The 72089-nt window shown below is 42.0% G+C and overlaps 1 protein-coding gene across 1 annotated transcript; it reads left to right on the forward strand.

Annotated features, from left to right (window-relative positions):
* The first annotated feature begins 20873 nt into the window (after positions 1–20873).
* Positions 20874–42267, forward strand: NAF1 (nuclear assembly factor 1 ribonucleoprotein). The gene is made up of 8 exons (XM_063135116.1): positions 20874–21499; positions 22434–22557; positions 27163–27259; positions 33615–33697; positions 35663–35823; positions 37587–37638; positions 39508–39610; positions 41317–42267. Exons 1-8 carry the CDS (start codon positions 20874–20876, stop codon positions 41739–41741), a joined length of 1671 nt encoding a protein of 556 aa, XP_062991186.1. The 3' UTR covers positions 41742–42267.
* Positions 42268–72089: the final 29822 nt, after the last annotated feature.

The following is a 72089-nucleotide window of genomic DNA, read 5'->3' on the forward strand; positions in this document are numbered from 1 at the left end:
ATTTTTGTTAAATGTCTTTGGCTGTGGGGTGAACAGGATTTGGGTTTCATGCTGTTCTCCTCTCTCTCTCAGTGTTCGCTGAGGTCTAATTTGACATTTTTAATTACTTCCCCCACCCCCATCCTTTCCAAAAACCTGAATGAAAGGGCTAGAAAGAGTTTATTACTAATCCAAGCTCCCTGGTTTATGGGAGACTATCAGGTGTTGTTAGAGCTGTACAAATCATTCCCTTCCATATGCAAGTGAAATTCTAAGAGGTGAAACAGCTTGGGGGCCCATGGGCAAAGGATTTAAGTCCCTCTATCAGCCCCTCATTAACTGTCTTGGAAGGGTTTTGCCCTTAAAAGCAGCTTATACATATTTTAAAATGACTCTCTCACTAAAAACCACAGGCTAGAGGCTGTTTCATTTATGTTGGAGTAATATGTAGTTCATCCTTGAACATTTCATCCCTCATGGAAGGAAAAGGGAGTCATTAAACCATATATTTGTAGTGACAGTCCATCATACTTGATCAGCAAATTCTGTATGCAAACAAACCATTTATTTGAAAAATTAAATTAGGAAAAACATTTGCAACAATTACTGATCTATTGGGCTAATATACAGCTGTTGCTTATTTATGCCTCATCTATTTTATGGGCTCATTATTTATTTATTTATTTATTTATTTATTACATTTCTATACTGCCCAATAGCTGGAGCTCATCTAGACCAGGCAGGTATTCCACTATGAAAGTGGTATGAATCATAGAATCATAGACTAGCAGAGTTGGAAGGGGCCTACAAGGCCATCGAGTCCAACCCCCTGCTCAATGCAGGAATCCACCCTAAAGCATCCCCGACAGATGGTTGTCCAGCTGCCTCTTGAATGCCTCTAGTGTGTGAAAGCAGTATATAAAAGGCAGGAGCCACACTGCTACTTTATAGTGGTATTGAAGTGTGTCAATGGGCCCCAACAACTGTTGGGGCCCATTGACACATACCATATGCTGCTTTCATACCACTTCCATAGTGTTATATCCTGCTTGGTGTAGATGTGTCATGGGCCCCAACAGTTGTCAGTGCACTTCAATATCACTATAAAGCAGTAGTGTGGCTCCTGCCTTTTAGATACCGCATTCATACCGCTTTCATAGTGGAATATCCTGCTTGATGAAGTTGAGCCCTCAGTCTCTAATTTCCTCTGCCAGGATGAATAATATTATCATTTCCCCAAATTTGTTTGCTTAATTGATCTCTTATTTAAATGTTTACTGTATTTCATAATACATTTAAGGAGTTAATATATTATTTTTTAATCAGATGTGTCTACTACATTGTCACTGTTTTGCACATAGATGACTTCACTATTAGAGAAATGTATTTTAAAATATACACTTTGAATAATACAGGCTAAATTCACTTCAACATATGAAGCACTGAGAGTTTGCAATTCTTGTTAGTATGACCTCTGCTACTCTGTCAGCATTCCTGTAAATGGTACATTGAATTATAATATAATTTCCATAAAGATTGAATTCAAAATGTTAATTAATTATGTGACTCTTTTTATTAAGACATTATATTGTATTTCTTTAGAATGATTCTTGCTTATAATTCCAAAGTTTAGTAATGAAAAAGAAGCTAGCAACAAAAAAATTAACTGTCCTGTCATAAAAACCTTGATTTTAATAACTAGCTGATATGCCCGGCATTGCTCGGGTCCGTGAATAATGTTTGTAGTATTTATTTGATAAATAATAAATTTATCTGCAACTTATTCATCTTTAGGTTGATTGTTTTTTGTTTGGTTGAGTTAGTAAATTGTTTTGTTGGAATAAATGGAAAATTGTGTTAATAAGAACTGTATTTTAAATTAGGGCTTCGTGATAAACCACATTTTTGTTTTACCTGAAATGCCTGCACCTAGAGTGACCATATGAAAAGGAGGACAGGGCTCCTGTATCTTTAACAGTTGCATAGAAAAAGGAATTTCAGCAGATGGCTAAATGTTAGTCTAAATGTTAGTCTAAAAGGTGCCACAAGACTTTTGTTGTAACTACTTAGAAACCTTTTGATTAATTAAAAAAATACCCTAATTAATCGAGTAGCAAAGTTCTTCTTTTTTAAAGAATAATTTTAATATAAGTAATTTCAAAACTGTTGATGGGAGGTGTGGTAGGGTAACCATATGAAAAAGAGGACAGGGCTCCTGTATCTTTAACAGTTTTATTGAAAAGGAAATTTCAGCAGGTGTAATTTGCATACATGCAGCACCTGGTGAAATTCCCTCTTCAACACCACAGTTAAAGCTGCAGGAGCTATACTAGAGTGACCAGATTTAAAAGAGGGCAGGGCACCTGCAGCTTTAACTGGTGTGATGAAGAGGAAATTTCACCAGGTTCTCCAGATATACCTGCTGAAATTTCCTTTTCAATACAACTGTTAAAGATACAGGAGCCCTGTCCTCCTTTTCATATGGTCACCCTACTACACCTCCCATCACGCCTTGACTGGAGCAGCAGTCTAAACTTCAAAAACAATCAGGACACACAACACTCTTTCTACCATCTAAAAAAAGATGCAAGCCTAAGAATATGTTTTCAAAATATACCCAGCATTGGGTGACCATATGAAAAGGAGGACAGTGCTCCTGTATCTTTAACAGTTGCATAGAAAAGGGAATTTCAGCAGGTGTCATTTGTATATATGGAGAACCTGGTGAAATTTCCTCTTCATTACAACAGTTAAAGGTGCAGGAGCTATACTACAGTGACCAGATTTAAAAGAGGACAGGGCACCTGCAGCTTTAACTATTGTGATGAAGAGGGAATTTCACCAGATGCTGTATGCATACAAATGACACCTGCTGAAATCCCCATGCTGGCAGAAGAAGCTATGAAGGCGGAGGCTTCATGGAAAAGACAAGATTTTGGCCTTCCTACTTTATCCTGTTGTCTGACTTGCAACTGCCCTGCAACAGACAGATTCAGATGAAAGAGGCTTTAGTGTGTGTATTTTCAGTGTTGTTTGTGCATGCATGCGTGCATTCATTGATTAACTAATTAAGTTGAATTATTAGCCAGTTATTGATTAACTAATTAGATCCCCAGAGGGGTAACTGTGTTCTTCTGCTGCAGCAAAAACAATGAAGAGCTTTGTGGCACCGAATAGACAAACACATGTATTGTGGTGTAAGCTTTTGTGGACCCAGTCAATCTTGAGATGTGCACTCCATGTGTTTGATGAATGAACTGGGCCAACGAAAGCTTATGCCATAGTAAACGTTAGTCTAAAAGGTGCCACAAGACTTTTGTTGTAACTACTTAGAAACCTTTTGATTAATTAAAAAATATACCCTAATTAATCGAGTAGCAAAGTTCTTCTTTTTTAAAGAAATTTTTTAATGTAAGTAATTTCAAAACTGTTGATGGTCAGTGTCATATCTTTGAAGGAGCATTCCTTTTTGCATAACAAGATAGGGAAATACTCCCATGATGGAGTCTGCTTCAACATATGTGAGCATTTTCTAAAAATGGAAGGTATGGAGTTTTCTTCTTTAGAAATATGGGCCTGTTTAGACAACACACTAAGCCATGGTTAGGCCACAAACCCTTTTGCAGCAAATGGTTAGTGAGCATGTTTAAACCTTGGTTATGTTGCTACGATGGTTAGGAATGCTTCACATGACATACTAAGCCCTGGTTCACGCTACATGCTGACTGATAATGTTTAGCGCAAAATGCTTAACCAATGTGGCTTAGCATGTCTTCTGAACAGGGTCATTGTCTACTTGCATGCAAATTTGCTTTATCAATTAAAACATGGGGAGGGGCTGTAGCTCAGTGCTTTGCACATAGAGCATCCTAGGTTCAGTCTCCAGCATCTCTAGGTAGGACTGGAAAAACTCCTGCCTGAAGCCCTGGAGAACAGCTGCCAGTCAGCGTCGACAATGCGGGGCTAGACTGACCAATGGTCTGACTCATTACAAGGGAGCTTCCCATGTTCCTAACTCATACAATTAATGAGCAGAGTTTCCTTTAAATGAGTGACAGCCCAAATAATTTTAAGAAGTTCAACATTGCATGACGTGGAAAGAGATCCTGATTGAGCGATCTCTTGTGAGAACTCTTGACATGAGCAAAAGCGATCCCTCCTCTGTTGCTACTCCATTAATTTCAGTGGATGCAAGTCTATGCTAAGTCATCTGGTTTGAACTACTGAATTTATATTTTACAAAAATATTACAGTAGTAAAAGTATGTGTCTGTAACATGAACATTTATGCAGCTTTGATTGGCTGATATATTAATTAAAATGCATACACTTAAAGAACAATCCTGTGCCCCTAGAAAGCATTTGAGGGGCTATAGAATAGTTTGGATTCCTAGATCCGAGGTCAGAGACAACACTCCAACCTTGGAGCTGGGAATCGGAACTCTGGGCTCCTCCCCTTCCCGCACGCAGCCATTGCAGAAATAACCATGCCTGCTGCCACTCTGAGGTCAGGAACACAGCCTTGGAGAGGGAGAAAACAGGGCATTTCAGTGGGTGGTGCAGGGAGCTGAGGAGACTGGAGAGCCCCAAATGTGAGCTATCCAGCCTCCTTCCCTCCCGCTACGAGACACTTTCACTACATGGGTAAAAAGCCCATCTAGCGAAAATACAGGGCAGAAGGACAGGGAAGTGAAGATTGCCTCAGTCACTCCTCCCGCCCTGACTATAAACCTTTGTTTTTGGAGGCTTATGTTCATCACAATAGGATTTTGCTGTTGATTGGTTCACATTTCTTTAATTAGCCAAAAGTCATAATAATCAAAAGCAAAGCTAAAGTTGAAACAGAGCCCCTTTCCTATATACTATACATATTGGTTTGGATGGAGACTTAATCAGGCTTAGAGTAAACATATAGTAAACAAGGAGACTTGAGTTATTTTTTTTATGGTCTCTGGGACGGCATCCCAGAGGTCATAGTATACTAGGGTGACCAACTGCCAGGATTTCCCCGGATTTGTCCTGGTTTTTGTTCTTTCCATAGTGTCAGGGGGGATTTTCTATAATTTTCAATAATGTCCTGGAATGACACACCTTCCCCTTTAAGGCTGCCATTAGCATGGCAGGAGGGAATGACATGCTTTCTTGAGCAACATCATTCCCCCACCCCAAGCTCCAATTGAGGTCTTAAAGGGGAAAGTGGCTCATTCATGGACATTATAGAAAAGGCCCCAATTGGAGTGGATGGTGGTGGTGCAGAATGAAATCCTTTCCCCTCCTCCACTCCAATCGGGTTCTTTAAGGTGGCGGGGGAATAACGTACTTTCTGCAGGACTCAGAAAGCTGCTTCCCCACACACACACTAGGTGTCCTCTTTTTTGGTTTCCCAAATATGGTCACCCTATAGTATACATCAGACCTCACCATTTTAGGGCAGAGAGAGAGGTCCAATCTTGGATGCCCTATTCCAGCTCCTCAAAAAGTTACACATCACTTACTTCACTGGCATTGGAGATCTAACCTTGGGTAAAAAAAAAAAGGGTGGGGGCAGATCAGGGGCATGGCACGGACAGATTGGGGGATATGGAACTCCCTCCCAGTTCCCAACATGGGAGCAAAATTGCACCAACCCTAGAGCTGGTGAAAATATTTTCACTCCCATTGCTTGCAATTTGTGAGAAATAATTAAAAAAATAAGAGAAAGGAGAAGAAAGTCAAAAAGCAAATAAAAGCCATTCTTCCCTTATTTCAGCCCTGCTGGCATGAGGCTATGACATCCAATATCAATGTTAGGATTGCCCTGTGCAATTAGTAATTTATTATTATTTATTTAGAATATTTATATACCACTCCTCATTGAAAAATTTCAGAGCGGTGTACAAGATAAAATGAAAATAAAAACAGAATAAAACAGTTAAAACAAATTTTAAAAGAAGCAAATACAGAGATTCAAGGCTGCATATTAAGGAAAGGCTTCCTGGAATAAAAATGTTTTCAGGAGGCGCTGAAAGGAGTACAAGAAATTAAATTAAATTAATTAATTAAATTAAGTCTGATTTCAGTGGATCTACTCTAAGCATGACTAAGCCAGGATCACTACGGCTTTATAGCGGTATTGAAGCGGTACTGACACCTGTTGGGGCCCATGACACATCTACACCAAGTAGGATAAAATACTATGAAAGTGGTATGAAAGCGGTATATGGGATGTGTCATGGGTCCCAACAGCTGTCAGTACATTTCAGTACCGTTATAAAGCAGTAGTGTAGATCCTGCTGCCATATACTGCTTTCAGACCACTTCCATAGTACAGTATCCTGCTTGGTGTAGATCTGGCCTAAGTCTGGTTTACTTTTGTAAACCGCCCAGAGAGCTTCGGCTATGGGGCAGTATATAAATGTAATAAATAAATAAATAAATAAATAAATAAATAAATAAATAAATAAAATATAAACCCAAAAAACAGACACATACATAGAGCTGGGGTGCCTATATACCATATATACCCTGTCGTGGCTGCACAATGGTGCTGCATTGTTTATATGATGCAGACGCCAATTTGCAGCCACGACAGCCTTTTCCTTGCACTTTTTAAAAGTGTTGATTTACCGCGACTTTTCCCTTTGCTCCGAGGTCACCACGTTGCTGCTTTTGTGTGTCAGTGGCTTATGCAGGTGGCAGATCAGTAAGCATTTCCTCATCAGAGCAGGGCGGAGGGCTTAACAAGCCAAATGACTGTTGGTGCTGCGGCTTAGAGCCTGGGCTCTCTCCTGCTGTCTAATGCTATCATTTCCGCCTTGGAGATGCTGCAGGGTTTTGAGAAAATAAGACGCCAATGTGGCATCGTATCAACACCCACCCCCACACAGAGAGGTTTTAGAGAGGAACAAAATAAATCCCCTCAGCTTCTTCTTCCAAATTGCCCTTTTTTACCTCACCAGTAACCTAAATTGTGCCTTTATCCATTCCAGTATAATTTTATTCCCTGATATTTGTCGAAGACTATGAAAAGGTTAAATTACTAAATTACTTCCCACAGTTCCCAACAGAGAATTGAATGAGTAAATAATCACACCTGTCAAGATGGTTGACAGGAAAAGGCTGCAGTTAGATTACTTCTCATATTTGAAGACAGCATCTGCAGCAAATAAAACCAGTTCCTCCCTTATATAAACTTCGGGAGCATAGGAAGACCTCATGACTTCAGTATCTTCCCCACTGTCTGTGGAGAGTGACCGTGGATGTAAGAGTATAGTCACAGATGTTGGTCCTTCCTTTTCTGAATGTATTGAGGTACAGTGCGTGTGTTCTGATTCCTACAACTGTAGATACCTTTCAAGCTAGTAAACTGGATTGTGAAAAAGCCTGTTGTTTAAATAGGTATTGCTGTCTTTCAGAGTATATATTACATTCACAGCAATACAGTGCTTAGTTCACGACTTCCAGCATGGGAAAATTGATCCCCTATGCATGCTGTTATCTTTCCACTGATGTGGTTGCCAATGACACATTTAACATCACATAGAGCTTCTCCACATGAGCGATTTATTGCATTCTCGATTGGTCACTCATGGACATTTGCAGGTGCTTTTCATGATGTTGTCAAGCGGGAATCTGTCATTTTATAAAACCCTGAAAATGCAGTTATAAATGGAAAACACACTATAAGACAATGCCATCTGCTGGTGGTAGATTTGAAACATATGGGAAGGAACTGGCAAAAACAAGGGGTGGAGGGAATGTGTCTGTTGTGCTGATCATCATATCCACCAAGACTCCAGAAGACAAAGCCCTGGTAAGGCTGCAGAATTTTTGCTGAATATGGAGAAGCCCATCGTACTGCTCACATATTTTTAAGCTGCCATTGGAGAAGGTTCAATTTTGGGTGTAAGTATGAATTCCTTGTGTGATGTGAAATAAAATATGGAGCTGGAAGATAAATTAACAAAAGCCTGGGAGAGCAATGGATTGGATCTAAACTTACTCATACTTAGAGTAGAGTTTAGAGGTTATTCTTGAATCTTGACTTAGGCCGTTGCTAGGCGAGGGTTTAGCCTGGGCTCACCCCTGTGCGTCCAGATGACGCACAGGGGATCCTGGGGTCAGCCCGGGCTAAACCCTCCCTTGGCCTGTGATAACTGGCACCGGTTGTGGCCTGGTATTTCCGCAGCCCCAGGCTGAGTCCAGGCTGAGCCATAGGAGCGCTGTGCCCATTGGGCCGGGGGGAGGGAATCGTGGGGGGGGGGAGAGATGGGGGCATCGGACATGGCGGGCGGGGGGCGATCGGACGTGGCGGGTGGGCGGAGGATCGGACATGGCGAGCGGGCGGGGGGTGAGCGGACATGGCGGGGGAGCGGGGGAGCATCAGACATTGCGGGGGTAATCAGGGGCAGGGGGAGCGGGGAACCCTTTTTTAAAAAAAGACCTACCTTGTCGTTGGTGCGCTCCTGCGCAAATGGGCCATTTAAGTTTTTTTTAAAATGGCCGACGCGACAGGGCTTTCCCTTACCCCGTCACGTGTCACGTGTAGACTGGGGCGACGGCCCATGCTAGCTGCAGGGATGGCTCGTCCCTACTCCCCACCGGATTAACAGGTAGGTCTAGCAAAGCCCAATGTCTGAATCCTATGGGTCTGAAAACACTTACCTTGGAAGTTATAGCATTTGCAGAGTTGTCTTTAGATTTCTATCAAAAATCTCTTGCAATGCCTTGCTTAGAATTTCAATGCCATCACGTTATTTGCCATCAAGAAATGTATTTAAAGCATGGCAAAGCAATGACAGCACAGTTCTGGAGAACAGGCATTTCCATATGGAACACCATTCATTTTAAACACGGGCTGATTGTTGATAACCATTCCTACTTCTATAATGCCATTCCGTGTAAGAAACAGAATGCCCACAGTTAATGAGTTCCTTTGTTGTCTATTCACTCACATAGTATACAATGCAGGGAAGAATAGAAAATTATACTGCAATGAAAAAGAGACACTCAAATTGTCCCGAGTAAATTATGAATCATCAAGAAGTACTTTGAAGATCTTTTGTAAAACGAACAAAATGATTCCCTGTCACTGGAAAAAAAACATTTTATATATATATATATATATATATATATATATATATATATATATACACAGAGAAAGAGAGGCAAGTAGCTTGTACTACAAATCAAGGACATTATTCTTCAAAGTGTCAGAAAAATATATAATATAGTACTGTAATACACTCAGCTTTTTAACTACTGCTGTTTGAATTGGTTCTGGATTTCCTCATCCTGTCTCAGTGGCAAAGGGCCCTACCAGAAAATAATATTCCCCTGGGAACTCAAAAATTGCCAGGACTACTCAAAGTACAAAATTTAGAAATTGACACATTTCAAAGCAGCTATATAACAGTAATGTGTTTTTTTCTTGTTTGCATTGTTTTTAAAAGGAGCACATTAATTTTATATACTGGGTTAGATCCAAATTTAGTCATGCTTGAAGTAGACCCACTGAAATCAATGAGACTTAATTTAACCATGATTAACTTGATTTAAATGGATTTTCTCTAAGCATGATTAAGTCCATTGTGTTTAATCTGCATAATTTCTTGAAATTGTAATATTTGCATAGTCTTAAAAATAGTAAAGAAAACAGAAAGATAAGTGATATTGGTCAGTGGATGAATTACCTTTCTGTAGGTAACGTCTAGACTTGCTGGAGACAACAACACACCATGTCTGCAAATATACTGTAGATGTACTGGTGGAACATCTAAGAAAATATCTACACATTTATGAAAAGCCATGCTGGATCAGACCAAGGGTCCATCTAGTCCAGCACTCTGTTCACACAGTGGCCCACCAGCTGTTGGCCAGGGACCAGCAAAGCAGGTCATGGTGCAACAGCACCCTCACACCCATGTTCCCCAGCAACTGGTGCACACAGGCTTACTGCCTCGGACACTGGGGGTAGCACATAACATCAGGGTTAGTAGCATTAGTTATTGGGCAGATCAGAACTCTAATAATAATAAAATAAATAAAATTCTATTCTATTTGAGTTTGCTCAGAAGTAAGCCTTATTACTTTGGTGGGCCTTATTCCAAGGGAGGTGTGGTTAAGATTGCAGGATGCATTGTGCGTTTGAATCCACATTAGTAGTGTTTTGTTTTGTTTTGTTTTAAACTGAAGGTTTCTCAACTGCGCACAGGTGAAAGGGCAAGTTACAGCACTTGATAAAATCTATGTAATTTTCTTTCCCACTTTCTCTTTGTGACCTCTTACACCAGCCATAGAAAGAAGTATAAAAGCTGCTGGAAAGCAATTGTGGAAACCAATTTTAAAAGGCACACTTTGAATGTATAGTTACTCCATTCTTGCTTACCTTTTAAATTATTGCTGCAATCTTCTAGGCTTCAGCAGGCTGACAACAGCAGACTGCTATCAGACCTCTACTTGTCTGGTGTATATTCGCTAGGATAGGGCTGGGGAAGCTTTTTCTTTTGTTGAGGGCTGCTTTCCCTTGGACATAATCTGACAGGAAGCTGCATGCCGGAAGTAGGTGGGGGCACCTTTTTTCTACCACTGCTTTCTCTCTCTCTTCCTCCCAGTGAGTTGCCATGAGATGGACAGAAGCTCTTCCAAAGGACTTTTGAAAACAGGCTGAGGGGCGTTTCCAGGGGGATGTCTAAATGTCATCTTTGCCCCATGGTGGTTCTAAATTGGTGCCGTCTCCAATACTGAGTCACCGCGGGGCAAAGAGGCGAAGATGCACAGGAAAAAGTCAGGGACTTACCCTGATTTTTCCAGTGGGAGCAAGGTCAACATGGCTCTTCTGCTGTCTGTCCTCACTCTGGCACTGTACTGGGGGCGTTCCCGGATGGAAGGTGACCTTGGATTGGTTGCTGGAAGCAGGGAGAGGGATGGCCCCAGTGAGCCTAATGGCCTCGGGAAAGCCCACGCTGCCTCCCTCCATGAAGAGTGCAGGGTTTGGCAGCGGAGTGGCGCTAACTCAGCACCGTGAAGGCAGCCCCCAGTAAGAAATTATTATTATTATTATTATTATTATTATTATTATTATTATTATTATTATTACCCTGTCTCATTCACAAAATTGTACATCACCTCTTTGATGAAGGCTTTTGGTGGTTTTATTTATTACTGCATTTTTGGGTGATTTTTAAAATGGCAGAATAAACCTAAAAAACCACTGAGAGAGGTAGCGGAGGTTGATGACATCATGAAATTGACCCACGAACTTCCATGAGTGAACAATCACAAGCATCCGATAAATGCCTCGTGTAAAAATACCCCCAGCAATTTATTTAGTGACCATGGAGACCACAGTGTTGTATATAAAGAATTATGCCAAAATCCGTATAGTGCAATATTTTTTTTAGGGCAGCTCGAAGATCACCCAAAATGAGTGAGCTTTTGAGATTTCCAGACAGGCCTGGGTGGCAGTGGAGTGAGGGGGCGGGGGCAGGAAGGGATGGATGAAGGTGATGACGAAAGCCGGGGTGGGTGTAGGGGAGAAGGGAAGGAGGCCTTTGGCAGCACCAAATCAGAGGGCATTCAGAAGGCTGACACCGGCCCTATCCCCAGATCTCTTCATCAGGCAAGAAGTTTCAAAAATCAGGTTTGTGGTGGCAGGAGGGAATAGTTGGGGGGGGGGGGAAGGCTGACTGGATGTCTGCATGGTCAGAGGAGAGTTGGCAGACATTCAAATTGGGCTCTGCCAGGTGATCTGATGCTTTTAGGGCCTCAAGGACCCCGGCAAGTTAGAAGTTACAGATAAAGAATTAGAAATAGAAGTCTGTAGTTCCTTTTCACAAAGAAAAGATAAATCCTTGCAACATTTACGATTTCACCTGAGTTCCTCATTCTGCAACACTCTGGGCCCAATTATAATAAACCGAAGGAGAAGTTTATTGAAGACGGCACAGTTAAAAGAGAGAAGGGAAGAATGCGAAACAATTTATACAGCAAAACAAAATAAAAATACTGGGCTGGAATGATCCAGAGCAAGTTAGTGATGCTGTAATTGAGTAACGCTAGATCTATACTACTGCTTTATAGCTATATTGAAGTGCACTGATAACTGTTGGGTCACATTACACAAGCCCCATATAGCTTTCATAGGGCTCACTACACCAAGCAGGATATTCCACTATGAAAGCAGTATGAAAGCTGTATATGGTATGTGTCATGGGCCCCAACAGTTGTCAGTGCACTTCAATACCGCTATAAAGCAGCAGTGTGGCTGCTGCATCTTATATACCGCTTTCATACCAATTTCATAGTGGAATATCTGCTTGTTGTAGATGAGCCCATAGTGTTATTTCCTGCATTTTATTCCACATTATCCAAAATAACGTGACAAATGCCATTGTGTGTCCTATGAGGTATATCCCAAGAAGGGTATACCATTACCATGATGAGATCGAAATGATATGACAAAAGGTGTAGATCTGGCCTAACTCCTCCCATTCTGTTCAATAGGTCTTGCTTAGTCTGGATCCAACCCACTAGCATCTAGACTATACTACACTATCAGACTATCAACGTTGGCGCCACTCTACCGCCAAACACTGTGATGGGGGTGTGCAGCAAGTAATCCTCACTGGAGGAGGCATTCGCCCCCTGCCCCTCAACCATCTTCTGGTGACCATTCGCCTTTCAGGTGGCCATTCGCCCAGTGCTTCTCAACCATCTTCTGGTGACCATTCACCTTTCAGGTGACCAATTGAAGGTCACCTTCCACCAGGAAATGCTCCCAGCACGATACCAGAGCAAGGACATATGGTGGAAGAGCTGTAGTGACCTTGCTCCGGCAGGAAAAGTTGGGGTAAGTCCCCAACTTTTCCAGCATGCAGCTTCACGAGAAAGCCCCGCAGTAGTTGCTGTGTTGTATAACTGACACAGTGCCACCACACAGCCACTCCAGGGCTTTTAAACCGTATAGACTGCCCCCCGAGAGTTATCTTTAGATGTATTCATTCTGGGGGTAGGATCTTTCTTGATCTGCAGCATCTTATACTTGATCCAAGAGAAAATTGCTTTGCTAACTCTGGATCTATGGCCAATTACCATTTTGTTTGGGGTAGCGTCATACATTCACAGAGGGATTGACAACTATCTCTCTGCCGAACCCTACCTCATATGATCATTTTTAAAAGCCTCCTAAAATGATCATGGAACACATCATTTGCTTCATGCATCTTTGCCTTTGAGACAATAGCTTGAGGTTAAGGTGACTTTGCTTCAAAACGGAGCACACAGAGTCCTACCGCTATAATCCCCAAATCATGCATCTTCCCACTTGCAAGAAGAAGCAGTAAAATAATCACCGTGGCTCACCAGTAAACAAACTATGCTCTTGAAGGCCAGTGTACCCTTGTTGAAAAGAGAGAGCTCAAAGCCCTCACACTTTGGACAAACAGCTCACTTTTAAATGAGCCATTAAGCTGCTGCTGTTGAGGCTGCTACTCATGGCTTCATGACACAAAGAAGACAACAGAAAAGAGTGTTGTGTAGAGATTTTGCATCAGAGTTCTGTTCAGTGAGATATGGCAGGTAGCAGAACATGTGAGCTGTCACATATAATTTCTTACTAGCTCGTGGATGTTGCTTGTCATAAAATTGTACGTATAAGCAGTAGGAGGTGAAATGAATTAACTCTCTTTTATCAAACATCAAAGCACTCTTTTATTAATAAATATTTCATGCCATTCACCATAGGGGAAGAAAACATGTGGTGAGAAGTCTCACTTAGTGCTGCATTGCAAATCTATGGAAAATTCCCAGTCCCTGAAAACGGAACTCTGAATGCAGCTTTCATAAGTCACATTATATTTTCACAAAAATATTGAAGCCAGTATTATACATCGCACATTTTTATTTGCTCAATAGATTTATGACCAATGAGAATCATTCTTTTCAGGAGTTGGAAATCTATGGGCCCTGACATATATTTTTGTGAACCGCCCAGAGAGCTCCGGCTATTGGGCGGTATAGAAATGTGATAAATAAATAAATAAATATATGCTCTGCCAGTATTATACTAAGCTGATGAATGTTCCAGGCTAGCATTTTTATACGAAAGCACAGTATATGAGGCCATAAGAACAAAGACAGAACAAGTAGGAAGTCTGAGCAGAGATAAACGAGAGAGGGTGGTAAGAACTCAGAAAGGAATGTCAAAATTAAGCAGTTTGTCATATTTAAAAAAAGGAAAACAGCATATTTATATGTATAAAGGACAAATTTATAAAGGGCAATTACAGAATTCTCACCCAACACCCTCTAGGTGCTCTTGTCATGGTTAAAATATTAAGTAAAAAAGATCCATCTGTGCGCGTAAATCAGTTTAAGCATATAGGAGTGACAAAATAAATTAATTGGTTCCCTAGAGTCCCACACTCACCACATTGATCCTGCACAAGCCAGGAAGTGGGGTGGGGTCCTTCAGGCACTGTATTATCATAGAGCTGCTGCACTCATTTTCATAGGTTGGAAAGGAGAGGATAAAAATAATGAAGGCAACTATACAATTATGCCATTCCCATGTCAGCCCACACAATTTGAAAGATCTGTGATTCAGCAAGTGTGTTTAAAGTTACTTCTGTTTTATACCTGAAATAATGAATATGTAACTGAAAGTGGGAAGTATGGCTACACATGGCATTTCTAAAACCTGTAAGTACTAGTGGTCAGCTAATGTTTTGACCAGTAACTACCTTCATCCCATCAACGGACCACAAATCCCTCCGCCCAAACCCCAGTGACTCCAGTATGTTGTCACTTTTGCCTGTCTTTTCCTCTCTTCCCTCCTAGTTCTCAAATGTCTCTGCTGGCTTTGTCGGTAGATGGAGTAGTAGATGGATGTCCCTCCCCTCCACCATGCACTGAAGAAGTTTGCTAGAGACCCATTGCAGCACTCAACTATGTCATTTCTCCCCTTCCTTCAAGGGATAAAAATCGCATACGCAGGAATAGATGTGGCGGAGAACTAGTTCGCATGTTCATAAAGGGGAAAGGCAAAGGATGCAGGGTTTACGAATCTTATTTATTTATTTATTTATTTATTTATTTATTACACTTATATACCGCTCCCATAGCCAGGGCTCTCTGGGCGGTTTACAGAAATCTTATGCCTACATATGAATTGGACTTATTGTCTCCTGCCCAACACTTCTCTCCTCTCTCACCCAATTCTGCCTCTTTCTCCTTCCTCTTCTTTGATGTATTATTTGTGCTGAAGTTTCACTGCCACAAAGTGCAATACAATAGAAGATTAACATCACAAAGGAGGTTCAGGCACTGGAAAATTTTCAGTATGGTGCAGCCTGATGGACATAACCATATGGTTATCTGGACACACCCACAGTTATAGGTTCCTCAGCTATGTCAGCTCAACTGCATATGTTAGCCATGTGTATGTATCATTGCTAGGAACCAGTGTCTATAAACTTTGATGTGATAAGTCAGATATTGGTGGGCAACTTGTAGCCTTCCAGGTGCTTTGGCCTACAATTGCCATAATTCGTTATCATTGGTTATGCAGGCAACAGTTGTAGGCCAAAATATCTGGAGGGCCACAGGTTGCTTACACCTGCTCTTTAAGGACCTGTCCAATGTCTTCTTGACAGAATAGTTCCCAGATTCTGAATAGGCCCATAGTGATCAGCAAATATATTGTTGATCAAATTTGGTTTAGGAATTAAGGGAACTTAATTGCTTGTGAAAGAAGCATTGCATCAGTCATACTGCATTTTATATTCCATCTACTTTCCAAAATAACCCCGAATTGTTTTGCAGTCTCAGAGTATTGGGTTGGATCCAGGGTAAATAGTCAACCTTTACCTCATTGAAATCTAAAGGACATGATTACATGATCCCATTGATTTCAATGGGACAAAAGTGTGACCAACGTAGTCTGGCTCCAACCCAATACAATCAGGTAAAATGGTTTAGCTTTGAGTGTAATGATGCAAAGGGTGTCAGAGCTACGACCCATTTCAGGAACATCTGCAGCAATTGTCATAGTTGCCTTGGCACTTCTGGCCCATTTTAAAAATGGTTTCTTCCTAACCCATGAGCAGCAGAACAAATAAGGGTAAGATTTTAAAAATACACTTTGGGGAATTTGAGAATGAGAGAGATACAAGTTATGATTTTCCAGTATTAAATTAAACTGAGATTGTTTAACATTGCCCTTGAAATGTTGTGATAGCAGAAGTTTAATGAAGATGGCAGCTGAAGTACAGAAAGGGTGAGGGCTCCTGCTTGAAATGGTTCTATGCTTAACAATATTAGTATGTACATAATACAATCATGTAATATAATCAAAATATAAGCAGTGATACATGGGGTAATTCTATTAAGTCTACACTACCTATAAATTAACTAATTATATGGTTCACCGGGCAATACATCAAGTATCTTGTCTTATTCTTTAAGCTCATCTACACCAAGCAGGATATTCCACTATAAAAGCTGTATGAAAGCAGTATATAAAAGGCAGGAGCCACACTACTGCTTTATAGCGGTATTGAAGTGCACAGCAGGATCTACACTACTGCTTTGTAGTGCTACTGAAGTACACTGACAACTGTTGGGGTCCATGACACAACTACACCAAGCAGGATATAGCACTATGAAAGCGGTATGTGGTATGTGTCAATGGGCCCCAACAGTTGTCAGTGCACTTCAATACCACTATAAAACAGTATTGTGGCTCCTGCCTTTTATTTACTGCTTTCATAGTGGAATATCTGCTTGGTGTAGATGAACCCTTTGTTTTCTCTTTTACTTTACAGGTTATACTACAACATAGGAAATGGCCCATTGGTCTATCTAGCCCAGTATTGTCGACACTGATTGGCAGGTTTTCAGGCAGGAGATTTTCCAGCCCTACCTGGAGATGCTGGGAATTGAATCTGGGACATTTTGCGTGCAAACAGGTGCTCTGCCAGTGCAATCCTAAACATATTTACTCAGAAGTTAGCCCCAACGAGTTCAATGAGACTTACTCCCAGGTAAGTGGGTATAGGATTGAAGCCTTAATCCATTAATTATTCTATAACTGTTTCTGATTCTTCTTACCTGTTAAACATAACCCTGCCTTTTGTTTTAATCTATGTCGAAATTAAATTACCACAACTGTGTTGATATCAGCACTTTTATCTTATGTTAGCTTGTATTTTGAATACTGCTGCTACAGACCAGGGCTGTGATTCAGTGAATGAATACACAAGCACAGTGAGGGGTCTCCTATTGTCCAGTGTGAACTGAGTTGCACTCAGAACCCTTTACTTTGCATTGTTGCCTGTGTGATCTGTCTGGCTATGCATGGAGTTCTACAGAATACAATTCAGGAGCTGGAATTACAGATCTGAAAGCAAAGAACATAAAAAAGGCCCATTGTAAATATTATTTAGTCATGAGGACAGGTCGCGCTTTTCAAGCTTTGCTCGAATGAATTTGATTATTAATTTCCGTGTTTGGTTTCAAGACAAAATACCTCCAGGACACCTTAAAAATAAATCAGTGCAACCTCCAGAAGCAAGCATCCCCTCCATACCACCCTTCTTCACTGATTGGCAGGGCAGGGTAGGGAAATAAATGAAGGCATGAATTGCTGTTTGAATGACGCAGAATGCAGCAAGACCTTTGAAAGCGTTGGTCCGACTGGAAGGGGGGGGTCACATTTGGGCTTCACTTTAGATAACAAAATGTCTTGGGACAGCACCGATGACAGAGATGATCCCCTAGGGAGCTGCAGTGTACTTCTCTATGCAGAGCACACAGATGCTCTCTACTCTCTGGGGGGATTCTTGTAAACATACAAACCCTCTCCATCATAATGAATATTTTGACAGCTTATCAGAGACAGAGGTGAGCAACTAACCCAGGGCCTATAACCCTGGATGTGCTAGGTTAGTTATGTGTTGCTCTATAGCAGGGATGGGCAACTTGTGGCTTCCCAGGTTTTTGGCCTACAAACTCTCATGATCCCTCACCATTGGCTATGCTAGATAGGACTGTTGGGAGTTGTAGGGCAAAACAACTGGAGGGCTATAAGTTACCCATCCCTAATCTAAAACATCCACTCCCAGAGTTCTATCACATTCAAGTTTTGTACCAAAGGAGCTTCTAGACAAGGGTTTTATTCTGCTATCGGTCCACCCCATTTGCAGAATGTTATGGGGTCCAGACATCATTGTCCTGCATTTTAAATTCTCTGGTATTTACCCATCACTTCTTACGTATTTTTTTCTTATCACAAAAAAAAAAAAATCTATTAGGGAGGGAAAGATAGAATAGCTGCACAATGCTTTTGACTTGTAGCATTAGGAGCTGTCTTTTTGGAGCACCCCAAGATGTAGAACCTAGGGTACAGCTCTGTGAACAACTGGATGGACCTAATCCTTTGTGTTTATATGTGCTTAATTTGTTGTCTTTGACCCTACTTAACCACCGTCAAAGGGCCTTTTAACCTACAGATGGGGTGGGCCCCCTAACAAGTTAAAGGATCCTGAAGTGGGAAGACTGGGACTGAGGATATGTGCCCGGTGATATGCATTCATAGACATGCCACCCTTAAAAGCAGCCTAAAATTAATTTTAAATAAATAAATAAATAAATAAATAAATAAAATAAATGTGAGCCCCAATTTTCCTTCTCTCCATTAGGTCCTGGCTGAAGGGAAGGATGAAGAAGTACAGCTAATTTTAAACCCTTCTCTTTATAAACCAAACACTTTCCCTTTTTATTTGGGGTGTCCTTCAGGTATACAGAAATCATGCCCCCCCCCCCCATTATCTGGGCGTTTCCCGAGTATTTCCATTCTGCTGTGATACTGGTAGGCATGGGGCTACCCACTTTCTTATCATGATTTGGAAGTTTTGCAATATTCTATAAATTACTTTGTACAGGTATCACTATATACCACATATATAGCTCTGGTTATTGGGCAAATAAATAAATAAATATGGCCATGGGGAACAGCAATATATTTGTATGGCAACAGTGGCAAGTTGAGTTTCCCCCCCTCTTACCTAGGCTGGGCTCACTTTGGATTCGGCAGCTGTTCTGCCAGCATAGTGGTGACAGTATAATATAAGTATAGGATTGCTCTGTAAAAAACTTGTTATGACTCACTCATGTTTAGCAAGGCATAAACGTTAAAAAAAAAGTAGATTATATACATAAGCACCTTGCTGGTCTATTTTTATTATAAACATAATGGCACCATCCCCACTAAAGGTGCAGAAGAGGGTAATCAAGATGATCAAGGCCTGGAGCAAGTCTCCTATGAGGAAATGTTACAACATTTTGGTCTATTTAGCTTTAGAAACGACAAGACACAATAAAGGAGTATAAAATTATGCATGGTGTAGGGAAAGTCAGTAGGGGTCTTCCCTAATACTAGAGCCCTAGGTCATCTCATGAAGCTAAATTATGGGAGATTCAGGACATATAAAAGGAAGTACTTTTTCACACAGCACATAAACTTTGGAATTAGTGATCACAAAATGTAGTGATGGCCATAACTTGGATGGCTTTAAAGGTCGATTAAACAAATTAATGGAGGATAACATGAGCAGTATCTACTAGTTGTGATGGCTATATACTACCTCCAGGATCTAGGGTGACCATATGAAAATGAGGACAGGGCTCCTGTATCTTTTAAGATAGTGGTTCCCAAACTTTTTAAAGTAACCGCCCCCTTGGTTCCACAAACTCATGCCAGTGCCCCCTACCCTACACTATAAAAATCATTATTCAGAATAACAGTTTTCAATGACCCACTAAGGAAGATAGTAACAATAAAATTCAGAACAGTAACAATTAATTGAATATTTATTCAAAATCCAATTACATTTTTTTTATTTATTCAATTAAACATAATTGATGAACTTGATCCAGTGATATCTTTTCAAAGTCTGATAGTCATTTAGCAAGAATATTAGATATCACATTTAGTAACTAGGGTACTAAAGTCACTATTCTGTAAATTCTTTATGTGATGGATGGGCTTGATGAAGTGATACCAGTTTCCCAATGTCTGGTTTAAAGTCACTTCACATGAGTCTTAAATCACCACGTTTAGTAATCTGGAGTCGATTTCTTTGCTTGGAGAGAAGTAGGCAGACCACACTAAAACCACATTCCACCAAATATGATGTTGGAAATGCGACCAGGAGCTTCTGAACCACTCTCCATAGTGCAGGATAGCGATCAGAAATTGCCTTCTGTAACCAAAACTCCTGGTATGGAAAAGACCACCTCGAGCGCCCCCTTGCCGCCCCTTTGCCTCTTAGCGCCCCCCTGCTGACCCCTTGCCTCTTAACCCCCCCCCCCTATGCAATCCCACCGCCCACTTTGGTAACCACTGTTTTAAGAGTTGCATAGAAAAGGGGGTTTCAGCACATGCCATTTGTATGCATGCAGCACCTGGTGAAATTCCCTCTTCAACACAACATTTAAAAGCTACAGGAGCCCTGCCCTCTTTTGTATCTGGTCAAGAGGGCAGGGCTCCTGTAACTTTAACTGTTGTGGTGAAGAGGGAATTTCACCAGGTGCTGAGTGCACATAACTAGATAGCCCGCCTTCTCCATCCTGAGGCCCTTCAGAAGTGTTGGACTACAGCTCCCAGAACCCCCAGACACCTCTGTGTTGGACTACAGCTCCCAGAATCCCTCATGCTGGGGAACACTGAGACTGCCGATAGGGCCTGTGGGCGTGGCAACAGTGGGAAGCGGCGCTTGGGCAGATACGAAAATGAAGTCCTAGAGAGTGTCCCCGCGAGCCATTCCCCTTGAGAGGCAACGAGGCCGGAAGTGGTGTCGCGGGCGAGCGCGTGGGGCTGCGGTTGCTGCGCGTGGAGAGAAAAGCGGCGCTTGCGGCATGGACTACTCCGGCGTTGCGGGGTGGGAAATGACGGAGCGGCTGCAGACGCTGAGCGTCGTTGCTGAGGGCAGCCCCACCTCTGCCGCGCACTGCCCACCGGGGCCAGTCCTGAAGGAAGGTGAGGAAGGAGCCGCGCTTGGCGCTGAGGGCCGCTTGGCGGGGGACCCCGCGCCCTCACAGGGGCTTCCTGCGGAACCGGAGCCCACTGGAGCCGCGCCTGCCGGAGGCGATGTTGAAGAGCGACGCGCGCAACCCCCCGGCCTTTGTCTGGGCCCGGTGGAGCCCCCCGCCCTGGCCACCGCGGAGCCCGGCTCTTGGGACGCGGCGGTGGAAGGGGAGCCGCCTCCGCTCGGGCCTGGCTCTGGGGCGGGAGGGGAGCCTGGTGAGAAGCCCCGCCAGGACCCTGCGGAAGGCGGAGGCAAGTCCGGCCCAGTCGGGGAAGTGGAAGAAAAGTCGGCCCCCGGTTCCAGCAGCTCCTCCTCCGTTGCCTTTCTGAACTCGAGCAACGATCTTAAGGGTGAAGGGCTGGATGGCGGCTCGGGTCCGGCGGCCCTAGAGACTGGGAAGGCGCCGGCAGTGGAAGTCGGCAAAGCTCCCCCGGAATCGGATTCTGAGACGGAAAGGTGGGTAACTTCCTCCCCCAGTACCACCCTTGTATATTCATCGGGGCAGGGAGTATTTATTTCCCTCTTCTCCCCCCTCCCCTCCCGTTATTTTCAGATGTGTGTGTGTGTGTGTGTGTGTGTATATGTATGTGGCGGCGGGGATGTATGTGGGGTGTTTGCATTTAATGTGAAAGCCACTGTATTAACTAAAAGTACTATGCAAGCTCATGATGTATTTCATCGCTACACTTAAATCCCACAGTGCACTCAGTGAAAAAGGCAGAGTTTGTTTTTGCAGCATCACATTCTTGCAGCTGTTGGCAGAGTAAGGCCAGGTGGCATATGAGTATCAGAACAAGGGTGCAAGCATCACGATTCAGAAGTTATTGCAGGGAAGTCAGCCATCCAGGCACTTGGTGGTTCAGACTAATAGGGAATTAGTAAAGGAAAACATGCATTATGCGCTACAGTATGTGTTATTCAGCTATGCTTAACTTTTTAGACGTTGTAACACTGGAGACTTAATTTTATTTGTTAAAGCAACTCTAGAGAAGTTTTTTGAGTTTCCAGTTCTGCAATTGCACATTTATATAGAGAAAAATGATACAAGTTACTTGTTCTCTATCTTGTATAGTTTGCTGTCCACTCAATAAAACGGGCAGAGTTTTGTTCTGCTTCCCTTGTTACCAACTTTAAAAACAACAACAAAAACAAGGCTTTCCTAATTTCAAAGAACGAAAACCCTTGTTCTCACTTAGTTGCAGGCATAAACTTTAGTAAGCTACCAAAGGCAGCCAAAGTCTGTGGCCCTGTGATTATTGTTATAAAAGTCCTCTCGGCTACACATCTGTTTTTCTTTCCCATTATACAGTAATTTCTTCCCTGAGGCTTTTTTTTTGGGAAGAATTATGACAAGATATATGTTGAAAAATAAAATTTCACTCTTGCACAGTGATACAGACAGTTCATCTTCATCCTCCTCCTCTTCCTGTCTTCCAATGCTGTCTGAAGATGATGATCAGCAACATAAGAATGAAAATTACTGTTCTATTAGAAAAAAAGGTGGGATGTCTGAAGTAAGTATATCTGATACTCTTCTCTTATAGAATTATTGGGTAGCATTAGATGCTACTTCGGGAACTGCATGATCCAAACCTGCTTTTGTCAAGATAATAGGAATTTGTGGTCAGAGGGATATTTAAAAAAGGGGGAATGTTGAGAGTGAAGGGTGCGTAAATCCTCCTATGTTTGCTGATTCTTTTGTGCAAATGTCTGTACCAAGGCTCCATTCTCCTTATTCAGGCTTGGAAGGTGGTTGGGAAAATGGCAATTGCAAATAGCCTTGGGGGTAGACATTTGCAGGGGAGAATTGGTGAGTGGAAGACATCTAGTTCTGCCCTCACCTGAATTCCTACTTACATAAAGTGGGACAAACTGTCAGTCTCCAGCTTTCCTTAGCTTCTTATGACTATTTTACATTTTCTAATCCTACAAGAAGTTGCTGAAACAATTTTTCTTGCACCAGAAAGGGGTTGTGAGCTACAATTACATAAGGGCCATTTTCCTTTTGGGATCAGAAACTAGGCTGGAAGGACTCATTTCTTTGGATTTCATTACCTTCTCCCCCGCCCCTTTTCATTTGCTAATCTTCGCTCCCAACTTAATGGGGCTTTTCAGATGTAACACTAAGCTACTGTGGGTTAATTCCCCATGGAGCTTGGCTTAGAGCAGGCCAGCCGACACTTAGAATATGCATACAGTGGTGGTGGTGCACTCGTAGCTTGCCATGTTGTGTGAACCCAACATTGTGCATTATTTAACGGGGTAGACAATCCATAGCTTGTTTTAGGGTTAATTGAGGGTGGTCTACCCCCTAAACAACCCATGCTGTTGCGTTCGTATGACACTGCAAACCACCTCAAGCAAGACTGCAGGCACCATAGAAAAAGGGCACCTGGCACAACACAACAACCCCTGTGATTAAATTAAATCACACTAGGCCAGTGGTTCCCAAAGTGGGTGGTACTGCCCCTTGGGGACGGTGGGATTGCATAGGGAGGTGTTAAGAGGCAAAGGGGCAGCAGGGGGCGCTCAAGGTGGTCTTTTCTGAGAAGCGCCTTTCCAGAAGGTCTTAAAACCCAGGTACATTTTTATGGGAGAAAGTAGTTTGGTCCCAAGCCATATAGGGGAAGAATCCACACATGTATTAATACTGTTTAAGAAGAGTCCTTTTAACGGTGAATTTAAATGTTTCAAAAGCACCAAAACGCTAATGAAGAGGCATATCCTGCTTGGTGTGTCCCGCCACACCAGCTGCAAACAGAGGTGTTTGCTCTCTTTTCCCTCCCTCCCTCGACAAGCCTGGGCCAGGTGCTTCCCATTTAAAGGGGCCGTGCTCCTCTGGATCCTGATGGTCTGGGTGCCCGGGCTGAGCAGTGGTGGCGGCAGCCGGGCGGAGGAGCTGAGCAGCTGAGAATGAAAAAGGGGCCGTGCTGTGCCCCTTTGAAACATTTTAATTCACTCTTAAAAGGACTCTTCTTAAACGGTATTAATACAGGTGTGGATTGAGGAGGGTCTTGTTGGCAACATGGCTCTGGACAACTTGGGCTGATGGAGCGCCTCTCCTGGCATGACCCTACCCAAATATACTGCACTCATCATCTAAGGCCCTCCTCAGAGTGCCTCCTCCTAGCAGAGGTTTGCAAAAAATGGAGATTTTTTTAAAGTTAGTATACTGCTGTGATTGACCTGCTTTTTAAGCACATGCGTTCTCTTGCAGCAGCATTTTGGCCCCGCCGGGCGCTCCTTAGCACGGGGCTTGCCGCCACCGTTATCCCCTCCCTCCCTGACCCCATTGGACTCCGTGAGACTTACTTCTAAGTAGGCATGCATGAGATTGGGGAGGGAACCTGTTGATTATGATTTTTTTATACAATTAAATGTCTTAAAAGAATATTAAATCAGAACCGGGTACAATACAACCACCATCGACATCTCTTCTATTTATTTACATTTTGGTGATTTTAATTAAGCTTGCACACTTATTTTGACATTATTCCAATAATATTTAATGATTAAATTCTTTGTTTTAGATTAGAATAAAAATGACAGAAGCAGGAAAATCAAAAAAGAAATGTAGACATTATAGCTTGGGATATCTTAAGTATGGATTTATACCAGCACCAACAAACCAGCAGCTGCCAACGTGCCTGTTATGTGAAAAGGTATTTTCTAATGAAGTAATGAAGCCTTCCAGACTGAAAGAACATTTAAAGAAGGCGCATCCTGACAAGGCAGATAAGAACTTAACTTTTTTTCAATCACTTCGTGACAAATTTCAAAAGTGGCCAACACGGTTAAACATGATTCACAATGCTTCACAACAAACTGATGGTTTGCGTGCATCATACAACATCTCATTGTTGATTGCTAAATCAGGAAAGCCACATACAATTGGTGAAGAACTCATCCTACCAGCAGTTAGTGAGGTTCTGAGTACTGTTTTGCATAAGCCACCACATGATATAATTAAGACAATTCCTCTCAGCAACAATTGAGTGCAAAGACGCATAGATGAAATGGCTGAGAATGTGGAAGATATACTGTGCAGCACACTAAGGACAACAGAATTTGCATTACAACTTTACCAGGCAGTGAATCTTTGCTTCTCACTTATGTGCGTTTTATAAAAGACGAGAGTTTGGCTCAAGAGTTGTTATTTGCAAGGCAACTAAAAACCGATAGTAAAGGCGAGTCAATATTTTGTGTGGTTGAGGAGTACTTCAAAGAAAAGGAAATTCCACTTAATAACATACTTGCTTGTGCAACTGATGCAGCACCATCAATGACTGGTCGCTACCGTGGGTGTGTTGCTTACTTGAAAAAATCAATGCCAAATATCTTTACCATTCACTGTGTCATTCATCACCAACATCTGGTTGCAAAAAACCTCAGTGGTTGACTACACAATTCATTACACACTGTCATTACTGCAGTGAATAAAATTAAAGCCCAGGCTCTCAATGATCGACTGTTCCGGATGCTCTGTGCTGTGAATGATGAAGACTTTGAACATTTGGTGCTTCATACTGAAGTTCGTTGGCTATCAAAAGGAAACTGAGATGCTTTTACAACCTTTTTGACAATGTTGTGGAGTTTTTTGAAGGTACAAATGCTTTGCTCAGTAATGACCTCAAAGAAATCAGGCATGACATTGCTTATTTGTCTGAACTATTTGCAAAGTTCAATGCAATGAATTTGCAGTTGCAAGGAAATGACACCAATCTTATTAAGGCCAAATCTGTCGTTTCTACATTTATTGCAAAGTTAACTCTACTCAAGTGCAATATAGGCCGTCGCGAGCTATACCAATTTCCGAGCTTGTCTGAGCTAGAACAGAAAGGCGGTATACAAGATGACGATCTGCACGTTTATTGTGACCATTTGAATATGTTGCATATGTCTGAGCGATTCGAGGATCTTCTTATGATGGAAATTCCAGACTGGGTGATAAATCTATTTTCAGATATTGAGGAAGTTGGAGTGGTGGAAGAAGAACTAATTGAGGTACAAAATGACAATGAGCTGAAGCCAAAGTTTAAGAAATCGTACCAGGAGTTTTGGTTACAGAAGGAAATTTCTGATCGCTATCCTGCACTATGGAGAGTGGTTCAGAAGCTCCTGGTTGCATTTCCAACATCATAATTGGTAGAACGTGGTTTTAGTGTGGTCTGCCTACTTCTCTCCAAGCAAAGAAATAGACTCCAGATTACTAAACGTGGTGATTTAAGACTCATATTAAGTGACTTTAAACCAGACATTGGGAAACTGGTATCACTTCATCAAGCCCATCACATAAAGAATTTACAGAATAGTTAGGTACTCTACCTAGTTACTAAATGTGATATCTAATATTCTTGCTAAGTGACTCTCTGACTTTGAAAAGATGATATCATTGGATCAAGTTCAGCAATTATGTTTAATTGAATAAACTAAAAAAATGTAATTGGATTTTGAATAAATATTCAATTAATTGTTACTGTTCTGAATTTTATTGTTATCTTCCTTAGTGCGTCGTTGAAAACCGCTATTCTGAATAAAGATTTTTATAGTGTAGGGTAGGGGGTACTGGGCATGAATTTGTGGAACCAAGGGGGCGGTTACCTGAAAAAGTTTGGGAACCCCTGCACTAGGCTGTTGTGTCAAGTGAACTGGGTCATTAACAAGTGTCAGGTTACACTGGGCTGTTGTGTCATGCGAACTGGGTCATTAACAAATGTTAAGCTACATGTTGCACATAAAAGCATGCTTTGCCCCGCATTCAGCCCTAGACTAAAAGGGAAGCAAGTAGTGACTTGTTTACTTTCCTTCAGCTACTCATGCTACTGACAGAGTGGTCAAGTGCCATGAGGATACTGTGCATGCACAGCTTTTGCTAATTCTGGGGATTTGGAGAGAAAACTACTATCTGAAGAGCCCGTTGTGTACTTTGCCTTCCCTTGGACGCAGTGTATGTCCACATGCAGAGTTCATGAACATTGACAGTGGTTTGCTGATGAGCAATAAATTGGAATTTGAGATTGCAAGTATATCACATTTAACTATAAATGGATTATTCAGGGCGGGAAGCAGTAGGATTTGTACCTTAGCATGAAACTGAAACTTGAAAATTACTTAACCAGCAGGATCCTCTTCCTGTCGAAGATCTGATAATAATTCTACCTGAATCTGTTGAATTGATGTCATTTGGGAAAGTTTCCAGCATCATTGAGCATCTAGGTAAGCAAGATAGGAATAGGTGTTTTTTTCCTTTATTCATGAAAACAACTTTTTTCCATTTATGTCATTTAATGGATAGTTTGCTGCTTTATTTTTGAATCAGTGTGGTATAGTATTAAGTGTGTGGATGCTAGAGGTGTTGTACAGTTCAGTGCAATAGGATAGGCAGAAACTCTATTAGACCTGTCCTTGGTTTCACTCAGCAGTATTCTTATACTTAACCGAACCTTCTCTCTCTTTCCATCCCCTTCTATTCTTTCACACATTCATACATCAACTCTGTCTCACACAGCCATCCCAAAATTGTTGCAATTTATGCCCCTTTTTCTCCTCAGAAATGCATTATAGGTCTTTAGGCAATGCCCGAAACATTCTCTTCCTTTGAGAATTCCTATTTTTCCTTCCAGTTGACAATAATAAAGCCCATTGCATGGAAATGGGTATATCCAGAGAATGGGCTATTTAACATTAAATAATGAGCTATTTAACAGTGCCATCAGGTTTCCATTCCCAGAGGGCAATGCTAAGTAATATTCCATATTGGGCCCATTCAGACAACACTAAGCCATGGTTAGGCTGCTGATCGTTGTGCAATGGATGATTAGTGAGCAAGTTTAAATCATGGTTATGTAGCCATCATGGTTAGGAATGGTTCACATGACAAGCTAAGCCATAATGTTTAGGTCAAAATGCTTAACCACCGTGGCTTAGCGTGTCATCTGAACAGGGTTTTAGTGATTCACAAAATAAGCAATTACATGTTGGTGATCTAATGTTCTCGTATTTACTGTGGGCATCGGGTTAGCCTTTGTTTTGTTGAAAGTGATTTATTTTTATTTATTTTATTACATTTTTATACCACCCAATAGCTGAAGCTCCCTGGGCGGTTCACAAAAACTAAAACCATTCAAAGTATATAAAAAAAGTATAAAACATGATATAAAATACATGTTAAAAAGTGATTAAAAACATACCGCACATGATTAAAACATCTTTAAAACATTCTAAAATTTCACTGGATAGGCCTGCCGGAATAGATCAGTCTTTATTGCTTTTTTAAACTCTAAAAGACTGTCAAGTTGATGAATCTCCACCAGCAGGCCATTCCACAATCTGGGGGCAGCGGAAGAAAAGGTCCTCTGGGTAACAGTTGTTAATCTAGTTTTTGCTAGCTGAAGTAGATTCTTCCCAGAGGACCTGAGTGTGTGGGGCGGATTGTTGCGCAGACTTTATACTGTTATTTTTACCCTACCCTGTGCCTGCTTACCCTACCCTGTGCCTGTTTGCATTCTCTTCCCCTCCTTATTGTTTTACTATGATTTTATTAGATTGTAAGCCTATGCGGCAGAGTCTTGCTATTTACTGTTTTACTCTGTACAGCACCATGTACATTGATGGTGCTATATAAATACATAATAATAATAATAATAATTGTATGGGAGAAGGCGATCCCGCAGGTAGCCTGGACCCAAACCATGTAGGGCTTTAAAGGTAATAACCAACACTTTGTACTTCACCCAGAAACTAATCGGCAGCCAGTGAAGAGATTTTAAAACTTGTGTAATGTGGTCACCTCTAGGTGTACCAGTGACCAGCCTGGCTGCTATATTTTGGAGTAATTGAAGTTTCCAGACTAGGCACAGAGGTAGCCCCATGTAGAGTGCATTTCAGAAGTCAAGCCTTGAAGTTACCAGTGTGTGCACTACCATCTTTAGGTCTTCCAACTCTAGGAAGGGGCGCAGCTGGCGTGTCAGCTGAAGCTGATAGTAGGCACTCCTGGCTGTCGCATCTATCTGGGCTGTCATTTGGAGCGACGGATCCAGAAGCACCCCCAAGCTGCGAACACAGTCTTTCAGGGGGAGTGTAACCCTATCTAGAACCGGTTGACACACTTCCAAAACCAGGTTGTGGCCTTTGACAGCAAGCACCTCCGTCTTGTCTGGATTCAGCTTCAGTTTGTTTTTCCTCATCCAGCCCATTACCGCCTTCAAGCATTCATTCAGAGGAGACACACACAATAGCTGATGCTGTTGTCGAAGGCATAGAGAAATATATTTGGGTGTCATCAGCATACTGATAGCACCCTGCCCCATGCCTCCGGATGATCTCTCCCAGCGGCTTCATGTAAATATTAAATAGCATTGGGGAAAGAATGGTACCTTGCGGTACGCCACACAGCAGCTCCTTTTTGAGGAGCAGCTATCCCCAAGCATCACCATCTGGAACCTGCCCGAGAGGTAATTTCAGAAGCGCAGCTAGAGTTGGACAAGAGCAGATAATATGATGTAACTAAGACACACCTCATAGGATTATGAGATTGGCTATAAAATCCTTTTCCTTTGGTAGCATGTTGGCAGTATTCAACGCTGTGCGTTCGCTTGTTGTGTTGCATCCACGGGACTAACCAGTAGCACAATAGGAATCTACTGCTTCCTAAATAACCCCAGAATGAGTGGAAACAGCCATTTCTGGGATGGAACAGGTCACTGGAGTTCCCTTCTGCGACCTCTTCTGCCTGCCCCATTTTGAAAACTGGCTTTTCATTTGTTTCAAAAATTCTTTATTGCTTGTTGTGCTAATTTGTGGGCAGCATTGTATGCTACCATGTATATATTAAGCCATGTTGTACAGCCAAATGAAAATCTCCCTTACCCCAATGAAAAGATTAGAGGCAAACAAAGTTCGCCATGCCTGAGATGGCTGTCTAATTTTAGGAATGTTGTCAAAAACACCAATTTGTATCCCACAAAGTTAAAACACAGGGAAAAATGGGCTTTTTCGCCTTTGTATTGTTCTTGCTGTGGTAAATATTTTTGCAACCAAAAGTCTTGCTGAATCTGTAAAGCTGTGTCTAAGCTATATAACTTCAAAGTGCAGGTAGAGGCGGAAATGATTGAATGCTCCTACAAACATTCCCTGCACATTGAAAACTTAATGTTGGAATGAAGGATTTTACCCTTTTCCCTTGCATCTAGTTTTCTTTATGTAGGGATGGTTTATTCAAGGGGGAACATGACATCACATGTTCCCTCAATTGTAGTCTGGTGCAGGGCGCAAAACAAGAAGAATAGGCAAAGCTTTAAAATGGTGCCAGAAATGGAGACATTTATTGGGAAGTATATTATACAACAGGGGTGTTGAACCTCTTTCATGTTGTTGTTGTTATTATTATTATTATTATTATTATTATTATTATTATTTGCATCTTTATACCGCCCAATAGCCGAAGCTCCCTGGGCAGTTCACAAAAACTAAAACAATTCAAAGTGTAAAACAAACAGTATAAAAACATGATATAAAATACACATTAAAATGAATTAAAACATACCATACATGATTAAAACATCCTGAAAACATTCTAAAATTTCACTGGATAGGCCTGCTGGAATAGATCAGTCTTTATTGCTTTTTTAAATTCTAAAAGACTGTCAAGTTGACGAATCTCCTCCGGCAGGCCATTCCACAGTCTGGGAGCAGCGGAAGAAAAGGTGACTGAAGGCAAAAGAAGATGGGGACAAAATGTAGCTTAAAGTTCTTCTTGCCAGTAAATAAGCATTAGGAGAAATTCTTCAACAGTTTTAGAATGGGGGAAAACATGCATATATTGGGGAATCCCAAGTGGCTGATTCAGCACCCCTGCTATATGTGATAATTAATTCAAAGCACATTACCATGTTTGGTTTGAAGTAACACGGGTTGAATGAACAACTACAGTACATCTTCTTGCCCTTCAGGAAAGATCAGTGCATTTGGCATATAGTTTTCAGTATATCTATATTTAGACTACCATTTTGAGGCATTGGCTCCCCTTTCTGGCCTCCGTTTCCCTTGATACTGCCTGTCATTTCTTTTCTTGAAATGGTACAAAGAAGTCATCAGCCTGCCACATCGAATCTCCTAAGGCTAGTCCTGTGTGTATTCTCCATGAAGTTAAGCCCCATCGATGAAGTAGGACATATTTCTCCCCAAATGTTGTTTTTGTTGTAAGTCTTGGTTTTCTAATGGAGTCATTCTGCTCATAATAGATTTTTAGTTATTCTAGTCCTTTCAAAGACATAAGACATGAATTATAGTTCTTTCTTCTAAACACAAACTACTTCATTAAGCTTGAGTTGGTTGCCATGTAATCCCGACTAAAAGTAAGAAAAATATTGCAAGTAGAATCATAGTACAAATGCGGATAGTACAAATGTGATGTCTTATAAGATACTTTGAGTCAGTGTAATTAGTACAAATATGCATTTAAGCACAGCCTTTTTCTTTTTGGTTCAAATTTTATCCAATATTCCTATCTTCAATTAAATTAATATAGTGCATAGGAGAAAACAAAACCCCACTCATTATTGGTAGTAGTTTCAGAGTGAATAGGCTGGTAGTATAAAATATTCCTGCTGCTAGGAGGAAAAGGATAACCTTAAAATGGGAGTGCTAACGTTAAAAGCTTTTGAATTAATATGTTTAAAGTAGATATTTGATTAATGTGACTAAGTAAAAAAAAAGTTGCTCCATAACTCATTACAAAAAGCTATACACCAGTACTATGGTTTGCTTATAGCTGCAGGCTTTGAGGGGGGATGTCTTATTGTATTTCTACGCATTACAGGCTTTTGAGAGAAGTGGGTTTGAGAACTGAGGAAGGCCATTACCAGTCTCCTGCTGTTCCCCCTCCTCCACTAACAAGCCTGGTGCTGTCCAAACCCTATTGCAAGAGATTTTCTTCTTGCTATCTGCTGTGTCAGGCTGTCTCTGTTTTGGTGTTCTCTGGAGTTTGTGAAGGACTGTCTGACAGGGAATATTTAATTGGACATTATACTGAAGATACATGACTTTCTTTCAGGAAATGAATTTCTATTAATATTGCAAACACGTTTTCTTGCTTCCATAGCAGTGAACGTTAGACTTTTTGCTGGATAATTGGGAGTAATTAACATTTTTATTAAATAATATCCAAATCATCTGTGCTATGTGCAAGTTTTTTCTTTAGAAAATGACCCTTTTTAACATAGTGTTCCATGCACTTGAGGTGTTAAAAGTGAAGTCTATTTGTCAGAACAGTTCATAATAGGTAAACAGGTTAACAGCCAGTTAACACTTTAGCATGATATCCAAGATTGATAGCATTGCTATTTAGTTCTATAACAAAGTGTCATAATAGTAGAAGTAATGTGTTCTTTTTGAAGCTTCTGGTTTGTGACTCTTCAATTATACCATCCTAGTCAGTGTCATGGTTAATGGAGAGTTACAGCAATATGATAGTTATCTATTACAATGCTAAACTTTGGTCTTAATTTGTAGCAATATCAAATTTGTTAGCAATTTGTAGCAACTATCTTAATTTGTAGCAATAAATAACTGTAACGCGCTAACAGAAAACATGATGTATGCCTGGGAACTGATGGGTTGTCGGGATCAAGTGGGAGAGAGTGGGCGTGCTGCGTGCAGTGTGCCTGCCTCTTCTGCTTCACAGCACAACCCACGTTTGGCTTATTCTTAGGTTGTACAGTGCGACATGTGAACCTGGACCACTGGGTTGATTAGTGGCTAAACAACCCAGTGGTTAACCCAACAACAAACCATGAGTTAACCACTGGTTTGTTTAGCCCCTAAATATCCAGAGGTCCAGGTTCACACAAAATGCTGCACCACCTACGAACGGACTAATTGTGGGTTGTGCTGTAAAACAGAAAATGTGGGTGCCCGGAGACAGTGTGCTCACTTGTGCAGGACTGATGGATTGTCATTACATGTGAACCAGGTCATTGTCTCCCAACTGTTTGATCACAGTACCTTCAAAACGGTGCTGCTGCCAGCCTTTCTTCTGAGATGTTTATGGCTTGCCCTCTCATGTGAATGACCCTTTCTCTCCCTTTCTTCCCCCCCTCCCTTTACCATGCTCTCCAGTGTGTGACTCATGCAAGGTCTATACAGTGCAAACTGTGTTGTCCTGTGTTGTTGTAGTGCTGCCAGCACATACAAAAGTAGGCCACAAATTTCATAAGCCTAAGAAAATGTTAGTATTGATGACTTGTATATTATATAGTGTATTTTTGGACAAAGTGAGCCTGTAGTTTTGGTGTATCTTATGAAAGTTCCCTTTATAATTCTGAAATAGAAATGTTGTGATATAAGCAAACATAAGCTTTTGCCAGTTTGCTTCCTTGCTTGAAAGCTGAGTTCTGACATTAATTACATGTTTTACCCATCACTGTAGGTATAGATCAATATTATAGTTTATAGCAGTTCTGTTCATTTTGGCCATGAGGCTTGTAGAATCATGAGACTTAAACTATAGTCCTCTTTAGCCTTTAAAAATGATTTGAAAAGATCTTTCAGTGTTATTATAATTTCTTTTTAGTAATAATTGAGTCACAGAAAGGGCTTCCTCCAGTGAATGAAGAAACTGTGCTTTTCAAAGAAGATCGTCATTCAGTAGGAAAGGTGAGCAATTTGCAAATTCTTTGCCTATGTCACAGTCCTGGCTTTGCACTCTGTGTGTGATAGATTTCTGTGTAGTTTTGCATATCTATTGCTACTGGATTTGAAAAGGATTAAGTGGAGTTGGCATATATAAAACTGAAGAGGTACAAATGTTACTAGCGTAAAGGGATTACCAAGGTATTAAGAGAGTAGGGCTGTGCACCACCTCGAGCTGAATCCAAGGTGGTACCAGGTTGGCCCAAGGCAGCCTGAAGACAAAGCAGATTGATACTGAAGCCTTAGAGCACCTTGGGCCGATTCAGGGAAGTGTTGGGCCACTCTGCCTGCCCATGAAAGCTGGTGCAAGGCAGGCTGTGAGTCCGGGTGATTCCATTGGACTCATTCGGACTGAGCTCCCTCTCCCTCCCTTCCTTCCCCGGTCACCTCCTGCTGGTGCCAGGACTTAGCTTGCCATGCGTCCTCTTACCTGATAGCTGAACTCTCATGGGGGCTCTTTTTTTAATAGCTCTATGGCTGCAAACTGCAGCGGGTGTAAAGGGTCATTTCCCTTAGTTCTTCAGGTTTGAGGGGGCGGGCAGGGAGGGAGGGGGGAGTTGGGAGTCCAATGGACTCCCATTCAAACTTGCACCCAGCTGTCTTGGGCTTCCTGCTGCATGTCTGGCACTCAGGAACCCTGCAAACGGTGAGCTGCTTCGGGGGGCCCAAATCTCGCTTTGGGTTCAGTACTGAAGCGAGGTGGGCAAGCCCTGAAGCGGCCCAAGTCAAATCGGGGCTTCAGCTCTGAAACAGCCGGCGAGGCGGGGGTGCTGTGCACATCCTTAATAGAGAGCAACCTTTTGAAAGATACTTCATGTGCTCATGTGGTTTGCAAAAATATCTTGCCGTGATGTGGAGCAGGAACTTAGGCTGGTAAAAACTAGATTGAAAGTTCATTTGTCTGTTTTAGGTTGTGAGCCTGTTGGCAGGGCATTCTAGTACTACGCTAATTTGAATGTTTTTCTATATGAACTTGTGTTGCCTTTGTAAACATTCAAGGTGGGAAAGGTGAGCAAATTATAGTAATGCATAATTAGAAGTTAGCAGTAGATGAAACTTACAAAAGACCAAAAAAAAAAAAAAAGGTCAATTATATAAATAAGAACAGCAGTATGATCCTAGAACAGAAGAAGCAGTTAGCTACAGTTAAAATGACTGTAACCGGTTAATGTAAAAAGGCCATCTGAAATAGAAATGTTTTGCCATGCCAGAAAGAAACAAGGTTAGAAAGCAGATAGACATCCTAGATTTTAGGTGCATCATCATCATCATCTGCTGCTGCTGCTGTTGCTGCTGCTACACGTAGGCCTACATGGTGGTTGTGCAGTTTTCTGGATTGTGACTGGCACAAATACTATGGGTGAATAGACCTCTTTCTTTCTTTCTTTCTTTCTTTCTTTCTTTCTTTCTTTCTTTCTTTCTTTAAAACACGCACAGTGTGAACCCCTCCTTTGTACAGCATCTTGATCAATATAAAATTGAACAGGATGTTACTTTATAAAATACCGGATTTTTCTCTTGTAGAAATAGTTAAAGTTTATAACTGGTGGGCCAGATGCTCAGTAAGGATTGTCTTTGGTAGTTTTTACACCCTTAACATTTCATAAAAATGTGGACCCGCTTTTATAGCTCAACTAGGTCAGAACTGTGCATGTGAATATATCCTCTAAAAAGAACCCACGTGTTTCAAAAACCTTTGTCCACTTTGTTGGAGACATTCTTCAACTTTTTAATATGGAAAATAATCACGTCCTCAAAAACATCTTTCCTGGAGTACTTCTATGGATACTGCACTTAAGGCTGTTTTAGAACTTAGAGGAAAACATTTACAGTATTTTGTGTTGGGTGCCTCACAGTACTTTGCCCCCCAAGCGTGGTATTGTAATTATAGAATTTGTTTTTAAGCTATTAACTTGCATTGTCTTGCAGATCTTTGAGGTATTTGGTCCTGTGTCGCATCCGTTTTATGTGATACAGTTTAACAGTCCTGAACATATTGAATCTAAAGGTATTAAAATGCATGATCCTGTGTATTTTGCTCCATCGGTTGAAAGCTTCACCCAGTATATATTTCCAGAAAAATTAAAACAGTAAGTCTAGACTCTAAAATTTGTTTTTTCTTGAATGCCTCAATACTTTCCCGGAAGAGTGTCTTTAGTGATGCTTTCCAACATGCTTAGATATACATTTGCTATTAAAGCTAGTCATTAGTCTTCATGCACTTCCAGTTCTCTGTATATAAATGAGCTTTTCTATGTGCTAATACAGATTTTTCATTTGAATGACTCTTGAGATTCTCATTTTGTTCCTCTCTAAAGATTTCCTCTTAGCTATGCTTTTGGTATGGGAAGAGTCCGCTCTCGTTGCTCTGAAGGCTTTTACTTTTTAATTGCCTAACATTGTCTTCAGAGGATTCAAAATAATAATTCATGAGCACAAGCCAGTTTTTGGGATCTAGGTTCTCTTATGAAAAAAATCTACTTGCATTGAAATTATTTCAGTCAGAAGTTTAAACCTGGTTTTATGTCCTCTCCTGGAAGGGTGTCTAATCCACTCTAAAACGAAGAAGCTACAATTTTTCAAAGTCTTCTCTGTTGATCCACCCTTGTCTGATGATAGATACAGCATTCACCTGCAGAGGATTTCAGAGGGTGGTTTAATATGAAATGTGAACTGATCCTATTGTATTTTGTGCAATGCGTGCTGGGTACATATCCAGCATACCCAGTGGCTTATGTTGACTGAACATTGTTGAGGGTTAACCTTCAAATAACCCATGGGCTGTTGTAGGGTTATTTTGAGGTTGTTCAACCATCCAAAAAGCCGTATCTCTTGGGTTTGGATATTATGATAAGCTGCAGGTTGGTGGTGGTTATGCAGATTTGGTAACAAAAAGCCAGGTGGGTAGTGATTATGAAGATTGGCTCACAAAAACCCCACTGTGGCTTGTTTTGATTGTGCAAACCGGCCCATTCTGTACTTTAAGGTGACTGTGCATCGCCATGCTTCATTTTAACTCATATTGCTTTGACTTTGGTTTAACAAATGTTTTATGTGTCACACTCTTAGGCATCTGAATATATTTCAACTCCTAAGAAAAAGAAGCATTTAGAAATCAACAGCATATATTAATTTGACTCACATTCCTTATCCCTCAGTTTCAGTGTGAATAAAGAAATAAGTAATAAAGGGTGCAGTCGTATGGACTGGGAGGCTTACGAGTATCCAGGGCAGAGCAGGAGGCCTGGCGGAGGTGATCCTTGCCTCTGCCATGCCTCCCACTCTGCAATGTAACAGGCGTGGCAGAGGGGGAGGGAAGGAGGCTGTGGAGGTCTCTGGATAGGGTGTAACCTGGGCTCCCCAGTCCCCTCCCTGCCCACAGAACCACCCTCTTTCCTGCCTCTTGGAGGGGCATTGGATTGCACTCTTAGGCATTTAAAATTTGATTTAAAGGTTACTAAAATTCCTGGCCTCTCAGATTTTAAAACCTACCTGTGCCTTCTCTTGTGCTACTCCACATGCACTTCTCTAAACTGTACAAAGTCTGTAGAGTATAATTCAGACTTGACAGTTCTGACATGCTCTGTGTCATGCTCAAAACTACTGTTACATAATACATAGCATTGATACAGTGCATCCCAAGTTTTCAAACTATTTCATATATGCTGTCTCTAACTCTTACAGCAGTCCTGTAAGGTTGGTCTGTATTGAAGATGGAAGCTCTAGGGCTGAATGCCTAAGGCCACCTAGTAAATTTGTGGCAAAGCTGATTTTAACCATTGGCTTTCGGCTTGTGCTCTTAACGATTGTGGTATCCGATAGTGGGTGACATCCACTTTGTCTCATCTTCTAGAGATAGAGGATCTGATGCATCGTGGAAGAATGATGAAGAGCCACCCCCTGAGGTAAGCACATCCTTTTTGTACTGATTTTTCCCTTGAATGTCTCTAAGTGGTTCCAATTTAAAGTGCACTTTCGGTTTATTTAAAGGAATATTATATGCAGAAAATCACTTGGCAGGTATCTGGTGTTGAGTTCAATTTTTACCTTCAGAAAATGAATCTCTTTTGACACTTGATTGTCTGAGCAGTCCCTTGTAGTTAGACACTGTGCTTCTAGAGATAGGACTGTGTATATCTTGTCAGCATCTTTGGTTCTTTTCAAGAACCAATTTGAGTTATTTAGCTCCGTGTTTCCGTGTTTGTTTGAATGCTGATTTTGAAAGTAAAGTTATTTTTAGTCTGAAAGGTTTTAAAATTCATTCATCTTTAGTAAGAAGTTATGTTGTCCTGATTCGAAGCTCCTCCTTGATTCACACAAGGGAGGGGGCGATTCCCACCAATTCTCCCCTTTCTTCAGCCCTTTTCACCATATCTCTTACCATTCTCAAAGGATAGATTTTTCACAATGCTTCAGAAGGAAGTGGGAGGTGGGAGAGCTCTGGTCCATGAATATGAACTCCCGTAGGAAAGTAGGATCTAAGCCATAGTCCATAGCATGTCGTCGTCGTCATCATCATTATTATTATTATTATTATTATTTACATTTATATACTGCTCCATAGCCGAAGCTCTCTGAGCGGTTTTTCAAAAGTTAAAAATAGTGAACATTAAAAAGAAATATACAGAATTTAAAACCATAAAAAGCATAAAATATAAAGAAAAACAGACAATATCCATTTAAAAACAACTCTTCTGGGGTCAGTTAAAAAACTCAGCATATGCTGTTAAATGCCTGGGAGAAGAGAAAAGTCTTCACCTGGTGCTGAAAAGATAACAATATTGGCGCCAGGCGAGCCTCATCAGGGAGGTCATTCCATAATTGAGGGGCCACCACTGAAAAGGCCCTCTCCCTGGTTGCCATTCTCCGAGCTTCCCTCAGGATAGGCACCTGGAGGAGGACCTTAGATGTTGAGCATAGTGTATGGGTAGATTCATATCGGGAGAGGCGTTCCGTCAGGTATTGTGGTCCCAAGCCGTGTAAGGCTTTATAGGTTAAAACCGGCACCTTGAATGAAGGATATATGCTGAATAACTATGTATTCAATAACGAAGCAGATCTTTGTCCAGTTTCAAAATACTTCCACTTAGTTTAAATAATAAGGCAAGGAAAGTTACATGACTAGTTAAATCACTCTGTACTTGGAATCCTAAGAAAATCATTGCTTTTGTTTCTTTTTACTTATGAATGGCTATTAAAAACAGGATAGTAATGCTAATAAAGGCAATAGTAATAGTGGGTGACATCCAATTTTGCACTGGGGAAATATCTTCCTGGAATTCCTTCCTTTGAGCCTCCCACTCCCTAAATGTTATGCACCAGCATTGGCAGACCTTCCTGAACTCTCTCTCTCTCTGTGTATATATTGTGTGTTTGTGTGTGAGAGAGACAGACAGACAGACATGGGTGGCTGAGAAGGGGAAAGAGGGTTCCCTGAACCTCTGCATGGGAGCTCTGCCTACAGAGGGCATTGCCACCTGTTTTGGGAGGATTCCCCACTTCTTTCTCAAATTTCTGCTACAGCCACCCCATTCAAGCAGGTCTCGCAACCTTCTGTAGCATTTTGGGAAGCTCTGGAGAAGGCAGTAGTGGTACGTTAACTTCCAGGAACACCTTTCTATCAATGCACTATTGAATGTCAACCAGTATTTCAAAGCATTAGGTGAATGATTGAACCTTCAAGCTCCGTGCTGTTGCTTGCTGTGATAGCTGGTGAAATGGAAGCATTGGTATTTGTTTAGTTGCCAGTTTTTTACTTACGTTTTCTTATTTAGGCTTTAGAATTTAGTGATGATGAAAAAGAGAGAGCAGCCAAGCAGCAGAAGAAATCTCAAAATGTAAGAAGAAAGAAGTTCAGATCACAGCAAGAGAATTCTAGTAAGTAGCTGCTAGTATAGAAATTCAATGTTGACTTTCAAACCAAGTATAAAAGCTCAAAAGGCCAATTTCATTTGTGGATTATTGTATCAGTATAATTCATTGGGAACTTTAGCTGTTGTATGTCAGAGCCTTTCACGCTTAATATTGTTTTTATACACAGTAGAAAGAATGCATCTGTGGGGGCAGAAGAGAACAATTTTTTAAGCTGTGTAAGCTTGAAGTAAGCAGTAATTCTATTGTGCCAAGCAGTATGATGTGGGTTAAATGTTCCTAGCCCTTTGCAAGAAAAGTGACATTAGGTCACATATCATAGGACAGTAGATAAAATAACATGTGGGGGAATTTGACATTTTTCAAGGTACTGCTTGAAGACACAGGGCATAGATTGGACTAGACTATTAGTTGTCCTTGTTACTTGTAATGTTCTTGTCTCTGACAACCTGCAGGGCTTGCATACATGAAAGAAAAGATTTCATTGGATGAAACAATGAAGTCCAAAACAGTTGTGTTGGACTTCTCATTTTTTCTTCCAGGGTTCACCCTTGGATTCTCTAGAGCCATCAACAAACCTTAATTCTCCCATCAAACGTCATTCCAGTCCTAACCCTCATATGGTTTCACTGATTTCCGCTGGGCTTTCTAGTCAAATGGTCTGTGTATTAGATCACAAAAGAGAGAAACGCGTTCTCATGATGCAAAATGGATTTATAGATGAGAAGCCTGATGCATTTCAGTCTGTCATTTATTTTAAGGCCTTCTTCAGATGGTAGAAAAAAGTGTCTGCAGAAAAAAGTGTCTGCAAAAAAAAGTTTCTCTCCTTTGTGACTTGAATTGGATGCTCATCTCCTTCTGGGTCTTCCCTGTATTTTAGTGGCACAAGCTGTAAATTTTAAGAAAAAAAGATGGAGAGAGATTGATAGTTAAAAATATAATGTGCAACATGTATGGTTCAAGAAATAGAAACTGTGGTGAGCTTCAAATGCCTCTTGAAAATGCATTTGCTCACTCTGGCTTTCCCTGACTTTTAAACAATTATGACACTGCTCTGTTTTACTGTTTTTGTTGTAATTTTTAAGGTATTTATTGTGTTATATTGTTTTTATATAGATTTTTATATTATATCATTTTTTTAGTTTAAACTGCCTGGTATAGAAGTAGCTTAAATAAATAGTATCATAGAATAGTAGAGTTGGAAGGGGCCTATAAGGCCATCAAGTCCAACCCCCTGCTTAGTGCAGGAATCCACCTTAAAGCATACCTGACAGATGGCTGTCCAGCTGCCTCTTGAAGGCCTCTAGTGTGGGAGAGCCCACGACCTCCCTAGGTAATTGGTTCCATTGTCATACTGCTCTAATAGGAAACTTTTCCTGATGTCCAGCCTGAATCTGGTTTCCTTTAACTTGAGCCAATTATTCCTTGTCCTGCACTCTGGGAGGATCGAGAAGAGATTCTGTCCCTCCTCTGTGTGACAACCTTTCAAGTATTTGAAGAGTGCTCTCATGTCTCCCCTCAATCTTCTCTTCATTGACAACATGGGCACTGTGAGGGAGACCAAGAGTGATAGGGCTTCAATTTTAGAGCTCTGCCACTAGTACGCTTTTAGAAAACGTGATATTAAAGGCATCCTCTTTGCAGACAACAGACTTGTTCCAACAATGACCATGAATTATCAAATGCCATTAATTTGTTTTCTCTTTCTTTAGATGAGAATGGAGTTAATTATCAGCCCAGACAACAATATCCTTTGGATTATTCAAGTGGATGTAGGGGAGAACCTAACCCCACTTTCTCAAGGAGTAGATTTCCTCATTCATCTGCTTCTCCACGTTTCTTTAGACAACAACCAAAGACTCGACAACGTTACTCCTCTGACTATTCAGAACTGCGGAGCCCTTCAGCTTTTTGTCAGCAGCAGAGGCAAGAGAGTCTGAGGAGACATCAATATTCCTTTCCCCCCCCATCATTTGAAACTGTTAGTAATGAAGCAAATTTCCCACCTCCGTCTGTAACATGGGGATGGCCTCGTGGGTGTACTCAGAATATTTATGACCCATTGTTGTCACTGCTTTCTCTACCACCACCGCCTCCGCCTCCATTACCACCTCCATCTGCTGCTCCTCCACCTTAGTTAGGTTGTATTTTAATCCTCTCAGTGATCTGGAAACGATCAAGTTTCTACCTGAATGTTGTATATTTTGTATTTTTCATGTTTTTTGGTGGGGTGGGTGAGACTTTCAATTATGTTCAAAAATATAAAGTTAAATGAGTATTTTGTAATAAATCAAAGTGTACATCTTTTTTGAGAACTGTTAATAGAATGTTTAGTGGTTTATATTGTACACTTAAATAATAGAAAGATTTAAACATGGATATATTTCTTATACTTTTACAATAAAAGTTGTTGGAAGCAAAATTTTTATTGTAAATCTTTACATTATTTCTAGAGCAGCAGATCTAAACTAATATGTATTTGGCAGTGTGATAAAAGAAAATAATTCTATTTGAGGTGTATTGGTGGTTAAAAATATTGTCCAGCAAGAGTAAATGTAATACATCGGATTATATGCTCAGTGTATCCGTTCATGATTCTATGTAAATGAATATGATAAAAAAAGGAGAAAAAGCACCACTAAGTGGTGTGAGAAGAGAGACTGGCTCTGGTGCTGTGCAGGATAATGAATCTTTAATGGTATTGTCAGCTTTCTAGATAGAGAAAACAGCTTTCGATGAGGACGCTCCACAGAAAAAGTGTTAACATTTGCTCCTGACGAAGGATTCATTATCCTGCACAGCACCAGAGCCAGTCTCTCTTCTCACACCTCTATGTAAATGAATGCCACTTCATAAAATAAAAAAGCGAAGCAGTTTTTAATCCTACCAAGGTTAGTGGGCATATGCTTAATACTTCAATTTTGAACGGGATTTTTAACATTGGTGTGTTTAGCACCTGAATAGTGGATTATAATGGCAGCAGTAGCCTGTTTGATCTTTTTTTAGTCGAATTTAAACGCTTATTTGACCTTTCTGACTAAGTGACATAGAAAGCTGTAGGAGGAATAAATAACTTGAATGAATATTTTTGTTCTACATTATTAATATATAATACAGCAAGATGTAGTTTTATCCTATGAGCTCATTGGAAAAAAATCTTGTCTAGTCAGTTTAAGATTACTAGTAAATCCATTTCAGCATCTAAAGGTGATACTACGTGTGATTTTTGGAAGACTTAAGTGCCTTAATGTGATTGTTCAAGAAAAAAACCTAAATATTAGATTTTACTTGCAGCCTTTCTGCCTTATATAAAATTGAAGACACCCCCCCCCCCCAAACACACACACACTTTGTTCAAATTGTGACCACATAGTTAACAACTACAATTCTTCCTGGTCTCTGCGATTGCTCATGGGTTCTGCACCTACACAGAGAAGTTGGAGGCCCAATTTTAGTTTTTAAAGGATCTTGTGGCAGGACAGCAGTGGATAATGCTAAGGGCACAGGTGGGGACAAGGACAGTTGTAATTATTGGGACTTCTTCCTACAAATCATGCAAGTCACAGCTCAATTCTAAGTCAGTTGAATAAGGAGTAAGCCCCAGTGCAATAGTCTCATGCCTGCAAAAGCACTGCTCAATTCTATGCAGGGTATTTAAAGTTTAATTGCCTTTAAATAGCCTCTACTGGATGGATGGATAGATGGAAAAGCTTGCAGGCTGGATGGGGAACCCCTGAGGCTGCATCTGGTCCGTGGGATGGAGGTTTGCCAAGCCTGGTTTAGGGTTAGGTGATAAGATACTTGGGGGGTTGACCTTTGGATGCATGGTCAAAGGGACAAGGGCCCCACTTTCCCCTCATTTACTTGACCACTGCAATGATTGTATCAGATGGGGCTTCTTTGTTCTTCCCTCAGAGGAAGGTGAAAAGCTAGGCGTTTAGTCCTTTCTCTTCTCTGTTACATCTGCTTTGATTTTGGGGTTCTTCAGATGACTTTGTTGGAGCTAGCCGTTTTAGTGGTCCAAGGTAGAGTTTCACTGGCTGCTATTTACCAGTTCTGTCACACTTATTACTGATAGCTGAGTCTGCCTTTTTTGATCCAACGACGACTGCCATGGTGGTCTTCCCTGTAGCGAAGCAAAGCTCCCGTCTGCTGTGGGATTTGTCCCAGTCGTAAAGTTGGACATGATTGTGGTGACTTTGGTGCTTACTGGCTTGGTAGTGACTGGAGATGACTCCTTGGCTCACCAGATGCAAAAGTCCAAGGCTAAGTTGTCTTCCTCACTGAAGTGAAGGCAGAGACAAAACGCATGCAAGGATAAACCAGTGTTTTGGAGCTGGCCAGCCCATCCTGGAGACTGCTTCTGCTTAGCCTGGTGCCACTCAAGCAGCAATCTCTCTGCGGCTGATCCTGAACAAATTCTCAACGCATGTTTCCTCTTTGGGTACCTGAGCCTGAACAGGCCTCTCTGGAGTCCAGAGGGACCCAGATCATTGGATATATCTGTGGGGGAGAAATTAGGGATCAGACTCCTCTAATTCTTGTGTTCGGCATGCTCTGGATGTATGGAGTGTTCCTGCATATCTGGATGTATGGCAAGCTAGACCTTTTACATTGATTAAACAGCTGGGTATCATTTTGACCCTCATCTCCATTTGCTATGGGGTTTCGTTGAATGGCTTGGGGATGCTGACCCAGCTTTCTAGGTCTTGTCTATCAGTAGCCTGTGCTTTAGTTTCTGATTTCCTGTGCTTTGTACATGGCATTCCTCAGGGGTATCTCCATTCTTGAACTGTATTTGTGGTACTCTTCTCAGTATTCATCAGAGACTATAGTCTAGATATTTGGGCTCAAACAGATGCTTCTTTTGGATGAGCTGAGTTCAGTGATCGTGTGACCTATGTAAGACTATAAACAGAGACGGCAAATAAGAAAAACAAATTGCTTACCTATAACTGTGGCTTTTTGGTCATTTGTACAGTCATGCAACCTGCTGTCTTTTTCTAGTGAATTCTTGCACTGGCACCTCCCCATATAGAGACTGCTGTAGTAGTCTCTTAAGGAAGAAATGAGTGAGAACAGCGTTATGCCACTGAGTGTGTACTCTGTAGCATAGAGTTGGGCCTCCCACCAAAAAACTTTTTTCACCTAGCCTAGAAGGTTCTGAGTTTTGCTCTGTGCAGGCACAGAACCCATATGTGTTACTGCACAGATACCCTCTTAAAGAACCTCCATTAGAGACAAGTAGCCTTCCTTTCATAAGTATTCCTCACCTGTCTTGTTACATTTCGGGTTTTTAAAAAAACATTCTTGGACCACAGACTGTTCAGGAAATTCTTGCTGCTGACAATGTGTTTTTCTTCTATGAACTCCTCTCAAATTCTTATTTTGACAGTGAGTTTGTCAGCAGTGAGGTGGCTTCTACTGAGCCCTGCCATTTCCTGCTGCTGATGTGCCACTCCCGGAGCCCAATTACAGCAACAGTGGTGCTCTGTCAAGGCCACTGCTTGACATTCAAGTCAACTTTAGGCTAAGGGAGTGACGAGGAGACGTGGGCTGAGAATGTACCAGCATTTAAACGCTACCTGGCACGGCAGATGAGAACTTCTTAGATCAGGAAAGCAGAAGGTGGAGGAGATTGAAACAGAAGCTCAAAGATGGGGAACATGAGAAAAATGGAGGTAGAGTTAAACGGGGACGTGGAGGGGAAGCAGAGACAGGTAGCATGGTAGTTTCTCTTCTCTATGGAAGAGAAACTAGCAGGGTAGAGCAATGTACTGATTTTGCTCCTCTGTTTTCCTTGAGAAGGATACTCTTCGGAGAAATGCCAGCTGGGCCTAAGGACCCCTCGAGAGTTGGGACTGAAAGGCGATGATCCTAGATCTACCCAATTAATCTCAGTAAATGTCAAAGGGACTCAAGAGAGACACTTCTCTGCCTTGGGGAAGATTCTGACTCTACCCCAGGGAATGCACTAGGGACTACTTCCATCTACTTAGCTGGAGAGGGAACTCCTTGCGTGCCTTGCTTTCCATTTTGTACAGGACAATACTGTAATAAAGTCTGTTTTTTGTTGCTTGCAAGGGATGTTGTGTTGTCTTCATTGGAACCCATGGAGGCTGGGGGACTTTGAGGTTCCACTACCACCCCAACCCTCACTGTTGGCTGTGCTAGCTAGGATTGATGGAGTTACACCTCACCAACGTCTTGGAGAGCCACACATTCCAATACTCCTGCCGTAACATGACAGACACGATATAAATATTGACTCTGTTCAGATGACTCGCTAAGCCACGGTGGTTACGCAGTTTGAGCTAGTGTGTTGTGTGAACCATTCCTAACCACGCTGGCTACATAGCCACAGTTTAAACATGCTCACTAACCTTTTGCTGCAAAAGGTTAGCAGCTTAACCATGGCTTAGCAAGTTGTTTGAACAGGCCAATTTAAAACAAATCTTGCCTTGTGGAAAGCTCCTCTTCAGGATATGCCATTCCTTGCCATTCCATTCCCACTCCAGCCTGGGTTTACAGTTCCCTGCCCACAAGTCAGAATTTCATGCCCACTCAAAATATTCAGACCTCATTGGACTGTTCCTCCCCACCTGGTAGATTTTGTGTATTTCTGCAAACCTTGAGCACGCTCATACCTCGTGTTCATGGGTGGCACCATTTTGCCTGCATAAGGAACACTCAGAATTAGTGAGACCTGCAACACAATATTGCAGCATGGCATAATCCTGTTCAGTGTACTAGTCACTCAGTACCCCTCTAGGACACTCCCTTCTCCTTCCCACTTGCTTTTCAACCCACCCCTGCAGCCGTCAGTTGGCATTCTGTTGTTACTGAGCCTGCCCAGTCCTCATTAGGGTATTTGTTTTGGTGTACGCCCCCACAAGATTCTTTTGTCCTTCTGCAAACTTTGAGGTTTCGCTAAGTCTGATGATCCCTCCCTGTTCTACAAGGGTGCTTCTACTTTGGCTACATATGTACCAGTACTCACGCCTGAATATCAGAAATTGTGGGAATGTCGAAGCGATGAGTCCATTTGGATAGAACAATGTTCAAAGCTTTGTTTCAAAGGTGAATGGTGAAAATTATTTAGAAACAATGCCATTATGAATAACGTTAAGTAACTTATCTGCTCTTCTGGCTGTGGGGCACTTTTACAAACAGAAAAGTGGAAATTATATTTAACAAGGACAGAAACAATCTGTAATTGAGGGGGAAACACCCAGCCAGCCAGCAGGAAGATACTTCAGGCCGGCAGTGCCGTCACAGAAGACAAGTGATCTAGTCTGAATTAATGGCTTTTGGAAGACTTGGAACGAGCATAACTTGTAATTTGCTGCTATTGTGCTGCTTAGAAAACCCTAACCCAAAAATATTTAAAATCTCAGTCTTCCCATGAACAAGGCGTACTGTAAGAGCTAATGACTTTTTGTTGCATTGAATGAGAAGTGATTCAGATGGCAGTTCTTAGAGTAATTAAAGAAACTAAGGTTAATCAGACTTTTACTTTCATTTTCTCACCCGGAACAATGCTTTGTTACAGCACACTTTGACAAATAATTTAATGAGACGGCACCAAGAAACCAAGGGATGGTTGTTGGGTTTTTGGTTTTGAAAAAGGGTGCCAAATTGCTTTCATTTACCATATCAAAGTTGTCATAATCTCAGGGCAATCTTTGAAACAAGAATACATTACGGCTTTCCTTACAAATGGTTCCCTCTCAGCTTAAGTATTCCTCAATGATATGATAGGTTAACGAGGAGGAACAAACGACTGATAACCACATGGGGGCAGTTTAAGAGCTTATTTTGTGGTGGTTTTGACCATGAAGTGCTGTGGCCATTCAGTTAGTGCAATCCTATACATAGAATTGGAAGGGGACATTTAGGCCATCGAGTCCAACCCTCTGCTCAGTGCAGGAATCCTATGAGCACGTAGACATTTTGCCACATAAATACATTTTATCTTGGGTAGGGAAGAGTCTCATGTGGTGCAGAGTAGTAAGTGACAGTTACTGCAGCCAAAACTCTCCCCACGGCCTGAGTTCGATCCCAGCAGAAGCTGGTTCTTAGGCAGCCGGCTCAGGTCGACTCAGCCTTCCATCCTTCCGAGGTTGGTAAAATGAGTACCCAGCTAGCTGGGGGAAAGGTAACTGCGACTGGGGAAGGCAATGGCAAACCACCCCATTACAATGTCTGCCAAGAAAATGTCAGCAAAAGCAGGCTTCCCTCTAGGAGTCAGCAATGACTCAAGTGCTTGCACAAGAGGTTCCTTTCCTTTCCTTTTCCTTGGGTAGGGACCGCTGACATTGAACAAGAGCTTATTGTACAAATTGGCTATTGGACTTTGCTATGCCTACATGTAATTTTGGAGCGCTGCTTTCTATGCATGGCCCTTTTTTTCTGGGGAGGCACCATAGCTCAGTGGCAGAGCACAGATATTGCAAGCATAGGGTCTTAAATTCAGTACTGGTAGGACTGGGAAAGATCCCTCTCTAAAGCTCTGGAGAGCTACTGCTATTTGGTATTGTCTAGGGGTGTGTAGACGTCAAGCTTGCTGGATCTGTTCTGTGTCCGTACTTGGACCAAGACCCACCAGCAGAAGTCGGGTGCAAACATGGAGAGGCAATCATGCATGTAGCATTAAGGAACATATTTGCCTTGTTTTCAGTACAACTGGGTTCACAATTCTCTTACAGTTCTTCATTTCAGCAGCCCAATTTAACGCGTGTGTCTTCTTGTTGCTATTATTGAACAATTGGGAGTCAGAAACCCTTGCTGAGCCACTGCAAATCATCGAGAGATCTACCACTAGATCCTGATCTCCTTGCAGGCCACACCTGCTGTACAGACTACTGAACTAGATGGACCAGTGGTCTTGGCAGGTTCAATGTCTATATTTCCTGCATGCTCATGGTATTTCCTCCCCTAGAATTGTCCTGATACATTACTCCCATAACTAAAACTGCATGGTGTGAAATGATTAACTCTTACTAACCCTGAACTACTGCTAGTTTTTAATGTGAGAATCATTTCCAAGTGCTCTTTGACCTTTGTCTTTATCTAACTCTGGTGTCTGCGCAGAGTATGAGATGAATTCAGTAAGTGTAATCTGGAACATCAGATGAACATTTTTCAGTGCAAAAAACACTTTACAGTGCTGAGAGTTTAAAATGTTAGCTGTTTTTATATTTTTATTGTTTTAAATTTTGTATATTGATTTTTAATGTCCAGTCTTTTAATTTTTGTAAACCGCCCAGAAAGCTGCGCAGGGAGGCTCTATGCCCATGGGGGTGGGGGTGGGGCAGCAATTTTGCCACCCCTGGGTTGGTGAGTGGTGATGGTTGGGCATGTGTTTTTTTTACCTTTTTTGCCACTCGACCAGCTGCTCTTAAAAAAAAAAGTGGCCGCGATGTCCCTCTGACCTTCCGGGGTGTCGCACAGCTGTCTAGACACGGGGGGGAGGATCACGGAAGCAGGTAAGATGGCGATTCTCCCCCCTCCCTCCTGCTACATCCTTAGAAGACCAAATGGCAATAGTAGCCCCCCTAGATTTATGTTGCCCCAGGCCCTTGAGATGTATGAGGTGAGCCTTCATAGACAATCGCTGTTGGGCTGAGTAATTGCTTCAGCTTCCGGAAGGGAGGGCCAAGTGAAAACCTTTCAGCACAATCCATTAAAAGCAGTCAGTCTAATTTTGGCATAAATTCAGCTCTGACCTTGAAAGCCCAGAAACTATAAAGCTTTGTGATAACACATGCGGGTGGTTTTAATGAGTGTGCGCCAGCTCCTCCTCATGAAATGGAACTTCGTAATTTTTGTAATTAATGGCTTTCTTCTGTTCACTTTTCAGGATGGCAAATTACACATACTTTCCATTAAGTTTGAATATTCAAAGAAAATGAATAAAATTCACAAATAAAAGTGTTTTGAAGTAGCTCTGAATATGAACTTTTAAAAACAAATGTAATAATAGTGAGCTCTTGTTATTTTTTTAGACTCTTATTTCCATTGAGCTTTTCAACAGTGTCAAAACTTCATAGGAAGTAAGACTTACTGGAATAAATAGGACCTCTGAGGAGGTCCTACTTAGTTTTATTGGTTGGGATAAGGCAGAAAATGACTAAATTATTGTCCTGTCTTTATATATACTACATCCATAAAATACTAGGCCTTCAAAACAGAGATAAAAGCAAAGGGATGAACTGGAATGTGTTTTTTTTTTACTTTATTGAGCAACACAAGAAATCTCCCACTAGCTTGTTTCATGCCAGAAGCCGCTTTCTTATTCCCTGTCCTTATTTGGATGTTTCTATATTGGGATTGGTCCAGTTCCATTCCTTTGCACAGCTCTGTGAATGAATGGGGTGTGCTTTGTGCTTGCTTATCGCTAATCACACTGTAGAGTGTTATTGAGGTCAGTACATTGTGTGTTACAATCAAGAGCAGTGCAGCACAGCTGTTTCCCACTCATAAAGTGAAAAAAGTATTATTATGTCATAGTACTGATGAAGGGGGCTTCCAGACAGAGGGTTCCCCCCACCCCTGCCAGTGTCAACCATGCTGATTGAGTGCATTTGACAGCCACAGGAACTGCCAATAATCTCTGCTAGTCTAATAGGAGACAGGGACTGCCAGGGTCACAGTAGGTGATATAATCCACAAAAGGAACTGTTGTAAAAAAACTACTTACTGATTGGTACCTCTTCCCCACTCCTCCCAACGACTCATAGAATCAACGAATAGTAGAGTTGGACGGGGTCTGTAAGGCCATCAAGTCCAACCCTCTTTTTGTTTTTGTTCTGAACTGCTAATGACAGGAGAAATTGCCATAAAGGCAAATTCCATGTGAGTGAAATCAGAACGGAGCTGATGTTCCTTGTTCCCAAGATTATTAAAGCTAATTGCAGGGCAAAATAAGAGATACAGAACTACCCTAATCATATGCATTTATCACCTTAATCATATACATCTGTCGTAAGCATATCTCTTAACCAAGCTAGTGTGACAGGTCTTCCATTTCGGGGAACAACATAATCTGGCAGCCTATACAAATGACTGGATGTTAAAAATGAAATCCATTTTGGAATAGCACAGTCATCTTAGATTATTAGTGTGTCAAGCTGTCAACAACGCTGAAACGATGATAAACTGATGGATCGTTGTATTTATTGCTATGTTGAAGAGATTGATTGCATATTTACATTGTATCTTTGTCTCCATCCTACCAGAATATATTACCGCATCTTAATTCCGTTAGTGCTGTGATTAAAAAAACGATGAAGTTTAACTTGTGAAGCAATTCACCTCTCGTATGGTTTCCTCACACAGGATGATTAAGAAGGCACTTGGCAAGCAGTTCCTTGTTTTCTCCACAAAATCGTGATGAGATCGGAGATGTTCATGTGAAAATGTGTGCTTTACAATGTACAATGATGATTAAATATTCAGCTACAAGGAGGTTTCCTTGAAGAGGTAGGCTGCGTATAACGGTAAAATTTCAGGATGGAAGTGTACTCAGTCCAGTCCTGAAACTGCTCTATGGGTGTCTTGTTCTATTGACTCCTAAGACAATATTGATTCAGATTTAAATGAAAGCAATTTTATCTATCTATCTTTTAGAGTCTAGTGAAACATTTTCTGCTGAAGAACATCATAATTGTTCCAAAGCATTTTTTTTTTAAAAAAATACAGCTTTGTCCTCTTTCTTAATAAGTCAGTGACACTACCTTTATCAGCATAGACTTGTGTTCTTCCTAAATAAAAAGAAATGCAAAATAAGTTGGTAACTTAAATCAGGGGATAAGTAAGAAAGGAACAGAGTATGAATACTAAATGGCAAGAGAATTAAGCTGGACTGCATAATCTTTTTAAATCAATAGGAGCTGTAACAGTAGAAAATAACCCTTTATAAGTGCCATCACATGTAGGAAAACACACTCCCTACAGTCACTTCTCTGCTCCTGGTTTCATTGCTCAGTTACTTCCTGTTTCAAAACAGGAAGTAAACAACGAGCACAAGGCCCATTCAGTTGGGCGTTCTAATCATGTTGCTTCTCCTGCATACTGCAGGAGAGAGCAGCTACTTCCGCTTTTAAAAATATTTTGGACTTTCTGAGGTTTTTCTTGTGGCGCAAGGAAGGCCAGAAGGGGAGGAAGGCACGCGGGAAGCAGACATCATTTGATGGACCTGCAAAAAATCCTTGAGTGCCCAGTAACGAGTGTGCAATAAAACTGGCCAGCCACAGCTTAACAGCCACTAACCAATAAATGGCAGAAGCATCATGGTGAAGAGCCCAATTCTTTCTCCTGACTGTTTCACCGCAGCAGGCTTTTTATCCTGCAATTTTACTGGGGCTTTTGCCTGCAGATTCTTTGTGGGTTTTAAATAGGTTCTTTACACACCTGGTTTTTCTTATGCTATATAGTGCTACCTACTATTTACACTTGTGGGTGGAGCCTGTCGGGATGTATGTCCTGCTGCTCACCCCCACTGGGATAGCCCTTACTCTTGTATGTAGTGAAGACAATAGGAGTTCCTCAGGAGTAAGCCCTTTAAACTCAGCGAGGCTTCTAGGCGAACAGGCACTATGGGTGCCCAGCAGTCTCCCAGCTATCTGGACACAAATCCCATTGAATTAATGGCACATCCTTTCCTACCTCCACCTATTTGCCCAGAAGCCAGTCTTGATCAGATTAGTGAGGGCTGCAGCTGAAGGGCTTCTACGGTTCCCACATATGTGCAAGTCAGTATTGCCCTTGGAAAAGCAAGCAGTAACACTTTTCTTGTTTGAGTTTACCCTGGGAGAGGGGATTGATAGAAAGCTGTAGCACGTGTTCACATTTGCTTTTATCATATAGGGGCTGTTGCATTGCCCTCTCCCCATTTCCTATCTGCTTAGGCATCTGTGAGATGGAGAGCTGAGCATGGCTTGGATCGATTTTGCTCCTATCCCTCACATGCTGCCAATTTGCTCACACCAGCCTGCCCCCACACACACACAGCTGCTTCACCTGGGGCTCATCCACACGGGCGCTTTGCGCCTGGATTTCTTCGGAGTGGAGGCAGGTGATCTACATGACGCAGCCGCCACTCCGATGCAATCCAGGGGCAAAGTCCCCAACCTCTGCTCTAAAAAAGATGGGGACTTACCCCGACTTTTTTTTAGCTTGGAGCAAGGCTCTGTACCTCTGCGGAGCCTTGTTAAGAAAAAAATAAATATAAAGGGGTGGTGGTGGAAATCCCAGTAGGGAGGGCGCACCTCATTCCTTCCCAGTCTGACTTTTTAAAAAACAAACCTACCCTTCGAAGAGGAGGCGCCGATGCTCCCCGGCTCCCCTGGACTGGTAGTGTTAGTGCTTGTGTGGGTGGGTGCAGTGGTAGCGGTGGTGGTGGTGGGAATGCCTGGGACTGCACTCCTTCCGATGTAAATGGCCGGAAGGAGCATCAATGCGGCTGCACCCCGGCTCGCACCACTGGGCGCAGCATTAGCGACATTGTGAAGATGAGGGCCTGGAAGCAGCAATTGCAAAGTTCAGCAGAGCAAAGCACCACTTCCAATCCCATTGTAAAACACTGCTGGGCTCCCAAGGAAACTTGGTAGTGGAGGTGGGATCAGGCAAGAAGAAGAAATGGAAGAGGAGGAGGAGGAGGAGGCAGCAGCAGCAGCAGCTGCAGTCAACATGCCGGAAGGGGGCAATGCTGCTCTACTGCACTTGCAGACTCCCACTGTGTTGTACTCTGCAGGCAACCAATAGCGGAATGGCAAAGAGGTGGGGTGACACTCCCACCCTATTGTTATCACTGGCATCATCATCCTCACCACACCCCCAGCAACTGCCCACACAAAGCAGCTCATTGCGCCATGGCAGAAGTACATTGGCAGGCTGTGGCTCTTCGATGGTGCGACCTGAAAAAATACTGCATTTTCCCCATACATAAATATCACAGAATTCCATGGGTAAAACAGGGGGACGGCATGGGAAAGTTGCTGGAGGACCATGATGTCATGTATTGCATGTGGGAAATACCATGAATGGAGGACGACAATTGCAGGAAGAAATGCCCGTGTAGAGAAGCCCTAAGTTACCATTGCTAGCATATCTGGCTGATATTGCAGCTACAGACTAGCATCTTTGGGGGAAAGCAAATCTACAAGAGGTGTTGAAAGGGGCCTGTTGGTATTTTGTTAGGGTTTTTTTAAACCCTCCTGAAGAAAGGAACAGATACTTCCTGAATAATTTCTAATATATTGAAATCTCAGTGAGTGGATTTCATCTTACATTTGCCTGGTGATCCACTTCTATTTCAGTGGCTCCTTATTGTGAAATTCTTTAGCTACTGGAACCTGATCTTCCATAATAAATTGTGCATATCGATAGAACAGGCATACATGCACCCCTCTCCCCCTCCTCACACATATACATTCAGCTGTGGCTGCAGTGGCTCTCAGCTGTAACTTCAACCCCTCCATGGTTAAAGGCGTGGGGGAAAGGAGGTGTCCCCAAACAGTTCTTGGCCTGCAGTAGAGAGTGGACTGAGCACAGATTTCTCATGAAAATCAGATGCATGGCAAGGCTGGGAGGAAGAGGCCCTTCTCTCTTTCCCTATCAGAATCAGCAGAGTGGTTGCTATGTCACCAACCCTAGTCAGGCTGGAGCTCAGGGAGCCGTTCCAACAACAAGAACACACACACACCTGCAATGAACACACAATCTGTGGTAGGGTCTGGTCACATTGAGCAGATTGCGTTTCAAAGTGCACATGCGCGCACACATGCACACACGTCACAGAAATTCATAGCTGCTTGCTGCTTTTAATCCAGATGGCAGTTACTCCCTCCTCCCCCTCCACATTCCGAGTGCCACGTTATAATCTTCCATAGCATTCATTAGCATATTTTTTTTAAAAAAAAGTAAATTGAATTTTAAAAAAAGAAACGCAATTCCATCAAATATAAGATCAAACGAAAAGGAAATAATCAGGATTGTAATTAGGTAAGACGTCATTTGCTCATTACGGGTGGAGACAAAAAAAATTGCCAAAGTTTTTTTTAGCAGACACTGTGGCTGAGAGAGATTTTTATTTATTTATTTCGAAATAAATTGTCAAGTTTAAAGATAGATATATTTCATCATGATCATAGATGGGCACATAATGTTCAAAGAGAAAAGTAAGAATCTGGGAAGACATGTTTGTTGGAGGCAGTCTGAGAGCGAAACTTCAGTTCTGACTTGCATGGAAGCAAGAGCCATGGCTGAAGACGACCCTCTTTCCTCAAGCTGAGCCCTGTGTTGTTGCCTGGGTAGGGAGCCACATACCAACAGTTATGAATAATTTGCAAGCAAGCACAGGTTCATCTGTGTTTTAAACTTTAAGCCCCATCACATCTAGTCAAATGCGCGGCTCCTGTCGCTTCTTCAGTCACCGCTCCCACGTCACTTCCTGAAAACAGGAAGTAGTTAGCCCCATTCAATCTGGTAGGAGGGAGCAGCAACTAGACTTAATGAGGGTTTTTGGGAGGGGCGCAATAGTGGCCAGGAGGGGCGGAAGATGGACGAGAGGCAGACAACATCATGTGAGTAATTCGCAAGTGCCCAGTAACGAGCGCGCAGTAAAACGCTCGTCGGATGGAGCTTTTTGCCTACCACAGTGCAATGCTTCCTTTGTTGCCAGCAAAAATCACTTCAGGTTTCTGGTTCAGTTTCTGCCCCCCCCCCCCCGCAGATCTCGTTATACTTTCATCTGTGAAGCTAAACTACTCTTGTATTTCTATTTAATAAAACCGGAAGGCTAACGGAGGCAGAAACCGTGGTGTTTTGATTTTGACCCCCTTCCTACATTATCCTTAAATCATGATATATGAACTACCCTTTTTACTATGAAGGTGGTACAATGTTAAGCAGTTCCAAAAAGAAGGGAAGCTTCCAGAGAATGTGTGTGCATCTGTTAAGTTCATACACAGGAGGAGGGTTCTGTTAAACATCTGTTACCCAGTAGTTAAACATCTGTTACAAAATTATAGCACAGCAAGCCTATTGAGTAGATGGCTTTTGGGAGTGCTTTTCTAAGTGTTATGGAACCAGAGTTTGGCTTTCATCTTTTCAATTACCTGTGTCACTGATTTATCTAATAAACTGAAAGTCCATTTTATTTTAATGGCCAAATAGCCTTGGGTCATTCCACCTAAAGTTCTGACCAGAGGTGTCAATCCATGATTAATGGTAGCTTTTCAAGTTTGTTTTTCTTTTCTTTTCTTTTAAAATGAGGGACACTCAGAGGAAAAACCTTTCATCCTGCCTTGATTGTAATCTAATGTAGGGTGACCATGTGGAAAGGAGGACAGGGCTCCTGTATCTTTAACCATGGTGTTGAAAAGGGATTTTCAGTGGCGGTCATTGTTATGCATGCAGCACCTGGTGGAATTCCCAATTCATCATGACAGTTAAAGCTGCAGGAGCCCTGCTCTCTTGACCAGATACAAAAGAGGGCAGGGCTCCTGCAGCTTTAACAGTTGTGATAAAGAGGGAATTTCACCAGGTGCTACAAGAATACAGATGACACCTGCTGAAATTCCCTTTTCTATACAACTGTTAAAGATACAGGAGCCCTGTCCTCCTTTTCGTATGGTCACCCTATCTAATGTGGATGTCCTCGTACTAATAAAATACAGTAGTAGCCCTCTTTGGGTGTTGTAGCACTCACATACCCACTGGTCCTGCTGCCCTCCATGTGTTGGAGAACTTTGCAGCAAGAAGTCTGCTGTACTCTTGTAGGCTCCCTGTGTGATTCAGAATCCAGATCACATAGGGAGTCAATACATGTAAAGGGTGGCCAGGTGTCTTCTCAGATAAAGACCCACTCTCTATTTGAAGGCGTCCTCTCTTTGAATGGTTGTCCTGTCCAATCCTGGTTGAAGGATAAAGAACCATAAGAATTGTTGGCCATCAACTGTAGCAACTGAACAGCAGACTGAACAGTCAAGCACATAGCTCACAATCTTCCATATTAAGGTGAGATGCACTGTATTTCTAAATTTGCATCTATATGTATAAATTAGCATATGTAAATTTTATGCAAACCATTGGTGTCTTTTTTTTTTTTGGAGATGCATTTCCTCTTTTTGGGTAATTCATATGTGGCCACCCTACAACTTGCTGCAGAATGTTGCCCTACAAGACTTGGAGGATGGTGACGATGTGACAGAAGGCTTGTGGTTAGTTAGCATGTCCCTGCTTTCCTCTCATGGGATTCCAATCCTATGAGGGTTAGAATTCCTGAACAGGACAAGAATTCCTGAAAAGGGCTAGTGATGCCCACCTATTTTGGTCAGGCCTCAAGCAATAGGTGTGCACAGTTCTGGATGCCTAACTAGAGAGATTGGATTTCTGTGTTCAGAAATGATATTGTTTGAGGAGTCAAGAATGAGAATCTCAAAAGAACAACATGTCTGCGTCTGCTGCTATTTATTCTATTATTCAGACTGTGTACTTGTAAACTCTCCTGCAAAGGATGACAACCTTGTAGAAGCTGCCCAGCAGTTTCCAGTGCTTTAGGAAGGGGGAATAAAATATATATTGTTCCCATTATTAATCTTGGTTTGCATAGAAGTCCAAGCAGCTGTTCCAGTCTTTCCCCCCTCACCCCATGGACTTTCTTCAATGTTTCCCTTGAGCAACAATGAATACAATTGTCTTCCTAGGTTATACTTGATTTCAAGAACTAGTGAGGCAGCAAATTACGTATCGACTTTGAACTTCTCCTACTCTATTGTGACACTTTCTATATCTTAAAGCAATGATCTTTATCCTGGGGAAAAATATGGTACTGTGTCTTTATTCCCCTTTGCAAAACAAAATTTGGGCTTCGTGTATTGCTGTCATCAATAGCAAAATTCTCAGTACCAAACCTGGCAGGCAATTGCACCCTTTGGCCTTCTTTTCACAATCACATTTGTTGTCCTGAACTACCATGCCCTGTTGCAACAAATGCGTAATCCCTGGATGTTTTAACCCTACCTTTTTGCTGATTATTTTGGGCCACTCAGAGGTCATCTGGTTTCTCTAAGGCAGCCTTCCCCAATCTGTTGTCCTCCAGACGTTTGGAATGACAACTCCAAACTTTCCTTGGCTGTGCTGGCTGAGGCTGATGGGAGTTGTAATCCAAGATATCTGGAGGGCACCCCATTTGGGAAGGCCGCTCTAGGGAAATGTGAACTCCACACACCAGAAAAATCAAATCTGCCATTTATGAATCACTTTATCCCAGCTTCAAAAAGAACAAGTGAGACACGGGGCTCTGGAATTTCCAGTGATGTTTGATACATTCAGCTCTCCAGAAGCGCCTCTGATGTAAGCACATAGGGCAGATAGCAGAAATGAGCCCTGGTACAACCCCAGAAAGTCACCCAAATTAGCGCTTCTGGAATGGGACAAGTTAGTATAGCTCCCAGAGCTTCACTGACTTGTCCCATTCCAGATACACTAAACCTGGGCTAGTTTCTGGGGTTGTGCTAGTGTTTGACCCTATTCAGACAACATGTTAAGCCACAGTAGTTAAGCATTTTGAGCTAAACGTTATGACTTAATGTGTCCTGTTAGCCATGACTTAGCTTGAGGTATGAACCATTCCTAACCATTAGGCATGCGCTCCGCTCCGATTACAACCGGAGAATCAAAAGCGAATTGGCCTGCTCTGCCTTGCCCAGAGGCAGAGTAAAAGTGGACCGCGGACCCCTAGAAGCAAGGCGAAGAGAAGCGCCCATTTTCAGAGCGATCCTCTTTCCGTGGACTGCTCCGATCGCCATTTTGAAACATTTCGCCCATAGGATTGCATTGCGGAAAAGAAAAGGGGATAACTGTGTTGTTTTTGAAGCTACCTTCTGAAACTTCTTGTGCTTAGAGAGTCATGGCTGGGGGTCATTTTGAGCCTACTCTCAGCTCTCTGCATGGTACGGTTCGCTTGCTAGAATTTTTTAAAAAGTAGGGTAAAGGCGGGAAAAAGATTACCTTTTCGATTGCTGAGGGGCAGAGTCAACTCCCGGTCATGATCCCAAAGTTGGAGGAGGGGATAGGCAAAATGGGTAACTTGAGATTCTGGGAAACTTCTCTTTCTACTCTGAACGGAGTTTTCCCACTGTTTTTTTAAAACAGTAGCTCCACCAAATGCACAAACACAACCTGAAATCATACTAACAGATAGGAAACACACAGCAGTGCTACCCACCCTAACTTTGGGGAACAACTGAATACATGTGGTGCAAGGGGATGAGCTCCCCTAGGGCATGTGGACGTGCCCTCACTCTCCTGTACTTGGAGGGCCATCAGAGCCCTCCAAAAGAGTAACTCAGTGGAGCAATGCCTATCATGAGTTGAAGTGAGCGTTTGCTTCTTAAAAGACTGATACCTAGACAGGACCAGTCAAATGGCTGATGCTTCCCCCTTTGGGCACGTCCACCCACCCCCCTTACTGGTAAAAGACAGATATAGCCTTTTTTAAAAAGTTCTTCTTGTTGTTTATTCAGCAACACTGCTGCTTTTAATTCCACCCCCCTTTTGTTTATTTATTTATTTATTCCATTTTATATGCATTACTGGCTTATCCTTGGCTCACTTCCTTATGCCCCCAGAAATGTCTGCTGCCTGCCTGCCTTCCCTCCCTCCTCCCCTGCCCGCCTCGCAGGGATGGTTTGTGTCTGGCTTTGACTCAGGGGAGAAGTCCTTCCTGCGCTCAATTAGACTTTTGGAAGTTCCAAATCCATTTTTCAAGTGTGGAAGAAGATTCACATTTAGGTTGATCTCTACTCCCCAATTCATGGCATCTTGGGATTTCCTTTGAAATGGCCCCATTGAGCTGTCTGCAGGTTTAAGCTCCGCCAAAAATCAGGGGATGATGGGATTGCCTTGTACCTTGGCATGATTGTGGGTCTAGATGGCATCTGTGAGTGTGCCCACTTCCCATTTTTTTATCTGTCCAAATGTCAGAGAACAGTCCATGTCTGCAAATGGGGTGCCCGATTTTCATAAATTCCCCAAAAATCAGGAGATGATGGGACTGCCTTGAGTCTTGCCGTGCGTGTGTATCCCTGGATAAGCTATCATGGTGGTGAGTTTGAGGTTTTTAACGTGCAAATTGACGGAGCTATCGAAAGGGGTGTGAATGGGGTGTTGGATTTTCATAAATTCCCCCAAAATCAGGGGATGATGGGACTGCCTTGAGTCTTGGTGTGCATGTGTATACATCCATGAGGTGTCATGGTGCCAAACTTGAGGTTTCTAACTTTAACAGAAAAAAATTTGTATACTTTTTTAGCTTAATGCAAGCCTATATGGGGGAAACGGAGCTCCGATCAGGATCCGGAGCTCCGCAGCGGAGCGGAGCGGGCATGGGCGGAGCGGGGGCGGAGCGAAGCGGCCCGATCCACAAATCACGGATCTGGAAGAGAAGTGGAGTGGGGGGTCCATGCACAATCCTACTAACTATGGTGGCTGCATAACCACAGTTTAAACGTGCTCACTAACCATTTGCTGCAAAAGGGTTAGTGTGGCGTTACCTCACAATTGATTATATTGTATGTGTCTGGATAAGTATGTCTGGTAAGTAGGGCATGTTAGAACTGAGTGGGTGTGATTTATGATGTAATAGGTGCGGGGGAAGAGAGTATAAGGAGTGCGTTGGGAGTTTGTGGATGAGTTTTCGTTATAGGTTTTGATTTTCTTGTGTTTTTCTTTGTAAAGAAAGAAGAGTTTAGATTCTAGGGATTTAGGATTGGTGTAAGGAGAGTTTAGATTAGGCAGGATTGACAGTATTAGATTTTTATTTAAAGTTTTTAAATAACAATAAACTTTTTGTTATTCTGTTAGCTACCAAATACCATGTGTCAGCTTGGCATTATTTACCTGCTTTACAGTTATGGAACACCTACACCAGATTATACCCACAGTATATTTAGAGCAGATCCTGTATTAAACCTGTTTCCCTCATAGCTAGGGGGATAGTTTTAACTAACCCTCCCTCAGGTTTTCAAGTGGTGGTGCTTGGCCTGAGAAGGGTTTATGCGACAGGCCTAGTGTAAGTGTTTGTTACGTTGCAGTTAGCACCTAACTGTGGCTTAGTGTATTGTCTGAACAAGTCCTTTGTTTCCACTTGTGCCTCAGCAACATTGGATACTATCCGTGAACATTTAGCCACTCAGAATCTGAATTCCATGTGTTACTATCCCAGTATAACAACTCAGTGTAAAACAGGTCCCTGTACATGCCGTTTTTCTTTTACATAATCTTCCAAAGAAATTAGTGAAAGAAGTAAGTGTGAAGCAGCATAATTCAGACTCAGTTCTACTGATTCTGTGAGCACAGCCACAATCTCCCCCCACCCTCCACCCCCTTCTTTCTATGTAGGACAAATACTCCTGAAATCTCTGTGTCTTTCTTTCATTCATCTAACTAGCCACTTGAAAGAAATTATATGAAAGGAACAGGTTACAGGCACTGCACTGTTTCCCAATTTTAACGTTGCTGTGCAGGAATATTCGAAAAGAAAATCTGCTTGATTGTCTTTCAGCAGCATACGATTTTTGAAATTTCACTTCCTTGACCAATATGTTTTGTGCATCTGTGCTAGAGCCCTAAGCTTTGCAACCACAGTTCTTTGTGTTTTCTTTGAGGAGAAAATGTGCCTTTGTACTTTAAAATCAAGTTCATTTTTATATATTGGGTACTTTAAGTTTTCTTGAAAACAATAGCTCCAGCTGTGCCTTTTAAAACCTTGCATTAAACTCACAAAATTACATTGCATTTTGAACATTTAGAATGTAGCATAATACAGTTTTGAATAAAGACGCCAAACTGTGCAGGATGCTCAACAGCCTTCCGCATAGGACATCCCTCCTATGGGGGCCAGCCCTTCCAGTTCAGAGCCCTGTCCTTGGACCTCCTCCCGGCTTCCAGGTTCTGCACCAAGCTACCTATCACAGAGTAGCAAGGATGCACAGATACCCTCTTCAGGATGATCTCATCTGCTTCTAGTATTCTGAGCAATTGCAACAAGTCTTGAAATTCACCATCTCCACCCTTGACAGTCCCAGTTTCACTTATTTAGTTATACTTACAGCCCACTTTTCAACAAGAGTCCTGAAACTGCCTTACAATATTGGGAAAACACAACAGACACGCTGTCGTGTTTCTCAAAACTCCTGCTTTCAATGGGAGGCAAATGATGAGGCCTGCTAGGTAATCTACAAAGCTTTTATTAAGCAATAAACATCTCTTCCACCTGATGAGAGTCTAACCTCTTGGAAACTTCCCCCTAGGCAAAAACTATGCAAACTAAGTGAGACAATTGTCCGATCAAGGAGAACAGGCAGCCTTTACCCAAACGCCTGCAACTTCAGAGAGCCTGGTGCTGAGGCAGGTTCTGTTACAATGTTAGCCAGACCAACTTTCTCACGCCTTCCTTTTGCTCTGTGTGTTTGAGCTTCCGGCGGACCCTAGCATCAGCTAGCTTGTCAGAGCACTCTCCTCTGGAAGAAAGCTCACTTCCCACTGCGTGTGTAGGATTTGGCCTTGAGGAGATAAGCTCTGGAGAGGGCTCACTCCCAGCTGGTGAATTGCCCGTGAGAGCTTTCTCCCCCACTGGTACAGGCCGGCTGGTGTCTGGCACTGCCTCATCTAGTTCTGAATCTGAGTCTGACTGATTACCTGAAACACCTTCTCCCAAAACAGGGGCAGTAGGGTTAGCCATGACACACACCATGAAACACATGCTAACCCCCCATATGCTCTTTCTTCCTACCTACAGAGCAGTAAATGTTAGCCCCTCCTCCCCAAGTGGGGAGAAGTCCAACTCAAGCCACCCTGATGTTCCCCTTGCCTTCTCCTGTCTCCGTCTCCTTTTCTTCCTTCCCACAGGGCAGTTGATGCCAGTTAGCTTCCTGAGCAACGAGGCGAAAGTCAACTAGTTCTGATGCAGGTGCTTCTCCATCTAGGAGTGGTCATCACCCTATGGGATCAGATATTCCTTTCTCCAGTGAGACATTCCAGCCTGAGGTCACTGATGAATCATCTTGGTGGTTGCTTCAGGATTCATTGCCAGTCCTTGGCCAGGTTCCTAGGGATGATTACTACTTGTATGTTTCTTGCTTGTTGGTGAGTTTTCACTCAAGGCTTCTCCACGTCCTCTTCTTGGGGTTCCAAACATAGGTAACTACTGGCCTGAACCCAACTTGCAAATTCTGAACGCCACAACACACCATATTCTAGAGTAGACACCCCCCCAATTAAAAATAAACAGCTGGTTGGGCCATGGAAGTGATTAATGCCTCTCTGCGAGAAGGAGTAGTCCTAGGCCACGAGGCGGTAGTGAGACCACTCCTGAAGAAATCTTTCCTGGTCCTGGAAAATCTTAATAACTATAGGCTGGTGGCAAACGTTTCATTTTTGGGCAAGGTCCTTCAGTGCGTGGTTGCAGGCCATCTCCAGCTTATTTTCCCCTCTTTTTTATTGTGAATATCAACAAACAGAACAGAAAATACATCATGAAAACAGGAAGGGGGGAGGGGAACCCATAGATTGTGTATATAAAATTATCATTTCCCATCGTACATACCGTTCAAAAAAAGAAAAGAAAAGGGGAGAGAGTTATACAAAGGTTTCAAGAAAAGCAGACCAGATATCCATATGTTTATCCACTTGCAAGTTGCATCTATATAACACCAGTTCAAAAGTTGATAATGTTATTAGGTCCTCAATCCATTTCATTATAGGAGGTGTGAATTTGTCATTCTAATGTGATAGTATAAGTCTTTTGGCTGTCCTAAGGGCTCTGAAAATCCATCTGCACCGACCGTGTGTTAACTTCCAAGAAACCGGTAGGTAATTTAGGAGGAGATGCACATTATTCCATATTATAGATTGTTTCAGTACAAAGTTCATCCTTATTCTAACCTCCTCCCCCAAAAAGGCAACTACAGGGCATTGCCAAATCATATGAGTAAAAGAAGCATTAGTTGCATTACATCTCCAACAGTTATGCAAGTTAGACAAGCCCTTATTGAAAAGGCGTTGTGGAGTCCAATAGACCTGAAACATTTTTTTTTGCTGAATAAGACGTAACCTGAGATCCATAGATGCTTCAGATACAAAGACTAGAGCAACAGTCCATTGGTTAGGCAAGATGGGGCACTCCAATTCTCTATTCCAATCTAGTCAAACTATGGGTATCATATTTACTTGCTGCTATTAAATACTTATATATATGGGTCTTGGATTGGCGCATCAGTTAAGCTGTTAAAAGTGTTTCTAACTATGCTGGAGGCTCTGAAGCTGTAAAAACAGCTGGGCCAAACCTTGATTCCAGGAAGTGTTGCAATTGTAAGTATTGCCATTGAGCCATAGCAGGTAAATTATATTTAACACACAAGTTTGAAAAGGCCAAAAACTCATCATCTGAGCGTATTAATTGATCCAAAGTAAAAATCATCTTATCCATCCATGTCCTCCACAGAAATGCTTTCTTTCCAATTTTTAAATCTGGGTTTCCCCATTTAGTCAATTTTGCATGAGAGAATGGATCAAACAGTAATTGACGTGATATTATACGCCATGTCTCTCTAGCAGCCAGAATTGTAAGAGGGTTTTTTTTTTTTTACTTATTCTGATATAACGAAAACCGAGTGCTATCCATTTGGGAAGAGGTTCTAACCATAAGGCTTCCAGAACTGACCATGGTGGCAGTTCTGAGGGAGCAGAAGATGACCAGAACTTAGTACGAGCTAATAGGTAAGCCTGATGGTACAAAGCTAGGTCTGGAAAACCAAACCCACCTTCTTTAATTGGAAGCTGCATCCGTTTCAGAGATATTTGAGGTGGAGAAGAACCCCAGAAAAAATTACGAAACAAAACATTAAGTTGTTGAAAATATTTGCCATGTATAAGTAAAGGATTCCCACACTTAACATAAAGAACTTGAGGTATAAGGTTCATCTTAAGTGTGTTGACTTTACCCTACAGGCTCAACTTTAACAGTGCCCATCTGTCTATATCTCGTGTAATCTCACTAATCAGTGTATTTAAATCTATTCTGATCAATTGAGATATATCTCCTGGAATGAGTATTCCCAGATAGGTAATAAAATCGAGGCACCACAGAAATTGACCATTAGCCAACACACTAGGAATTATACTATCTCCAATCGGCATCAACCAAAGGTGTTAATCAATTTCATCAAAGCAGGAATAGATGCCTGGAGTTTAGAAATAATAAAAGATCACCAGCATAAAGAGTAATTTTAAATTCTAGGTCACCATGTACAAACCCATGAATACTACTTGTGAAGACTATTTTGGGGCATTATTAGAGCTATTCTCTCTGTTATGGTACATAAGCCTTCATCCATTGTTACCTCCAAGTTTACATCTCTCTCCCCTGTAGGATTCAGTTTAAAGCCCTCCTGATGAAGTAGGATTCAGTTTAAAGCCCCCTTCTGCCTCTAATAAGTTAAAATAAAAGATGTAGACGTAGCTGTAGATTACGTAGTAAACATTGTCTCTCAGTTAACTAGTATAAGCCTCTGTAACAAAGTAAAGCTCCAACTCTCCATCCTCTTAAGAATTTCTTCCCCATCAGAAAAAGACGGCAATACCCGTAGGGTGGAAATTGTGCAAAAACCAGAAAACCATCAAACAATTGGCAGTCAGTGGGAAAGGGGCATAGCTTTCTGAGGAATCCTGGGAGGTCCTATTGGGACCACAGGTTGTCCAGATTTAGTTAACAGACCTGAGGTTCATCACCCGTGGGATTCTTGATTGAGGTCTTATTATTATCTTTTTCTGAGATTGGGGACAACAACTGCCTTTTAAAACTAAAAAAGTGGAGTGTAGCCATTATTTTTAATTGGGGGTGTGGGGACAATAACAAGTCTAACAAAAATTAAGGATATTTTGAGTGGAATCAGATGGTAATGGATGCCTGCTGATTTAAAATACAGAAGCCATTTTCAGCCAACGTTTGGTTCTGCAGATATTTTGTTGCTGATGCTCAGCTTTAAGCAAATGAATACCTTGGTTTAACATGAAACTAGAAGTTATGAGGCTGGGGACTCATTCATCTGAAAATTATTGAATCCAAAACTCAAGAGTTAGTATTCAACATGCTTTGAAAGGCCAATTAATGGATAATGCTCCAACAAAACACACACCACCTCCTTTAACTTTTACTCATTCTGTTTCATTAGAAGAAAGCAATAGATACAGTATGTTAGCAATACGTTTTCTATTCTTTTCAAGGGCAAGAGGGCATTTAACATGGGGGTCTAGACTGTTCTCCAGGTTAGGTAAGCAGAGTTGGAGGAGTCTTTTTCCCTACCCTCAAATCCCCTGATAAATGAAATTGATGTTGATGTTGATGACCACTCCTAGATGGAGAAGCACCTGCACCAGAACTAGTTGACTTTCGGCCCGTTGCTCAGGAAGCTAACTGGCATCAACTGCCCTGTGGGAAGGAAGAAAGAGAGAGGGAGACAGGAGAAGGCAAGGGGAACATCAGGGTGGCTCAAGTTGGCCTTCTTCCCACCTGGATGGGGTGGGGGGCTGACACTTACTGCTCTGTGGGTAGGAAGAAGGAGCATATGGAGGGTTTAGCATGTGTTTCTAGTGCATCTTGTTGTGTTTTCCAAATATTGTAAGGCAGTTTCAGGACTCACGTTGAAAAGTGGGCTGTAAGTATAACTAAATAAATGAAACTGGGATTGTCAAGGGTGGAGATGGTGAATTTTAAGACTTGTTGCAATTGCTCAGAATATTGGAAGCAGATGAGATCATCCTGAAGAGGGTATTTGTGCATCCTTGCCTAGGGTGACCATATGAAAAGGAGGACAGGGCTCCTATATCTTTAACAGTTGCATAGAAAAGGGAATTTCAGCAGGTGTCATTTGTATGCATGCAACATCTGGTAAAAATTCCCTCTTCAACACAACAGTTAAAGCTGCAGGAGTTATACTGCAGCTATGCTGTGACCAGATTTAAAAGAGGGCAGGGCACCTGCAGCTTTAACTGGTGTGAGGAAAAGGAAATTTCACCAGGTTCTCCATATATACAAATGACACTGGCTGAAATTCCCTTTTCAATACAACTGTTAAAGATACAGGAGCCCTGTCCTCCTTTTCATATGGTCACCCTATCCTTGCCACTCTGTGATAGGTAGTTTGGTGCAGAATCTGGAAGCTACTTGCACCCTGCCCCCATTTTTTTTTGGGGGGGGGGCAACTTCGATCCAGCTGTTCAAAAAGAGTTTCTGAACTATTATATTTTCCTTTTATTAAGTTTTTTCTTAAAACAGCTAATTTTTATAAAACCGTGACCCTTAAAGGGCAGTACTGCACCCCTCTGAGGTCTGCGCCCTAGGCAGCTGCCTAGTTGGCCTAATGGTAGCGCGGCTCTGAGAATAAAGGATGGCAGCTGAAAGTTGACAACACTGAATGCAGACACACCTGAAAGACAGATTATTTTACGTTTTTCTTTCTCAAAGGAGAAGGGATGTAACAATATATGAAGGACCTACTGGGTTCAGCTTGAATGGGTTGTGCATCCTGGGAGGAAGCAAGAAATAGTTACAGGCAACAGCCGCTATTTCTGGCCTGAGGTGAGAGAGGTCACAGCCAGAGAGAGCTTTGTAGAAAAGCCCCTAAAGCAAGTATAACTTAAAAGTTTGTTTATAAAGCAGAGGTTCTGATTCTGTAAGGTGCAATCTTTATAGACTTTGAAACAGCAACAAGGTGCACCCGGGTAGGTCATTAGGAAAATAGCAGCTGGCATGCGCTGCTGTTTAAAACAAAGTACCATGTGTTATTTAAGCCGCCATGGCTTATTTGATCATGCAAACCAGGTCATTAAGAGAACTGTCCACTCATTCCACCCTCTGCTTTCTCTTCTTTCAGAAGGTTTATAGTTCCATAAGGAAAATCCATCCTTTTATTCTGTTATGGATTTAAAGACAGAATAACTACAGAATGCATTGTGATTGCTAGTGCTGGAGTCTCCAGTCTGTGAGCAGCCTTTAATAATTCTAGCTTTCATAATGCTTTCCACTAATTTACCTGGGAAGAACATTAAGCTAATAACACTGTAATTTCCCAGTCCACATGGGATTGCTTTTTCTTCTTTTAGATCAATGATGTTATTTTGGCTACCTTCCAATCCTCTGGTATTAAAATAAAATCTCTCTTATTTTAGAGATAACACGCGTATTTTTGTTAGATGATGAGTAATTTCACATTTGAATTCTTAAGGACTTGAGTGAATTTCATCTCATTCTGATGGCTTGCTAGTTTGTAATTTGTCAGTTAGCTCTCAAACATTATCCTTTGTCACCTCTGTTCACCATAGCTCCTCAAATGCCTTTCCTGAGAACAATGTCTCAATGTGGGCATCTCTCCAACATGTCCATCACAATGGGATTTCAGTGTTCAAAAACATTAACATCCTGATCATTATATTTGAACATCTTTAAGACCTTTGGGTTTAGTTTGATTTTCCAGACATATGTTATTATGATAATGGGGCTGACTTCAATTTTATCAAATTATAATACTTTCTAGTGTAAATGAAGATGTGAACAATACTTTCTAATTTAAGTGAAGATGTGAGCAAATTTCAAGGGCGGAAAGGTAAATGGAACTGGCATTCAGAAAATGTTCTTGCTTCTCTCTGTAGTACAGCATGTCCACTGTGTCAAGGTTATGGTAACTTGCTATTACTGAATCAGCTGATTCAGTTTAATCTCTACTATGACAGTCCTTTGGCTTCTTGCATATTAAGGGATATGAAAAAACTGATGTTGAGGAAAAAACTATGTTATGATAGGATGGAACTGCAGAGAACGAAAAATCCTTTTATTTATGTAGCACCATCACTGTACACAATGCTTTACAGCACACAAGAGGACAGGTCAGGTCACTGGCCCAAGGAGTTTACAATCTAATATATCAGAAGCAGTTCCTAGAAGCCAGCAAGGATTCTAGAGCTGTTGTTTAGCTCTGCAACGTGGAGGGCTACAAAGCAGTGCGATTCTGAACACTCAGGAAGGATAGCCCTGGCTTGAAGAGGACTTTATAGAGCTTCGGCTAATGGGTGGTACAGAAATATAGTAAATAAATAAATTTAAAAAGTATTCAAGTCATGAGGTTATATATGTATGAATGTTATGGGTTCAATATGAAAGTAATGTTCTGAAACATTTTGATGGTAGTGGTCCAGACCAATCACACTCTATCATTTTTTTAAAAGGGTAGAAATGGATCAAGCAGCATCCAAGGACTATAACGCTTTGTTCCACTTCAGATGGACTGTACAAGTAAAACAGGATTCCCCCCCCCCCTTTAATAGGAATGAAGGCAAAGAACATTCCTGAAACACAGGCTGATACAGATATAATATATGCAGATATCACACAGGCAAAGTAACAATTAAGTAAAACTGCAGAGGAAGCTCTTAATACTAGGGGTGTGCACGGACCCCCCACTCCGCCCCGCGGGCCGATCTGAAAATTTCGGATCGGCCCGCTCCGCCCCGCGCTGCTCCGCCCCTACTCCATTCCTCTTCGCCGCGGAGCTCCGGCTCTGAATCAGAGCTCCGCAGTGGAGGGGAGTGGTGCCAGGTAAGGCTGGGAGAGGAGGGCGGGGGGGGGGGGGGCTAGCGGGCCCTGCCGCCGTCGCTGCCTGTGCGGCGATGGTGGCAGAGCCCGGTAAGGGACCAAGGGGGAGGGGGGCCTTACCTGCCTCCGTCCGCGGTCCATCAATTGAGCCCGCGGTTCAGCCAGGAAGTCTGGGCCGCAAGTGCGGCCTAGACTTCCTGGTTGAACCGCGGGCTCAATTGAAGAAGCCGAGGGACCGCGGATGGAGGCAGGTAAGGGAGAGGAGGGGGGCTTTACCGGGCCCTGCCGCTGTCGCTGCATGGGCGACAGCGGCAGGGCCCGGTAAACCCCACTTACCTTTCTGGCGGTGCTCCGGATCGAGGCGAAGGATCCGCCTTCACCTCGATCCTCTTCGCCATGCTCCGCCGGCCCCCCAATCCTCTTCGCCTCCGCCTTAAGGGGAGGCAAAGCACCCCGCTCCGCTTCTAATTCGCCGGTCCGATTAGAAGCGGAGCACATCCCTACTTAATACAAATAAGCAAATAACTCAATAAAGAGTTCAAAAAAGCAGTTTTTGTTCCTTGTTCAAATGCAGTAAGTTCCTAAGGAAGGACCCAGTTTTTAGAGTCCGAAACGCGTAGGCTTATCTGAGGCTCATCTGAATAAACATATTTCAAGAAAGGCATATCTGAATAAATATTCTTCAAGAATTCCTTTTTTGGTTCCACCCCTTGCCGTTTGGTTTTTTTTTGCATACTAATATAAGCAAGCAGATGCTAACCACAGTGTTAAAAACCAGAAGAAAGGACTGCTACATAGGCAATCCTCTAGGAGGTAAGAGTATAATTATGTTTTCTAAGGCAGTATTAGTGTCATTCTGAATTGAACTTTGTAGAAATCTTTGCTTTGTGCAGAAAGGTTTTTTTTAAATAAATATCGTTTTAAGTGTGGTGCCCACTTGAAGACTGATTTGTAGTCTCCCACCTATTTGTGAAGAATACAATGAAATCAGATAAGAGGGAAGTGGGATGCAGTGGACTCCGTTTATCACCACATGCTGTGGCTAAATTGTCAGGAGCCATTGATTCACTAAGTAGTGACATCAGTTCTGTCAGACCATGCTTCATTTGCATGGTCTGTCATTGTGCGATTAAATGGGCTGGTAACTAGTTTCAAAGCCAATCTTGTAAAATGTACACTTGGCTTAGACAGCAAATGATATTGTTTCCTCCTCTCCTTCTGCTAAATTTACTGAAATCCCTTCTTACAAGAAAAAGGACAAAAGAAAAGAATTCATCCCCCCCCCCTCTTTTTTTAATTTTTGCAAGTGGCCTAAATGATCACTACAAGTCAACATAAGTGCTGGAAAAGAAAATCAATGCATTCTTTAACATTGAGAAAATGACATTAATGGTAAGACATTTCTAATTTATTTGGCTTTTATCTTGATCTGCAGTGATTGCAGATAAAGGACTATCCTTTCTCGCAGCAGTTCCAGCACAGCAAGAGACCATCACCTCCTAGGTTGATAAACCAATACAGTTTGTTAAAGGTTAGCTGCTTCAGTTGTTGCCAAGCTACCTGATTGAACTTCAAGATGAAACATTTCCTGTGCAATTGTATTTCCTCAAAGAAGACTTGATTCAGAACATTTACTGCTTAGAAGTTCGGAGGAAAATCTGAGCAGAAACAGCCTCCCCCCACCACCCCAATCTGGACTATTCACTTAGCTCTAGAGTTGTGACCCAGGCTCCCACGGTCTTAGTCCATAAATGAGGCAAAATGGCCTAATTTCGTACATGGTTTGAAATTTTATTTATTTTTAAAGGTTCTATCTCACCCTTACCCAAAGAACTGATTCATGGGTGGCTTACAAAGCAAAACAGTAAACAGCACTTCTAAAAACAGCAGCCACGAGAGACCAATACTAGGCCAGAGAACAACTAAAAATTATTCATGTAGGGTGACCTTATGGAAAGGAGGGCAGGGCTTCTGTATTTCTAACAGTTGTATAGGAAAGGGAATTTCAACAGGTGTCATTTGTATGCATGCAGCACCTGGTGAAATTCCCTCTTCGTCAAAACAGTTAAAGCTACAGGAGCTCTGCCCTCTGTTGGCGAGTGACCAGATACAAAAGAAGGCAGGGATCCTGAAGTTTTAAATTATATTATTATTATTATTATTATTATTATTATTATTATTATTATTATTATCATCATCATTTACATTTATACCACACCTTTTTCCTCTAAGAAACTCAAGGCGGCATACACAATCCTCTTCCTCCTCTACATTTTATCCTCACAACAACCCTGTGAGGTAGGTTGGGCTGAGAGTCTGTAACTGGCCCAAAGTCACTTGTGAGCTTTCACGGCCAATTGGGGACTAGAACCTGGATCTCCTGACTTAGAGTCAGACACTTTAGCCACTACACCACACTGGCTGTTGTGATGAAGAAGGAATTTCACCAGGTGCTGCATGCATACAAATGACACCTGCTGAAATTCCTTTTCCAATGCAACTGTTAAAGATACAGGAGCCCTGTCCTCCTTTCCATATGGTCAGTGTAGATTCATGAAAACCAATGTTGAGGCCTGATGGATCTCATTTGGTAGGATGCTACCACAGAAAGGGCTCTTTGTGTGATGTTTTGGGTTGTAAGCAGGATTGAACCCTGCTTTTGTTTGTCATATATAAATATTTTAATTTGCTGCAACAGCACTTACTGGGTAGTGGATAGTTACAGTTTACAGAGTTTGGTGTGGATTAGGTAATCCACTTGTGGATTAGGTACAAGTGGTGGGTCCCACAACCACAATGGAAACAGTGGAGGCAGAGCAGCCCTGTTGG

Source organism: Elgaria multicarinata, chromosome 10 (genome assembly GCF_023053635.1).
Source record: "Elgaria multicarinata webbii isolate HBS135686 ecotype San Diego chromosome 10, rElgMul1.1.pri, whole genome shotgun sequence".
NCBI classification, from domain to species: domain Eukaryota; kingdom Metazoa; phylum Chordata; class Lepidosauria; order Squamata; family Anguidae; genus Elgaria; species Elgaria multicarinata.

Bases quoted from the DNA above. Each gene is read 5' to 3' on its own strand.
- NAF1 (XM_063135116.1), top strand. From the start codon at position 20,874: ATGGACTACTCCGGCGTTGCGGGGTGGGAAATGACGGAGCGGCTGCAG. The intron at 35,824-37,586 runs GTAAGTCTAGAC...CTCATCTTCTAG, and splicing joins TTTCCAGAAAAATTAAAACA to AGATAGAGGATCTGATGCAT. The intron at 39,611-41,316 runs GTAAGTAGCTGC...CTCTTTCTTTAG, and splicing joins ATCACAGCAAGAGAATTCTA to ATGAGAATGGAGTTAATTAT.